Below are 57771 nucleotides of genomic sequence, written 5' to 3'. Positions count from 1 at the left end.
AATAGGATTTATATCATGTTTATTTGGAAAAAAACAAGCAATTGTATGTAAAACCAGTCATTCAGCACCCCCATACAGCTGGAATGGAATGGTCCTCGTTTAATAACCACATTTTTTCGATGCTTCGACTGTATGATTGGCAGTCCAATCAGGCCCCTTCGAACGAATCATCGAATCGTCGACTATCTGAGGACACCCCTAGCAGGTTGAAGCGGGTTTTTTGGCCAGTGGGAAAGGGGTATATGTCTCTGGGCTGGACTGAGAGACTGAGCTAACATCCACTCAGGATCCTCCAGGAAGAGCTGGAGGACGAGTCTGGGGACAGGAAGTCTAGAGACAGGAAGTGTGGAGACAGGAAGTCTGGGGACAGGAAGTCTGGGGACAGGACAAATGATGTTTCATGAATTATGCTAAGCTAAGTTAGCAACGGGGACACATGGACACAGAGAAAAGTTTATATGATATCAACACTGTACAACTGTGTAATGTTATACACTCTTCACTAGCAGCATATCCATACCTTGAATACATGAGGCAAATCCTTTCAATGGAGTTCACACCAGGAGGAACATGGGGAGCGTGAGGTGGTGGTCCCAAGGAAACCAGGAGATGAGAACTACACCACAAGGCCCACTGCACTGTTTGGAAGCATTGCCCATCCTTTCCAGAGAATGTAATATAAATGGCAGGCAGCCATTATTGTCATTATCATTGTTATCATGATGTTACCTCCTCAGCTCCTATGGCTCCTAACCCGTGGTCCGGAACCGCTGGAATAGACCGGGTCTCTGCAGCCAGAATGGCTCGTGTCGGTATCTTGCTGTCCAGTTATCCTTGTCATAAGAGGAGGCCGAAGACTTGCTCAAAAGGATTTTTATTGACTCTTACACAGCGCAATCGCGGAGTTAAATACAGGAACCGGCTCCCAGTTCTGCTTCACTTCTCTCCTTTCTTTCATGTAATGTTTCATAACTGCGTGTCGTTGACCGCTGTCTCTCTTGTAGTCTATCAACTCTCTTGATCTTGATCCACCTGCTTGGGTGGTGCATTGCTGAGTTGATACAAAAAATGTCCCTGTCTGTCCTGTTTCTTCTCTTTCTGTCCCCTCACCCCAACCAGATTAGCAGGAAGTCTCCTCCTCTGAGCCTGGTTCTGCAGGGTTCTCCTCCTCTGAGCCTGGTTCTGCAGGGTTCTCCTCCTCCGAGCCTGGTTCTGCAGGGTTCTCCTCCTCCGAGCCTGGTTCTGCAGGGTTCTCCTCCTCTGAGCCTGGTTCTGCAGGGTTCTCCTCCTCTGAGCCTGGTTCTGCAGGGTTCTCCTCCTCCGAGCCTGGTTCTGCAGGGTTCTCCTCCTCCGAGCCTGGTTCTGCAGGGTTCTCCTCCTCTGAGCCTGGTTCTGCAGGGTTCTCCTCCTCCGAGCCTGGTTCTGCAGGGTTCTCCTCCTCTGAGCCTGGTTCTGCAGGGTTCTCCTCCTCCGAGCCTGGTTCTGCAGGGTTCTCCTCCTCCGAGCCTGGTTCTGCAGGGTTCTCCTCCTCTGAGCCTGGTTCTGCAGGGTTCTCCTCCTCCGAGCCTGGTTCTACAGGGTTCTCCTCCTCTGAGCCTGGTTCTGCAGGGTTCTCCTCCTCTGGGCCTGGTTCTGCAGGGTTCTCCTCCTCTGAGCCTGGTTCTGCAGGGTTCTCCTCCTCTGGGCCTGGTTCTGCAGGGTTCTCCTCCTCTGGGCCTGGTTCTACAGGGTTCTCCTCCTCTGAGCCTGGTTCTGCAGGGTTCTCCTCCTCTGAGCCTGGTTCTGCAGGGTTCTCCTCCTCTGGGCCTGGTTCTACAGGGTTCTCCTCCTCTGAGCCTGGTTCTACGGGTTTCTTCCTTTTAAAATGGAGTTTCTCTGTTCCTCAGTCTCTTCTTGCTCGTGAGGATCTGTTGGGTTTTCTCTGTTACTGTCTAGAAATGACTGTGTAACTGCCACTTTACGAATCAAGCTGAATCTAAAAAATAAAGCTGACAACAGATTTGTAATAAAAAAGTAATTTATTCATCCCAAATAAATGTTCACAACCTTGATGGAAGCACAGAAGCCTCAAACAGGGAAGTGAGAGCGGATGTCTTAAACCCAGTTACAGCAGTTTGAAAATGTTGGCAGTCAGTGACAACAGTTTCCATTAAAACACACCTTGAAGTATTTAATGAGGGAGCTTTTCAGACTGAGGGATCACCGACGTCGGGACAATTCCAAATGAAGGAAGGCTTCAAAGCACAACATGTTCCTGTGCCGGGTCTTCCTCTGTGATACGAAGTGTGAAGTTCACCCTGAAGAGCTTGTGTTCTTACATCTAGTGTCTGTGTTAACTTTAAAAAGAAGTAATGGAACTCACAAGCTCACATGCTGGCTTGAAGGTGACAGGTTATTAACACAACAGACTGCAGTTCGACGTGCTCCAAAAATATCCACGCATACTGAAACAGCAGCTGTTTCCTTCCCCACATGAAGAGACTCGTCTTTTCCAGAGGAGGAGGTACATCTGCTGCTTTCCCACCAGTCAACACTCCACCGACGGGCCAGAGGAACGTTGAACCAGCCAGAGTGCAGAAGCTTCACTTTTCAGACGACGACCCCACCAGGATCAGAGTTTATCCTCCTCAAGGTCAGAAAATGGAAGAGTGACTCCCTGAAGGGTTTCAGTCTCAATCGCCCTCATGACGGAGCAACGTCACTGAAGCCGACAGCATCTCTGAAAAGCCAGAAGCTGTGGAAGCAGCTTCAGCAGCAGGGGAAACAGCTCACACTTCATACTGGCCAGACGGTTTTCAGGATCTACAAGCTGAGTGTGGAGGACGAACTTGTTTTTAAAATATGTACAGCACAGCAGCGGGTCTGTGGGTCGGCTGTCGCTGCCGCTCGCCCGCTCAGCTGAAGAAGTCTTTGGAGATGGCCTCCACGAAGTTGGGTGCGGACATGAGGATGCCGATGGTGCACAGGATGGTGAAGAGAGAGAAGGCCACCAGGCAGAGCCGGTCGATGACCGCCGCCGCGAACTTCCACTCGCTGCACGCCGTCTCCTCCTCGTCCTGGCCACGGAAACGCCGGGCGATGTACCTCACCTCCTCCAGGATGTGGTTCAGCTCCAGCTCCAGGCTTCCCGCCAGGCCTGCGACTCTTCCTCCAGCCCTGACCGCGTCTTCTTCCCCGCCGCCGTTTCCCCCCATGAGCCGCGAGCACAGCAGCTCGGGCTCGGCGGCGCCGTAGTGCAGGCCGTCGGCTCCTCGGAAGCCCAGGTACAGCAGGTTCCCGTTGGCGGCCTGGGGGTTCGGCCTCAGCGACGCCTGGCTGACGCTGAGCTCCAGGCTGGACAGGCTGCCACGCCCCTGCTTGGCGGCGTTGTGGCACGCCAGACGGACCTTGGCCTCTCCGGGTCGGCGCATCCGCAGGAACCAGGCACACCAGTTCAACAAGACGACCCGGGTCTGGAAACGGGGCAGAAAGGAACAGGCTCAGGCTCCAGGAAGAACGTCTGCTCCTGTCTGAATGTGGAGCAGCAACGAGAAGCAGCAGCTGCTGCTCTGCAGCGTTCCAGGCTGGATGAACCCCTGAACCTGTGGTGACAGGGTGAATCAGGTCTCTTCCCAGGAATCTAACCGTTGTACTTCTGCCTGTGAGGACCTCTGCTCAGCTTAACTGTTCTCTTGCCGTTCCAGCTGCTCACCTCACAGCCAATCACATGGCAGAGCAACGCAGGAGCAGCAGGGAGGAGAGATTCCTCCGGTTTGTGTGAGAAGATTCTCTCTGGTGTGCAAATGTGAGAGTGAATGAGTGAATGTGGTATTGCAGTGTAAAGCACTTTGGGCTCTGTCAGTGCAGGGTAAAAAGCGCTATTTAAGTGTAGTCCATTTACCATTTCTCTCTCTCTCCCTCTCTCTCCCTCTCTCTCTCTCTCTCTCTCTCTCTCTCTCTCACACACACACACACACACACACACACACACACACACACACACGTAAAAACACAACACAGTTTCCTCCCACTCTCATGTAAGATATTAGGAAAGTGTTTTTGTCTTCCTCTGGTCTCCAGCTGTCATCGTGGTCAAAGTGACGCCGTGCTGATGTAAATGATGTGGAAATGGAGAAAACTTTCTGACACAACACACACAGTTTAGGTTAAAACTGCAGGAAAGTAGCAGGTAATGACTAAAGTTTCAGGCTGAGTTGGATTTGTGTAAATAGTAGCAGAGATGAGAATGTTGTGAAATCCTGGAGGGTCTGAAGAGGAAACAAGAAAATCTAGCAAATGAAAAAGTTCCTGAGCATCCGGATCAGGACGGACCTGAAATACAGCTGCTGTTTGCTGCATGTGCTCACAAACACATCACGTCTCAGAGGGGTTTCCACAGTGCTGGGCCGTCAGGGCCTGCAAAGCCTTCTCTGCTGGCCTAAAAAGTATCTGAATTCCAGACTGATATAAATTATATTTTGTCCATAAATAATTAATAAATGATTCCAAATGGTATGTTCCAGTTCATTTAATAGTTTTCCCGTGGTTGCGCTGCTTCCAGACATGTTTTTTCATATTAAATCATTTAACCAATCAGATTTCAGGCATCATCTGTTGCTAGGGTCAAAGAAATCTGCCTGAGGCCTTCGCTATCCGTTCCTGATGGTGCAGTAAAGTAAAGTAAAGCGTCAAACAGACAGTTGCTTCAACCAATCAGATTTCGAGTTGGCGACTCAGCGCCTTCTAGCTAGCTACACTAACAACAGCAGATCCAGGCCCTCTGATTTACATTCACCAAGAGATACAGTAGGGGGCGGTATGCACCTAAGTTGTTGGTCGCCTACCTCAATTATTCCAAAGAAGAAGAAGAAGAAGACCTGAAGAGAAATAAAACTTATGCCAGAAATCCCACAGGGCAGCTGGACTTTCAGCCCTGGCTTTATGGAACTGAAACACACGGATAATCTATATGACAGAGCAGTTGAACTCTTTTTGAGGAAGGAAAGGAGGATGTATTTTGTTTTCAAATAATTGGGATTTTGGTGAGTAAAATGTTCCTCTTTTCCTAAATAATATTGCTGTTTTATTAAGTTGTTGATGCTCATTGTATGTGCACAGATGCAGTAGGAGACTTGTGCTCTTCAGCAAAGGCATTTATTCTGGCTGCACAAGTATCTATCTGCGGTGCAACAACTCTTTATGTGCATATCTGCAAAATAAGATTTTTTTTGTAGACAAAATAGTTATTGAGAGGTGGATTGGTTCAGGCGGATCTGTTCTGAAGGCCTTAATGTGAAATGCACGGTCCGCCACTGGGTTTCCAGCAGCAGCAGCTGCTCCGGTGATGGATGAACCTCCGCCGGTGCTCCACCTGTCAGCGGCACCGGCATGCAGAGGTGTGCCGCAGGTTCAGACCCGACACAGACCTGAACCCATGAGCCCGGCCCGGAGCCCGGCAGGCAGCGCGGGGCCGGCGGAGCGGCTCCAGCTGTTCGTGCTCGGGTTTCCAGGCGAAGGTCACGTCTCATCCGGCCCCCTGGCGGCTGAGTGGCGGACGCCGCCGTTCAGCAGCAGCTGCAGCGTTCGGCCGTTGCTGGAGCTCAGTCTCCATTCCCGCCGCAGACCTTATTCACCTTTTCTTTCTTTAGGTAACGGAAAGCATGTAGATGAATTTCAGATAAGAGGAATTGAGACCTTGAACGCATCGCTAACAACCAACCTACACCTCGACATTCAAAATGACTTATTTTTAAAGCTACACTGATTCAACAACAAACTGTGAGCTGGCAGCTCGCTTCAGCCCGTCCTCCGTCCTGCCTGCAGCTCGGCGCCACTTTTCTTCCTCTAGGCGGCTGAAGCCTCCAGGTTCTCCAAACGACCTTGACTCTGACAGGTCGGCAGAGTCATTAGTGAACTGTCAGGATAAATCTGAGCCCGGCAGTGACGCAGACCTTCACCGAGCCGCAAGGAATCCTGGGATCGGCTGCAGAGAGAGATTCAGCGAGAGACGATGAGGAGAAGCAGACTGTGGACACATAACTCCAGGTCTGCTGGTCTGCTGAACACCTTCTACACACACACACACACACACACACACACACACACACACACACACACACACACACACACACACACACACACACACACACACATAGACCCTCAAAACATCTTCACCTCAGTGCTGATCTCTACCTTTACCACCTTCCAGGGACCAAAACAATGTTTTCCATGTTTTGATTGTAAAGCAGAGGTCAGAGGTCATAACTCAAAGTGTGTTCAGCTAAGGAGAATTCATGTAAAAAGAGAAGACAGAATCATGATGATGTTTTGATGATAGACTTTTACCATAATGAAGTCAGTTGAAAATGATTCGATGTCTTCTTTCATTTAATTTGATGTTTATTTATTTCAAACATGAAAGTTAAATTAAAACTCATACAGGCTGCCTGGCAATAACTTTTCTCTCTTGCTGACCCACATGCACGCCCACACACACACACGAATGCGCACATGCACAACACAGAAACTAACCAATCAAATCAGTGACAGTAGTGACTTCGAGCCAATCAGAGACGGAGGAGGGCGGTCACAGTGTTATCATGTGGTCAACTGGGCTCATGTATCATGCTAAGAGGTGCATCAGGTTCATTGGAAATGGGTGTAAATAGTTTCTAAAGACTAAAAAATATTGTGAAAACCAGCCCAAGTTTTATCAGCCCACCCAACGCTATTTTTTCCAGCACAACAGGTTCAAAAGAAACACTATTGGGCTGAAAACCACCCAATCTGGCAACACTGGATGTTACCTGCATCATGTGTTTAAACGGTTTTCTTGTCTTCATGCTTTCTGAGGAAGGTTTTGTCTTCCACAGGATCAGCACAGCTCAGGGTTCTGGACTTTTTACTCCCAGAAATGTGTTTGGTTTCAGCTCTCTACGTCCACATCCTCTATTTTTAACGACGTGTGGACCAGTGGTCCTCATCTAGTCTGCAATCAGGACCCTCGATCACTGCCTCATTAAAACCTTTCAAATTCATTTAATAAGACTTTCATTCTGAGAAATAGAGTCAAATCTTGCGTTGTTTCAACACAAAAAGTAGGTCCAATTTAATTCAACCCAGACCCTCATTTAATAATTTCAGCTTCTCCTTAAATTGTTCAGAAGCCAGACTGCAGGTTTAGTTGAGTTCCTGCTCGTTCAGTCCTGAACAACGTCTTATAAATATTCAGTCACTTATTCAAGCATTAATCACAAGGCTCCACATATGAATATTTTAATCAAACCCATTTTTCATAGAAGCACTGAGTATTCATGCAAAATGAAGCACAGAGCACCGTGCGACAACAAGACAGGCGTGATGAAAGGGGAAGTCATTCAGTCATTCAGAAACACTCATTCATTAGTTCTGAACACCTCCTCAGTGGGGAAACACAGAACACACGCAGCCTTCAAAACTATCAAACTGTCCGCAGAGACCACCGGCCCACCGGTCCACCGGTCCACCGGCCCACCGGTCCCCCGGTCCACCGGCCCACCGGTCCACCAGCCCACCGGTCCACCGGTTCACCGGTCCCCCGGTCCACCGGTCCACCAGCCCACCGGTTCACCGGTCCACCGGTCCCCCGGTCCACCGGCCCACCGGTCCACCAGCCCACCGGTCCACCGGTCCACCGGTCCACTGGTCCACCGGCCCATCGGCCCACCGATCCACCGGTCCACCGGTCCAAAACAGACCTTGTTCCAGACCTGGAGCTCATGAAAGCTGACCGGGAACCGGAAGAGACCATCCTGTACCCCCCACAGAGATGTTCCCACCTGCTGTACCTGGAAAGGAAGAGGTGAGGAAAAGGCGGAGTGACTGACCCACTGAGGCATGTGTCCTCCGTCGGGGTCGTGGTGGTGGTACTGCAGGACCAGAACGGTCGCGATGACCGACAAGCCGACGATCACCATGGTGGTCGCAAAGTACTGAGCTGGAAGACAGAGCCAGGAGCCGGTTCAGACAGGAACCCCGAGCCCACCCATCCTCTTCGACACTCTGCTTCTCACTGCCTCAGAACGAAGGAGGACCTCTGGCTCCCTTCACCTCCCTGGTTTACATTCATTTACCATGATCTTGTTTTTTCAGTGAAGAAGTGTGTCGATCAATAAGTCACAGCAGGTAAGACTCAAATCTTCAGCAACACTCAGCTCAGGACTGCATCAAGAAGAGGTCAGAGTTCAATTAAAAACTGGATGCGTTCTGTTTAGACTCTTAAATGAGATATTGTCCACATACAAATAAAAAAAGTCATATTTGAGTGTTGTAAGCCTGAAGAGAAAACGAAGCCAGTGATTGAAACCTCAGCTTCAGAGAAGCTTCCTGACATCTTGTTCTTTTTTAATCTCCATGGCTGAGTTTGACCTTTCTTCTCCCGATGCAGGCATTGTCAACGACGCCTCAGAAATGAAGAAGAGGAAGTCAAATGAAGAGCGCCGGAGAGACAGAAGCTGATGTGGTCGTGTGTGTGTGTGTGTGTGTGTGTGTGTGTGTGTGTGTGTGTGTGTGTTTGAGACCACGTCACCGACTCACCTATGAGAGGAACGGAGTCGGACGTGGCCGGCATGATCTCTGCTACCAGCAGCATGAAGACTGTCAGGGAGAGCAGCACGGTGATGCCTGCCACACACACACACACACACACACACACACACACACACACACACACACACACACACACACACACAGTCAGTGAGAACCCTCCAGATCATCAGGCCAGTGAAGGAGGAGGATTCAAAGATCCACTTCCTGCTCGCTTCCATGGAAGAATCAGGAGTTCAGAAGACTCTTGTAGACAGTTTATGTAAATTTTCTATATAAATATCTTCATTCCTTTCAATCTCTGTCCATCTTTTTTGTCCATTTTATTTTGTTTTCCCTCCTTTCTTTGTTCCTCCTCATTTTCTTTCATTTCACGTCTTTAATCCAGACGCTGCTCTCTTGAAGTATTGTTCATTTAAATGTTTTTTCCTCTGTTTTCACATTCTATCTTTCTTCAGTTTATTCCAACTCGTCATGGTTTTACTTATTTTATTCTCTGAATAAGTTCTCTTTTTCTTATCCCTCCCATTCTTCTTTCATTTAATTTCTCCATTGTATTGCTATTTCATTTCATCCTCATTTGACATTTCTTTTTTCATATTTTTTTACTCCATCACTCTCATTTCATTGATCCCTCCACTTTTCTTTCATTTCACCTCTCCACTTATTCGTCTTTAGTTTACTCTAACTTGTCTATATTTTAATTTATTTAAAGCTGTCTTTCTTTTATCAACTTCATTTATGTCTCTCTCCTCTCATCATCCATGTTGGCATCTGATTTCCAGTGACTGATGAGTGGATGAATCCGCCAGGTGTGTCTGGCTCCTGGCTGCTGGCTGGTGACTGAATGAGGTGAAGAGTGACCTCTCTGTTGACACTCGGGTTTAACGGAGTGTGTGAGATGAGTTTTCAGTGGACGGTCGTAACCTGGGCAGCTCCGGCCGGCTCCGGCGGGGTTCCTGGCTGATGAGAATCGACTGGGAGACATCAGTCATGTCGGCAGCTCGCCTGACAGCAGAGAGTCCTGAAGCCTTGAGGACTGGGATCCTCCACCAGGCAGCCCCTCTCCTCCCTCTGGACTCTCACCTCTAACACCGGAGGGTGTGCTCCAACTATAGGGGGATCACACTCCTCAGCCTCCCTGGGAAAGTCTATTCCAGGGTACTGGAGAGCAGGATTCGACCGATAGTCGAAACTCGGATCCAGGAGGAACAATGTGGTTTTCATCCTGGATCAGTGGACCAGCTCTACACCCTCCATAGGGGCTCAAGGGTTCGTGGGAGTTTGCCCAACCAGTACATGTGTTTTGTGGTTTTGAAGAAGGCATTCGACTGCGTCCCTCGCGATATCTTGTGGGGGGTGCTCCGGGAATACGGAGTCCGGGGCCCCTTGTTCGGGACCGTCCGGTCTCTGTAGGACCGGAGTAGGAGTCTGGTCCACATTGCCGGCAGTAAGTCGGACCTGTTCCCGGTGCATGTTGGACTCCGGCAGGGCTGCCCTTTGTCACCGGTTTATTATCATTTTTATGGACATAATTTCTCGGTGCAGCCAGGGGCCGGAGGGGCTCCGGTTTGACGACCACAGGATTTCGTCTCTGCTTTTTGTACATGATGTTGTCCTGTTGGCTCCATCGAACCTGGACCATCATGCACTGGGGTGGTTTGCATGTGAGTGTGAAGCGACAGAGATGAAGATCAGCAATGGAGGTGCTGGTCAAGGCCATGGTCCTCGACCGGAACAAGGTGGCCTGCCCCCTCCTGGTCGGTGGAGAGACTCTGGTCCAGGTGGAGGACTTTCAGTATCTTGGGGTCTTGTTCACAGTGGGGGGCGGATGGAGGTGAGACTGACAGGCGGATCGGTGCAGCGGCTGCAGTGATGCGGTCGTTTCGCTCTGTTTGAGGTGAAGAAGGAGCTGAGCCGAAAGGCGAAGCTCTCGATTTACCGGTCAATCTATGTTCCCACCCTCACCTATGGTCCTGAGCTTTGGGTCATGACCGAAAGGACAAGATCCCGGGCTGGACTCCCTTAGAGACAGGGGGAGGAGCTCAGTCACCAGGGAGGAGCTCGGAGTAGAGCCGCTACTCCTCCACATCCAGAGGAACCAGCTGAGGAGTCTCAGGCACCTCTTTCGGATGGAACCTCCTGGACGCCTCCCTGGGGAGGAGTTCTGGACATGTCCCACCGAAAGGGGGATGCGGGGAAGACCCAGGACACACTGGAGAGACTATGTCTCTGGGCTGACCTGGGAACGCCTCGGGATCCTCCAGGAAGAGCTGGAGGAAGATTCTGGGGACAGGAAAGTCTGGACATCCCTGCTTAGACTGCTGCCCCCGCGACCCGGCCCCGGATCAGTGGTAGAAAATGGATGGATGGATGGAAGTGTGTGTAAAAGCAAGATACCCACAGGTTCAGTCATCATTCCAACACAGGAGCCAGTTCCTTGAGGAGAACACTCCTGCATTTGTTCATGTTATTCACTGCAGTGATAAGTTTAATCTGAGTGTATCCTGTCTGTATCCTGACTGAAACCTGCTCCAGAACAACTCGCTTCTCTGTCACGTTGAGTTGAACAGTGCCATAAAATAAAACCTGCCTTCACCAGAGTCCATATTACTGCATGTGATTCAGTATGTTATACCATGTGTGTCAGTTGCAGGCTGTAAGCCGTTGGTGTTTCTGTCCAACACCTTCTCTGCCACGGTTTCCTTCCTGTGAAACATCAGAAGCTCGTCCAGAACACAGTGGCGTTGGAGTGACAGTGAGAGTCTCGGCACCGACATGTGAACCTCAGTGAGGACCAGCAGCGCAGGACGGCTCCTTCCTCACCCAGAGAGATCTTCTCTCCGGAGTCGGCCGGCAGCAGGAAGACGAGCAGAGCGAGGGTGGAGATGAGGACGCAGGGGATGAGCAGGTTGAGGCCGTAGTAGAGCGTCCTCCTCCTCATCACCACGGTGAAGGTCACGTCCGGGTAGGGCTCCTTACAGCAGTCGTAGAAACGTTCGCTCCGCCGTCCAGGAACCTCTGCAAGGAAAACACCACGATTACAAACTCAAATACCAAAAACTTCCTTGAAGAGATCCACGAGATCTTTCCAACTTAGAACATGAAATGACTCACTTCATAATTCATAGGATCCATTTTTCAGGCTCAGATTTCCACCAATTCTTACTTAAGTGCAGCAGAAATGCAGGAAAGCGTAAAACAGCAACAAAAACCTGATTTTCATCGAGACTCTGAGAGTAAAGCTGCGTCTAGATAATTGCCACAGTGACTGTGAATCATTTCATGAGCTGTTTGCATTCAAAGTCCCCGATCAGAAGAAATATATGGGTGAAATTTAAATCCGCCTGAACTGATTGATCTTCGTATCGTTGCAGCTCCAATCAGCTCCTCCACCCCTGACCGACACAGCTCCGTCACTCCGCAGGCTGTGTGGTGGGCTGAGAGTGGGCCGTCAGATCAGGAGTGGATTTAAAACGATTTAAAGATCAGTGACAGAAAAGCAACCAATTAAAAACAGCGCAGAGATCAGAGGACTCTACTGACGGGGAAATGTTCTGGTTTTTAATGGGATTTCAGCTCCAGCTGCTTCTTGACGGAAGAAGGTCCTGAACTGAACCCACATGGCACTGAAACACAAACACTGCATGCTAACGCAAAGCACTCGGTCCATCTGAACCACAGAGCGCTTCTTTAACACTTTATTACAGGTAAATATGAACAGTGCTACAGCTGAAGGAGGAAGACCCAATGAGCAAGGCACTGCCAGAGATGCCAGCTAAACTCATATCTTAGTGTCTTTAAAGAGGTCGAAGTTCAAAAAATGAAAATCCACAAAAAGGGAGGAGTCAGGAGTTGAAGAAATCCCAGAGCTGCTGCAGCAGAGGACAGAGACAGGAGCACACACACCAACACACAACCGACACACACACACAGAGGACAGAGACACAGCAGCACACACACCAGCAGCACTATAGAAATGGCCTGGAGATGAGACGATCCAACCAACAGAACACACACACACAGCTCCTGAAGAACCGGAGCACCAGGTGACTGCAACGACTCAATCAGGCACAGCAATCAGACATGAGGGGCGGAGCCACACAGCCTGAAATGAGACACACAAGCTGCATTTCCATTATACCTCTTTCCAAAATAAAAGTGATATTTTCCAAATTTCGCCAGAGTACGGTTGTGATTTGCAGCCATTTCCACTGAATGGTGTTTAGCACATTAGCTGTAAGTCTCGTCCTGCCAGACTCCACTGAGAAGAAGACGGAGATATGAAATATTTCGCATTTTCATTGTAAAACTCTGCATTGCACTGTTGTTTGCAACCAATGATGGCGGTTCTGTTGTTCTCCTTATGTATGTGGAAAAATGTTTAATTCTCCAAACACACCGTGCCAGCTTTACTTGGGCGGACTGGTCTCGTTCAGGGTTGCCAGATCTGAGTCTGTTTCTTGTCCAAATGCAACTTAAAACTCAACTCTTATTTTTATACTAAAAAACAGGCCATAAACACACAACTGCCCACTGCACAGCAATCACACATTCAATTATGCAACGTGCGGACATTGAGGAGAAGAATGACTAACACTGTAGGATGCTACAAACTCTGGCTCTGCTCGTAAGCTACTGTGTGGCGTGCTAGCTCGCTAGCCTAACTGGCCAGTCTCGGGGCTAACTCTGAGGAACTTCTAGCCGTTTGTTCTGGAGCTATGGTGGCACTGAGTGCTCTGCTTGTGGTTTCCCTGCTTATTGCAGAGCTCCTGTGTCTCAGCGAGTTTGGAACTCTCTCCACAAACGATGCGAGCAGAGCTTCTACGAGAGAGGCTCTGCTCGCTCTACAGACGGAAGGAAAAACTCCGCCAGCGATTGTGTTATATTTTTGTGTGAAAATTAATATATAATTTAATATAAATTAATATAATATAAATTAATATATTGAACACAAGAAATCTAGGAAACTTTGAGGGCTTTTTTTAATTTATTTATTTTAATGGATTCTTTGATTAATCATTTTGAAAACAGCTCCAGAAACTCATTAATACATTGGGAGATGATGAAATGTGCTGACTGATATTAGAGTGTCTACATTCACCTCCTGAAATATGAGCAGAGCTCAAACCAGGACAGCTCGTTCTTCATGGTATTTCAGCTTCAGAGCAATCTCTAGTTTACAGCTTGAGAAAGCGCCCGCAGGGATCCCTCTGGGGTTCCTGTTAGTCGCACGCAGCATTTAGGAGGAAGTTCAGAAAGTTCTGTTGCCAGATATAAATAATGAAAAACCTTACAGTGCATATGAAATGTAATCAACATGTTTTGAAAAATAAACTATGAAATCAACCCAGGTTCATGTTGGATGTGACATTGGACAGATGCATGGGACTGGATTGTCTGATACCAGACACTGTGTGTTTTCATTCTTAAAGTGGAAGATAATCATGTTTCAGTTCACATTAAAGACTGTTCGAGCTGAGACCCTGTCATATTACCTTCACCCCTTCATTGCTTTTCTCACTGCCTACTCACTTCCTCCTGTACAGCGCTGCATGCCAGGCTGGGTTTCACTTCCCCGTGCAGCGCTGCACTGCTCACCACATTCGCTCTAATCTCTGCGTGGGGACGGCAGGACAATGCAGAAAGCTGCTGGGGAGGCTTTCAGATCGCGGCTCTGCAGTGTTAACTGGCAGTTTTCCCTCGGGGGTTTTACCCCCCAACGTGTTTCAGCTCTCTCAGCTGTGACGAACAGAAACACATTCACACACTGGTTTGTGTTTGGTTTCCAGCAGCAGGTGTGTGAGAGCGTTATCGGGTCTGCAGGATGGGGCTCAGGTTCTTCACCTCTGCAGCTCATTCATGAAAACCCCTGGACTACCTGGACTACCTGATGGAATGTTTCAGCTCCCCTCAACACGTCCGCCTGGCACGACACTGTGAACCACACCAGTATGAACATGAGGAAATATACAGTTTTCAAACTGGGTTTTCATTCCTGCATTCACTCATTTTCAGAGCCGTTTATCTGTTCAGGGTCTCGGGCTGCTGGAGCCGATCCAGCTGCTCACTGGGAACACGAACACATCACTCAGCCTTTCCCTTGAAGATTTAATACTGTGATTATTTACCTGAAAACTTCAGTAAGATGAGACTAAATATAAATATAATATATTGAAGGTAAAAGGTTTAAAAAAAACTGAACAAGGATTGAAAAAGAATACTTTTTTCAAAGTGGAAAATAAAGATTAGCACCACGTCAGCATTTGCAGTTACTCCACTCACACACCAGGATGTCTGAGCAGCAGGATCGATTTGATTTGTGTGTTTCTGTATGTGATGACATTTTTGGCTCTTTCATTTCATGTCTTCATTTCTTTGAGCAAATATAAACGTCTGCATGCACAGTTTGAATGAGCACATCCCATTATGTGTGTGTTTCTGGTGTGTATGAGACGTGTGTGAGTGCAGAGACATTCAGAGCTCCCTGTAAACCTGCATCTGTCCTTATTCCGTTTCTCTAGTGTCTGAGCACCCCATGAAAGCCCCTTGGTCTTTTATGTATTATATGGTTGTTAATAAAGTTCCTCTCTTCAACCATCATGAAGGGAGTAACGTCTCAGACAGCCCAGTTCCCTGTGAATCACATGAAGAACAGCTGGTTCTGCGTTCCTCAAGTCGAGCATGGCGTCCCATGAGAAAAGATGCTCGGATCATGGTTAAATCATTTCTGCCACGTTTTTCGACGGCATCCAACAACCGGACCACTGCCTCAGTTTAATACGGGTCAGCTCAAAGCCAAAACACTACAGCAGAAAATCGATATTAACGTCACTGACAGTGAACCAGTCCAGCTCTCAAATGAAAACCGGACCTCTAGTGAAGAGTGCTTTGATCACTGATTCTTGACCATCATTCTGGATTGTTTGCTCTGGAATCACTGAGCTTCAGACATGTTTTATTGGATGTGATGTGAGGAATGTGGCTGTGGGCCTGTTTTTAGCTGCTGAGCAGCGATGAATGGAGCAGCTGTCCACAGCAGGCTCTCTGAAGGACTTCCTGATCAGCCCGATGAGCCCCTTAATGGGCACGAGCATAAAAGACCAGGGATAACGGGGCACGGCTCCTCACGCCGTGCAGGGCGAGCAGTGAAACGCGCAGGCCGACTGCAGGACGGCTTCATTCAAAACTGAGTGATGCATTCAGGAAACGCCTGCGTCCGTTCGTATCGGGTCTGCCTGCTCCTGGACTTCATGGTTTCTATTTTAATACTGAAAGACTTCAGTGGAGTCCGTCCTCATTTTGGTTCCCCTACAGCTGCTTTGAATGTTTTACTAACGTTTCAGGATACATTGAACCTCTGCCCGACACATCTCATTCGCTTTGGTTGGATTCTACTTTATGTCCCGAAGCAGCAGTATTCATTGATTTGTCGTTTGTCTTGTGTTTCTATGGCTGTTTTTATACAGCCTTGTTTGGATCTTATCAGCTTTATTTGATCTTATGTGAGTTTATCTTGTTCTGTCTCTGGGAATTCTGCTCCACTTTGCAATTTTGCCCAAACACTGTAACGTTTTGCATTGTTGTCCATCCTCCTGTGAGTTCCACCAATCAGAGCAGTCCCCAGTGATGTCCGACGCCCAATTCACTTCGTCTTTGGTTTGAAGACGCCAGCATGTGCACTTCTAATATTTACCAACACAAATTACTGCTAAAGACAAAACAATTGTCTTGATAAACAATTCTCTGATGTTCTTCACTAAAGAGGGATAAACTGTAAAACAGACATTACGAAGGAGCTCAAGTGAAAACCATCGACTGACAAGCACTTTTCCAGCAGAACGGCCGAAGCGAGGTCAGACTGATCTCCAGGACTGAAGCTGTTCCCTGAGATCCGCTGAGCAGTGAAAAGATAACGTTAAGTTAGATTAATTCATTGAGATGAAAAGCTGATGTGTCTGAATATGATTGATTTACCAGTAAATGATCACGTTGTGCCTTAAAGGTGCTGTAGGCAGGATTCAGCATCTCCGCCATTTTGCTTAGGGTTACCTAAGCAAGATGGCGATTTGACCCATCTAAGATGGCCATTTGAAACCCAGCACAGCCAATCCTGTCCTGTTTTCTCTGACATCACGCCCTTACGCAAGTTAAGCCCCTCCCACAAGAACGTGTGACGAACGCCCCTCGACCAATCACGGTTAGAGCCTCATGGGCTCTTCTGATTGGTCAAAGATACCTGGAGCTGTCGAGATTCCTTTTCAGCTCAGAACAGAGACAGATGGAAACGCTGCGCCCTCGCGGTAGTGCAGTTATGCTACACTCCTAAAGGATTATCAATGGATACTCTAACATTTAATCCAAAGAAAACACAGAAACATTAGCATTGACTAGCAAAATCCTGCCTACAGCAGCTTTAAAGTGACCAACCTCTTCATGTTCAACAGCGTTTGGCTGCTGCTCATTCCCCACTGTGTCTAAACGGGTTGGAGCGTGTTGAAGAATGACTTCAGGAATAAATATCGTCAGTTAAAATGTTGGAACACGCTCTGAAAGCTGTCTGATTGTCTTTTTGGTCAAAGTATGTCATTACTCAAATTGTTAATTATTAACATAATCATCTACAACCACAACTTTGCTCACAATTTTTGGGAAAAACTCTCACGAAATCAGCAAGTTTTGGCCACAACAATCACAAAAAAGGCTGGAGAAGTCCTGGAGGGACTGACATTACGCTGAAGACGGCTGGAATTACAGCATTACATTACTGATCGGTATGTTCTCATTTTCTGCTCAACTTCAAGTTGTCTCCATGAACATTTGTTTCAGTCTACATGCTACAGAGGCCCTGAGGGGACACACAAACACACACACACACACACACACACACACACACACACACACACACACACAGAGAAAGTTTGTTCTTTTTGATTTTTTTCAATTTCCACCTCCTCATGGCCACCGCCTCTCGCCTGAGGAAGACTGTTCAGCACATGGCACGGAGTGATCCACACCGTCACATGACCAAGGCTTCCAGAAGTGCAGCATGTGCAGCGTGTGAGAGGCCTGTGGCCAAACGCAGTCCAGCATCTGACTGACAGCTGCTCTAACGGTCTGTGATCAACCGGCCGTCGGGAATGCAGGAGATCTGCACGGCCTCAGGCTGCAGCCTGCCAGCAGCCTGCTCTCATGCTGCCACACAACCACTGGGCTGTGGTGGAATTATGTTTGACAAGGCTGTTTTGAATCAATTATATATCTTTTAATGTTGTAAGGTTGTGACAGCCGTATCTGTCCCTTCAGGGCAATTACTGCCTCCAGGTTATGCACACTATCCACATAACTGACAATCATCCATCCGTGTTCCTCACTGTTGAAGGGATATGATGGAAAAGAAAATCATTCTGGGATGAATTAGACATGTACATCACAGTGTCTGTCCCCCGGCTCTTAAACTTTAGGAATAAATATTTGTTTTTCATCCTCTTGTTTTCACTTTGTTCATGGAGCCAAACGTCTCTTTGTCTTCTCATTACATCTGTTTTCATACCAGTGATGTGCAACATTTCATTTCTCCTCACAGAGACTCTGATGAGGGTGCTTTCACACCTACTAGTCCTAGAGTGGTTCGGTTCGGACATAAATTATTCATAAACGTCGCAGCTGTCAACTAGTTCGGTTCATTCACACCACTTGTTTGTGCAGATGAACTATCCACTATGACCCTCCTGCCCCTTGGTGGCGCTGTTCACACAATAGTGTGTTTTGGGTGACGGAAGTGAACCCTGATTGGCCAGCATGTGTGACGTGATGCGCCGCGCGGCTTGCTACGGAAGCCTCCGCCGACCAAAAAGCCTTCTCCACAACAGAGCGGACAGGACCGAGGCTGGTCAACGTTCACACCAGCAGCGGACCGCACCGAGACCGCACCGAGACCGCCTCCTCCAGGAGGAGTTGGGGACTCTCGTCCGCTTCAAGCGGACCAGATGCTGCAGGTGTGAAAGCAACAGCCCGCCGTGTCTTACCCACAAGGTCCCATTCTCCGTTGGCGATGTACCCGGTGACATCGGCCTCGATCATCTGCAGGTCCAGGGACCAGCCCCCGTACGTCCACGAGCCGAACTTCAGGTCGCAGCGTTGCACATCGAACGGAAACCAGCGGACGTCGATGTAGCAGGTGCTCTTAAAGATCCCTGCAATGAAGATACTGTCGGTGAAATACGAAGTGTCAGGCGGCCAAACAAAAGCGCTGTAAGAGCTCTAAACAGAGCTGCAGCCCAGTGGACTGCTGCCCGGCTCTCCTGAGTGCCTCCCTGGATCTACTGGCCGTTTGACCCAGGAGGCTCTTAGGAAAGTGAGGCCCTGCAGGAGAGAGAGGGGAGGGGGGTGCTCAGGTGTGCATGTGTGTCTCCACCGAGGCAGATGATGCCCCGCCCTCCCTGGAATTCTCCTGTTCAGTCTGCACTCACTTTACAGCAAAGTGGATGAGCCGAACCTGAAGAAGAAGAGGGACTGTCCTCCCTGTCGTGAGCCACGCTTCATGGAAACCTGGTGGGTTTTTGTAGCTTTCTGTTTTTTTCCCAGTTGTGAAGTTAATTCAGACATTTATTGACCCTGCTTCTGTTGAAGAGCACTCGGAGATGAGCTGAGGGATCTGAAGGCTCCTGCCTTTACGGCTTCCGGCCAGCATGGAGCCCGGTCCAGACGCCCAGGACCAGCAGCGACACCTGGATACTGCTGGAGTACAGGATCCAGGTCTGAGAGGGGCCAGACCGGTCCCTGGACACAGACTCATTGGGAGTTTTCAAAAGGTTTGTTTCAGAGCATAAATCAAAGAGCTGAGAGGAACTGAAAGCAGTAACTGAAGCGTAATGGGAGCAGATGAGCCGGAGCAGATGACAGACTGGTGGAGAACACGGAGGAACGGAACACAGTTTTCATTTGATGATTTCTTTTTGAAGCCACTCTCTGTTTTGTGATGACTGAGATATTGATCTGTCTTTTTCATTTTTGCTCTTAGATTCTCTTTTTACTTTGTGTTTTCACACCACACACCAAAAAATATCATTATTTTCTGATTCCGATTAAAAACTTTCAAAGTGGTGGCAGAAAACAGACGCAGAGTTTCATGTCAGCGTGTGTGAGCGGCTGAACACGAACAGACTGCAGTGAGAAGGAAACAACAGCCAGAGGAAATTCAGTTAGGAATAAGATAGAAATGATGCCACTGCTGCGCAAACAAACAGCATATGGCTAAAAATAAACACTGAAGTAAGTAAATAAAAAATGGGAGAATTCCTGAGGACATGGTGAGACCTCATGAGGCACGTTCAGGTAAAATCCAGGGGGAAAACATGAGATCAGGCTTTATTTAAAGCAGCTTCATCTTCCCTGCCTCTTCACTCAGCACTGGGCTACATGGAGCGACTGAGTGAAGGAAACAGACCAACTCAGTCCACTTCATTTAAATCAGATTCACCTCAAACACGTGTTTCTGGATGGGAGAGGGAACCACTCCACCCAGGGAACACTCCCACATGTCTGGGAGAACAATAATGGGATGGTCAGGATGGTAGAGAGAAAAATAAAAGAGTATTTCAGCAGGTATTTTACTTACTTATCCTCTGGCCAATCTGAGAAGTTTATTAATCCTTAGATCCGATCATCTTGAGCTTGTTGGAGGTCCTGTCCTCCATTTCTTTGAGTTTGCTTTCATGTCTTTCAGCCGTTGTCTCCAGGATGGACACTAGTCTTCACTGTCAGAGACACAAGCCTCCATGTTCAGCAGGCATTCCATTCGCTTGCCAGTATCGTTTCTCATTCCCTCAGTGGCCGCCGTGACCCCATCAATCTTATGAGGAAGTTCGGTCTTTCAGTCCTTCATGACCTTGAGGACTGGCCGGGAGTGTGTTCTCTCTTCACCTGCTTGACTTTCACCGGACCAGTCGGTCCTGTAGTTCCAGTTGTTGATATTTTCTGGGGGGATTTCAGGAGAGGGGGAGCATCTGTCTGTCTCGTGTCCATCCTCCTGCCACACCGGACGCCCAACCTCAGCTTCGTTACAAAGGTCCTGGTGAGGATCTCAAGCTGTTTGGTCAGTGCCTCAGGCAGGGGGATGACACCCACATGTCCTTTCTATGTTAAGAAAACATTTCAACCAACCAATGGAGAGGGGAGCACTGAAAAGAAGCTAAGACTTCACGGAATCGAGCTGAGAAGGTTTTTATGTGAGCGCCCAGTGGAGGGAGGCGTCTGTTACCTGGAGGCAGGTACTGGCAGTAGCCTGTGGAGTTGACCAGGATGTTGGTGTGAAAAGAGGCATCAAACCGTTCATCAGCACTGTGGAAGGAGACAGATCCACAGTCAGTGAGGGTCCCAGAGTCCAGCCACTTCTCCTTTACAATAATGTATGCACGGTATCGTGTGGTGTGTGGTAGTTTTCACTGAGGTGTGCATCATTCCTACCCCAGCGTTTTACTTGATGTTTTATATTGCTGCAGAGAACAATATGCTCAAAAGATTAACAATGGAGAACACAGAGAACAATACGTTCTAAACAATGGAGAACATGCAGAACAATACGCTCTGAACATTAACATGGGACTCATGATCCTCTGGAGGAAAGCATCCTTCTCATGGTTCATCTACTGAGCATGTACAGAACAGCAGCACGCCCGCCGACAGAGCGACACCTTGGGAACCATTTCCAGCGGGAAGACCACTGCCGTCATGTAAACTGATAAACACAACCACCATTTTGTGTTTTCAGTCATTTTCATCGCCACAGTTTGCTGTGGAGTTTACCCAGAGACCCGGGCTGACTCAGAGTCAGACTCTGCTCATTAAAGCAAGCCAGCTCAATATGTCCTCCGACCCCCCCCCCCCCCATTTAACAGCATCAAACTTTGCTCAGTTAATGAGCTGAAAAGCCCGTCAGCTTCCAGCAGAGAGACTCCCACAGACGGCAGCTCGGGTCTTCACACTAACAGGCAGAGGAGCATCAATAAGCGCAGGGAATTAGCTGAATTAGCTGGTTTACTAAGTCCGCACTTAGCGAGCCAAGAAAAACAAACTTTCAGAGAGTGAGAGAGTCTTGGGCTCCACTCTGGGTGTGTCAGCAGCAGACAAACAGGCTTCAGGTTCACTGAACCACTGTTTAACGTTCTGTATGTAGATTTCTAGAATACTTAGATTTCTTTTCTATCATCTCCTTTTTTGATTACCTATTTTTACTAAATCATAGAAGTACAGGCTACTAAATTTACTTGAGAACTGGAGTTATAAATGTATTTATAATCCTCTGGAAACTACAAGCAAGGTTTTCTGTGTAGAGAAGTGTCCTCATTAACTGAAAATCTTACATTTTTATTGGGAGAAAATCAATCTACCACTCTGAAACTAGCTATTCAAAAAGTGGAAAGCTGACACTTGCATTAAATTCTGATTATCTCCATTTTCCTTACGCAGTTTTACTTTGTTGCTTTGACATGTAGCTACCATCTGTCTAAAAATTGCTTGAGATTGTTCGCTCTGAGGAAATTACATTAGCGAAAGCGGTGGATTCTGTCTGCAGGATTTTTTTTTTTAACACAGCACACTGCAAAAACTGCTCAGAAATGATCCGGTGAAGAATAGTGGGTTTTGTCTTGGCCTATATTTTCTGTCCATCTAGTCTTTTCTTTATGATTCATGGAGGCTGTGTGTGGAAGCTGGAACATGTTTCTCCCTCACAACCATCAGTCCCTCCTCCTGATCCGGTTCCAGCCACGGGGCGGGCATACAGCCTGGGGAGGAAACAATTCCAAATTCCATAGAATTAAATCCAATCAATAATCTGCTGGATGATGAACAGGTCTGATCAACAGTAGGTCGATCTGGTGGAGTTTGTTCCTCACTGAGTCGGGGCTGTTTCAGGAAAATCTGAAGAGATACCCCTCACTGTCTTCCAGAGACGTCGTTATAAGAAGAAATTATGAAATCATTCATTCACCAGAAATGGATGAAATAAAATGACAATCATATCGATCCAGACTTCATGTAGGTGATCCGACGTTATGCTAACAGCTCCAGGGAAGGGATTAGCTTTGACACCTGAGGAATCAGCTGAAGTACCTGTTGTAGAGCAGGATGTCAGGCCTCCAGATCTGGCTGTCGGGGAACCGGACGTTGGAGACACCGGGGTAATCCGATGTGTTCCACTGGAGGTAGAAGTCTGTCCAGTACTGAGGACAAACACAAATACACATTTATCATCACGAATGCTCATTTGTGTTTTTGTTTTTCCACAACAACTCATGCATGTTTTGAACCTATGCGCCACAGACATACACAGAAATTCATAGTTAGTTGTTATTGATCGCCTTAACCCTAACCCCTAACTCTGAGCCAGACTGAACCCGAGCCCTACCCTCTAACTCTGAATCAGAGCTAACCCTAGCCCCGTGGTAGTGAGTCGTGGTCTTTTGCTGGCTCTCGGAGGAGGCGGACGCTTTTTCTATCACTCCCTACTCTCTGCTGCTGCTCTCTGTCTTGTCTGTTTTACTGGAGGATACTGGTTTTTCGAACAAACCAAATATCAACCATGGAGCTGATCAGCTGGTCTCTCTACGCAATTGATACGATGTTTTCAACAAAGAGTACAGGAGCGGGGGATCCTGCCTGTCCGGACGGGACTCGGCATGCTGGGTATGTGATGGACGCCCGGGGGAAGTGGAGGGGGTCACATGCCTGGCACCCCTGTCCGTCGAGGTCATTGTGGATGATTACATTTTCGGATTTATGATGATCGGCCTGCTGCTGATTGGCCGGTGCTGCGACCTGATCCTCTGGAGGATGAAGAAGACCGCCGCCACAAAAGACGTCCAAGGGAGGACGGTCTTTTCAAATCAACAGGCAAAAGCTGAGGTTGACTGTTTGCGCGAACTCTTTCAAAAGGCGGACAGTTTGGGTTATGGACGATTGAGACGCAAGCTGGATGTCCCCAGCACTGAGAGGGTTAAACCAGCTTCTGTCTGAAACCGAGCAAAGGAAAGTCAAACGGCTCCTTCCACCAAAACAAGATAACTTCTGATTGTGTCTGGTGCCCCTGGAACTCCAAACATCCCCCTGAAGATTCAAGGACAGATTGATTGCTTTTTCTATCTTCCCTCTCTCTCTCTCCCAGCTGCTACCCAAGTTCACCTCTGGACTGCTTCAGTCAAGGCCGTCCCGGCAAATACCATCCGAGCAAAGGGGAGGCGGGCCAAACCACACACACTACATGGACTGATGAGCTGAAATGCCACAAACATGCCACACACACTCCCTCCCCGACTCTCAACGTCTCCACCACACTTTTCTGCTGACGACTAGTGGTAATGACGTGTTGGCTGATGATGGAGCTACGACCGCTGATCCGCTAGTCTGATAGCAACTTGCCTGGGCGTCTTTAAAACCCAAGCAATTTCGTTGTAACTTGTAACTTAGGTAACTTGTTGCGATGACAATAAAGACTATTCTATTCTATTCTATTCTATTCTATTCTGTCATTTAGTGGGGGCGCCTGGGTTGGTCAGTAGAGCGGTCATCTCACAACTGGGAGGTTGTTGGTTTGATTTCCCATCTCCGTGCATGGATTGAGCTTCTTGCACGGTAGATGCCTCCACTGGTGTGTGAATGGGTGAATGTAGATATGAGTGTTGGGCCATGTCACGCAGCCTGAACCTGATCTTAGCTGAACAGCTGATTATTGGCAGTGCTTCTGATTCTTCTTCCTGCAGCTGCAGACTTCACAAACAGAGCTTCAGAATCAAGTTCACATGTTCTCATTTTGAGTCAGCTACACTCTCTTCAAGAGATCTTCTCATTTGAAATTCACTTCAAGGCAAATGAATAAAGACACCTGATGAAACGACTGGGACATGGGAGGAAATGTCTCCAGGACATGAGCGAGTCCAGCTGCCCTGCTTCAGTTACGACACTGCTCTGCCGTCCCCATCGTGATCCCATGTTAAAGAACGCTTCTCGTTTGGAATTAGTTATTTAGATGCATTGTTTGGTGACTGATTAGAAAAAAAGGAAAAAAGTTAAAGAAAGGACCTCTGGAGCAAATGAAGCTGGTAGTTTTTCAGACTCTTGAGTGCAAACAAATACATTAGAAGACAGAAATTCCATGAGCAGAAACAAAGAGAGAACATGTTGTCTGAAAGCGTCTGGTCTCCGGTGCATTCTAAATCAGATGTACAGTCGTTATGTAACAGCCAGCAGAGCGGTGAGAGGAAGACGAGCGTGTTGCCAGAGAATGATGAAGCCTGAACCGCGGTCTGATTGGCGGCCGGCTCAGTCCTCATTGCATTTCAGAGGCTGTCTGGGCTCTTTGGTCAGCGCTGATTGTTTCGGGCCGGGCCGGCTCAAGGTCGTGTACATTTCTTTTCTGTCTTGTTTACTGGATGTCACCCAGCTGTCACGGTTTCCCCAGAGAGCTGTCACTGCAGCTGCAGAGGAAAATCAAACACCGCAGCCTTCTGAAGTCCATGTCCACAAAGGACTGTGGTGACTCCCGGAATGGACACTTTGAAAACGGTTCCCTGGAATGCTTTTGATGCTTTTGATGAGAATGAGGATGTGTAATTCATTCAGTGACTACTGGTGACGATTCCATGCAGGGAAATACTGACACTTTTTTCTCAGTATTGTAAAGATGCAGAAGGTGCAGGATCCAGTTGGATCCAGCTTGGCTGAATGTGATCCAGACCAGTTTGAGTGGAGACTTAGGCTGAATCCCATTTCACCCCTTAGCCCACCCGCGCATTCCAGGCGGGCAGTGATGAAGAAACCAGTTTATTGAAAATAATCATCTGTCTGTTGTGTAGAGGTTAATCTGTTTGCATCGATGGTTTCGTTTATGGTCTTGCTTTAACCCCTTCTTGAGAAGAACAGACAAAGAGCCTTTTTACGCGTGTGACAACGTCTCCGTCGCAGCACGGTAAAAGAACCGTGCGCTCCGTCCGCCATCATTTATTTTACTCAACTCAAACAGCTGACCTAAATAGCTTCCTCCTTGTGGGTTCACCCGAAAGGTGCGCCCTCTAGCCGAACACACACACACACACACACACACACACACACACACACACACACACACACACACACACACTGCAATGGTCAAACAAACTTAATTGGACAATGTCTAAACATTTTAACTTAAAATACACAATGCATGAACTTAAATCTTACATCATGGCGCTTACATCTTGTGTTTGGATAACGCCCGGTGTGGAGACGAGCACTTCCGCCAATGCGGAAGTGAACTAAGGCCGCACGCCACTCGCCGTGTAGGCGGACAAAACAAGCGTTCCCGCCGCCGCCCCTCACCACCGGCCGCCACTGGGTATGACAGATTTCCCAGAAAGCCTTGCAAGATCGGCAAGATGGCGGCATCCGCAACGAAAGAAGTTCATAAATGTCAGGATTTTCTCAATATGTAAAGTTTTAAAATGTAAGAAAAACATTCTTCTTCGGAAAACAATTGTTGCATCTGCCTACGTCATCAGCAGCGGCGACTAATGATGATGCACGTGATTGTGGAAGGGGTGTCCCAATTCGGAGGGGGTTACTTTGGACCCTGCCCCATAGCACTCCGTTTCAAAGGGGGAGGGCTAGAAAGAGAAATGGGATTGGGCCTTAAGCTCTCAGTATGTGAGAGGTGACAGTTCTGCCTCGTCATTTTAAACAAGCAATACTTTTGTTTTTTCTTTCCAAGTTCCTGAGGAAGCAGCGTTAATCACTGCAGTGACTGTGGAAGGATCGTTTGCAATCACCCCGAGTTAAAACAATTCATCAGGCGGGGACATACTGTATCTTCCCCCAGCAAACGGCTCGGTGGGCACGTTTTATCATCGCAGAAATAGAATTAATGATTCCAAATATTACAGAAGATGCAGTTTAAGGATAAACTTTGGATGGGAATACCGTGAGCTTGTCCACAGATGCATTTTGACGTGATATTGTATCTTCTAATACGATTATCGACCCTGCAAGAGCTCGGACTTATTTCAGGATCTCTGCAACCTCTTCATCCACACAGAAAGAGGTTTAAGCTCGTTTCATATAGTTTCTATGCATGTTGGGGGAAAGTATACACAATCTCCACTTTCTCCACAGATTTCTGCTTTTGTCTGCTCTGAATTTCTCAAACATGGACTTGTAATTGTTAAAGAAAACCATATTAGGACGGTCTAGAACAGGCTTGTTGAACATACAGCTCCCAGCACAAACTGCCAGGCAGTTCTGACAGTCTGCCCCCGCAGAATGACCTTTGAAAAAGTACTAAGAAAATGGTAATTATGGGGCTGGAACAGGCCAAGTCTGAGATGCAGAACAGGGCAGATGAACTGTCGCTGCAGCAGTAGAACCTGATTGCTGGAGAAATAAGCAGCAGCATGAGGCCACGCTGTGAGGCTGAGTGAGAAAAGCTGCAGGAAGCGTGCAGCTAATGAAGCAGCGGGCCAACAGGCGTCTGGGAAAACAGCCACAGAGAGGGGATGAGATATTCACGAACAAATGTCACGCAGTTCTGATTAAGCTTCAGAAAACTTTCTTCACACTAGAACTAAAATAAAATGTCGAAGTCTTGTTATTGAGATGACCTCTGACCTCCTCCCCTGCTTTAGAACAGTTGGCAGCATTTCTTTTATTTTGAAGGCTTTGTACCTTGAAGGATGTGGCTCAGTGTTTGGCGTGTGTCACATTTTCTAACTGACACTGAAGGTCGACCCAAACCAGTTGATGAATCACACTGTTGTTAGTGATGCACAATTTAAAATGTATATAAAGGTGGAATAAGGGGAAGTGAAGCAGATACTTTTATTAGAAATATACCAAAACATCTTTTTAGCATGGTTTTCCTGATGGAGACTCTGATATTGTGAAGGGTAGATGGTTTGATCCATGTCTTTAGCCGTTTCAGTCTGAGGTAGTTTTTGGGCTGCCAGTTCTTTGCCTGCACAATATTTAAAATGGTGAAACTCCTACAGTGCTGTCTTCCTCTGGAAAATGTTGATTAGAGTTGCAGAAGCGGTGTTTAAAGCATCAAAAAGCTTTTCCAGTCCTGACCTTACCAGGGGTACATGATGCTGAGCATTTGAACTGGAAGAGCCATTCTTAATTCATGTCTACATTTAAAACAACACGCACTGGAAGTCAAGGTCGAGGTGAAGAGAAAACCAAACAACCACTGCTGAATCGGCGAAACACAAGCTCATGATAAAACTTGTGGCAACATGGCCCAAAACACTGAGTGTGTGGCAGATGTTTCTGTCACTGCAGGAGAACGTTTTTCTTTCTCGCCAGAGGAAAAACTTCCAAATTCTAAAGTTACAATTGAAAGTCCCCGAATACACCGCACAGAAATGTTTCCTCTGGCTTACAGACATCTGCTCCCCTGACGAGAAGCTTCACAATAACTCAGGAGAAGCAGGAGGAGGAGTAGGAGGAGGAGGAGGTGGAGGAGAGGAAGGCTCAGGATGAGTGTGTGTGTGTGTGTGTGTGTGTGTGTGTGTGTGTGTGTGTGTGTGCGGATGAGCCGACCTTTCCTTCAGAGGCAGCAGATTAGGTGGGATTAGTGTGTCTCCGCTTCCCCCACGTATTCCAGAGGAGCTGATATGAAAGCTAATTAAATTTGGACAGCTGCGTGAAGCGGGCTCAGGACGGTCTCTCAGCGAACTCCGACAATCTCCATCAGCTCTGACATTCACACTGCCAAGCGCTCTGGAGTGTGTGTGTGTGTGTGTGTGTGTGTGTGTGTGGTGGTGGTGGTGGGGGGGGGGGGGGGGGGGGGGGGGGGGGCACTACCACCGGGCTGGGTTCCTCTCCTCTTCTTCTGGTCCTCTGTGGAGCGTGGGACTGCAGCTCTGTGGACGGGGGACGCTGCTGCTACTGTGACTGCTGGAGGACAGTCTGCTTCATCCCTCCAGCTCCTGTGAATCTGGCTCAAGGGTCCGGGCAGAGGGAGCGTCGGTCAGAAGATATCACACCAGCTGTTTCCCACCGCTATTTTTTTGATACACACAGACCTGCACAAGCATAGTGCGCTGCGGAAGGATATACCGGCGCACAGCGGCTGAGTCTATACTTCCACTGCTGTGCTTCGGTATATCCTTCCACGGAGCACTGCGCTGCGCAGGTCTGTGTGGATCAAAACATTATTTTAACGGATTGAAAAAAAACCCACTTCTTTTAAAATGCTTTATAACCATTCGGATTTACTTCACGTGCTAATACGCCGTCCCCTGGACCACTGGGAGGAGGATTTTGTCCACTTTCTCAGTCTGGCTCTGTCTCCTCTTCACCTGCCGTAGTTGAGCTAAGCTAACTACGATGCTAACAGCTGTTAGCCAGGCACTGGACGAACAGACACAAAAAAGGTATTTATGAGCTTATCTCACTCTGTAAATGATCGGGATAGGGTGTGGGTCCAAAATCTTCGGAGTATTCCTTTAAAGAGTTTTAAGTAAATCTACCATTCCCGATAAATAGAGCGGCCTGAGCAGGACCACTGGTTTCAGGGTGGATTCTACTTCATAAATGCTTAGCCCACCTACGGGCTTCGCTAGTGGCACAACTCTATCTCTGTCCAATCCACTGAGACTATACAAAGCTCGACGCACCAATCCCCCGCGCGCAATGGCGCAGCGCCACGCCCCTCACCGAGGGTACATAACCTTGGACGGCGCTACAGCAAACCCTTCTTCTTTCTCAGCTCTCCATGAGACTTAGAAGCCCTCGTCTCCTCTCCGGATCAAGACTCAAGAATGGATTCGCCGGCCCGGGACCAGTCGCCATCGGGCGTCGGGCCATTCTCCTGCCGCTCCTGCGGCATTCCGCTCATCGTGCAGGACTATCACGAGCTCTGCTTCCTCTGCCTTGGCTGGCAGCATCACCGCCAGCAGACTTCCTGCCCGCCCTGCCTCGCGCTGCCACTCGAAGAGAGCCGGTGGCGAGCGGCCTTCATGGGCACAACCTCCCCGGTTCCTGCCCGTGAGGACGACACCGAGGAGACCACCACCCCCGCTGCAGCCACCAACGACTGGGCCGAGATCCGCGGCAGCAGCAGCAGTCGCAGACTCCCGAGACACGAAGCGCTCCGTCCGCTCGACCCGCATCTGCCAGCAAAAATGCAAATAAAGGCTGTCAGGCCCGTTACATCTTCGAAAGAGCATCAATCCTTCCTCCCCCGTGTTGGCATGATTGAAAAGTGCAAAACCCAGCTGGGCTCTTCTCCCTCCTTTCTCCCGCTCCGAGATAAGGTGGCTGAGAATGGTGAGTGGAATGCTTACGGAACCACCTCATCACCGGCATTTCCCTCGCGCTCTGGTCGCACTGTGGCTGCGGACGCGGGGCATAGCGGCGAGCTGGAGCCACTAGCTCTCACACTGTGCACGCCAAACAAGCGGTGCGCTACCGATGTCCTTCCGGCACCCCGCAAAAGCTCCAGGCTGCTCTCTCCACCGGCTTCGGCTCGAGTGAGCATGAAAAAAGCGTCAGAGCGGCGACGCCGTCCCAGTCCGGGTCCCCGCTGTGGGGCATCCCGGCCTCGGCCGCACCCATGGCGCTCCTATCAGTGTTTGTCCGCTGGCCTCTGCTCTCGGAGCGGCAGTGCCGTAGCGCCCCGGGCTGCCGGCGTACACACGCCCCAGCCCTGGCGCCACTCATACTGCTTCCAGCGGAGTTTCTCCGCCGAGCGGCGGACTCGCGCCGGCCCAGGTTTCCGCCACAGAGCGTCCCAATCCCGGCCTTATTCGTTTTGCTCCCAACAGCGCTCCCTCGGCTTCTCCGTGTGTTGACACGGCGGAGCCTCGGAGCAGCGAAGCCCTGCCGTCCCGGGTTCCCGCTATTGAGCGTCCTGGCTCCGGGTTCAGCACCAAGGCCAGCGGCCGAGATCGCGCTGCCTCTGCTCGGGTTGTCCCCAGCAAAACGCTGGTCCGTGGCCCCGTGGCGGCCGCCCGCGTTCATTCAAGGGAAGCCCCCTTCACGGCCCTTTCGCCGGGGCCCCCCATCTCCCGAGGCCGGGAGGACGGGTGGGCCGTCCCCTCAGGCCATGGTGCAGCCACTCATGCTCCGGTGGCGTGCTATGTTGGGACCGCTTTCTCCCTGGCTGTCCAGGATGCTGAGAAGTGGCTATGCTCTGCAGTTCGCCTGTCGTCCACCTCTCTTCAACGGCATCCTTCGTACGCGGCTCGCATGCCCTGCGGGGGCGGCCGCTCTCGAGGCGGAAGTAGCCTCACTCCTCCGCCGGGGACGGAGCTGACACTTTGGTTTTTATTCACCCTACTTCTTGGTTCCCAAGAAGAGCGGAGGTATGAGACCCATTCTGGACCTGAGGGTCCTGAACACTCACATAGCCACCAGGAGGTTCCGCATGCTGATGGTCAAACACTTCCTGGAGAGCATTCGACCCGGGGACTGGATGACTTCGGTCGACCTGACGGATGCCTACTTCCACATCCCCATTCTCAGAAGGCACAGAGCCTTCCTCCGCTTCGCCGTGGAGACCAGGTAATTTCAATACAACCGGCTCCCCTTCGGCTACTCTCTCGCCCCTCGCACCTTTACCAAGTGTGTCGAAGCAGCATTGGAGGCCCTCCGTCGTCGTGGTCTGAGGATCCTCACTTACATCGACGACTGGCTCATACTGGCGTCCTCTCATCAGGAGGCTGTGCTGCACACGACCCAGGTCCTGCACCACATCGAGCTCCTGGGGTTCATGGTGAACCGACACAAGAGCGAGCTCACCCCAGCTCAGAGCATGGCTTATCTGGGGTTGGAGCCGGATACACTCTCCATAACGGCCCACCTCTCTGAGGAGAGACGAACCTCCCTTCTCTCGACCCTGAGGTCTGCAGTGAGAGCACCCCTGGTCGGGGTTCGATTGATCAGGACCATCCTGAGTTTGATGGCCGCAACCCACCCAGTGGTCCGGCTGGGCCTTCTACACATGAGCAGGCTGCAACGGTGGTTTGCACGCCTCCGCTGCGTGGGGAAGCGGGACGGATGCAAACGGTTCCCGATCCCGCCCCAAGCGCGTGAGGATCTCCTTTATTGGCTGGATCCTGCTCTCCTAATGCAAGGAGTTCCCCTGGGCTGCGTGTCGCATCGCGTCGAAGTGTTCACGGATGCGTCTCAGGATGGGGAGGCACCCTAGACCACCACGCGGTGGGTGGTGCAGAAAGTCCTGCTCCATTTCCAAGCCAGGCTGAAGGGCAGCCATGTGCTCGTCAGGACCGATAACACTACGGTGGTCATGTACCTGAAAAGACAGGGGGGGACCCGGTCTCCCCCTCTTCATCGCAAAGCAGCGGAGATCCTCCTGTGGGCGGACCGGCACCTCGCGTCTCTCAGAGCGCGTCACGTTTCCGGAGTCCTCAACGTCGGTGCAGACAGAATGTCCCGGGGAGGGCCACTCTGCGATGAGTAGGTCTGTCCCCTTGAGTCGCAGCCCGACTCTGGCACAGGTTCGGACCCCCAGTGGCAGACCTTTTCGCCAGTGCAGAGAACGCACAGTGCCCACTCTGGTTCTCGCTCAGGTCGTCAGACCGGCCCCCTCTAGGGGTAGACACCTTCGCACACAGGAGCTGGTTGTCGGGCCTCCTGTACGCGTTCCCTCCAGTCCACCTCTTTTCCCCGCTGCTGCGCAGGGTGAGGTTGCACAATCTTCAGGTGATTGTGGGGGCTCCAGACACCCCGAGTGAACAGTGGTTCCCGGATCTGGTTCAGCTGGCTGTCGGAGACCCGTGGCCGATTCCCGACGGACTGACACACTGCAGCAGGCAGGGGGGGCCCTTCGGTCCCGCCCCTTCCTTGGCGGGAGGCTCCTGGCTTGGAGGCTGAGCGGGTGAGTCTAGTGGAACTAGACCTCCCCCCAGCGGTGGTGTCCACCATTCAGAGTGCCAGGGCCCCCTCTACTGTCAAGGCCTACAGGTTTCGGTGGCAGCTCTTCATGTTGTGGTGTTCGGAGAGGGGCTTGGACCCAGTCTCCTGTGCCATCGGTGGAGTTTTGGAGTTCTTCCAGGCCCTGCTGGACAGCGGTCGCGCGGCATCCACCCTGACGGTTGCTGTGCCCGGTCAGGGCTCTGCGTCTTTATGTCCAGCGCACAGCTGGCTTTCACACCACGAACCAGCTGTCTGTGAGGTTTTGAGCCAGGGGACGTGGCTCCCTGCTGACCTCTCAGCATCTCGCCCACTGGGTGGGGGCCGCTATTGCAGCTGCCTACGAGGCCGCTGGCGGTGATTCGTGCTCATTCCACACGATGTGTGGCTGCCTCTGCGGCCCTGTGCAGAGGGGTCACATGAGTGACGTCTGCCAGGCTGCCTCCTGGGCCTCTGCGTCCACCTTCGTGCGTTCAAATCTGTTGGATATGTACACTGACTCTGCGGCCATGTCAGTTTTCGGCGAGAACAAGATTTCGATCGTCTAACCGTTTCGGTCCTTCTGGCCCTGCCGCCGCGTCCCGTGTGGGGTCGCGGGCCAGGGTTTTCCCCGCCTGCCGCTCTGGCTCTGCCTTGGCTAGCGGATGTTGTGACCGTCAGTGCTCAGCGGGAACGGAGGTTCTGCCGCTTGAGCGTGTGGGTCCTGTGGCCCGGCTGCCGCGTCCCGTGTGGGGTCGCGGGCCAGGACTTTTCCACCTGCCGCCTGGCTCGGCCACGGCCCGCAGATGTTATGACTGTGGCGGTGCTTAGCGGGAACAGGGGTTCTGCCGCTTGCCGTGTCTGGTCTTCTTGCCCGACGACCAGGGATTCCCCGCCTGCCGCTTGGCTCTGCCGTGGCTGACGTGTGTGTGTGTTGCTGCGGCGATGCTTCTGTACGTCGTGGGCCGTGCTTCGTCGCTTCGATGCCCGCCTCGTCCTTCGGGAGTTCTACGGCCGTTCCGGACGTACGGTTTGTTTACTTCCGTCTTACGCACCAATCCCGTCAGGAGGCCAGCTGGGAGTACATTCATCGACCTACGGCCTTCGCCTTGGTGAGTACCACTAGCGAAGCCCGTAGGCGGGCTAAGCACTTACGAAGTAGAATTAGTAGTTACTGGATGTAACTCCAGTTCTACGAGTAAGTGCGTGCCCGCCTACCTGCTGGCCCAGCTGTCTGCTTCCCTTGTTTTGCTGACGTCAGAAGAAGGGTTTGCTTTAGCGCCATCAGAGGTTATGTACCCTCGGTGTGGGGCGTGGCGCTGCGCCATCGCGTGCGGGGGATTGGAGCGTCGAGCTTTGTATAGTCTCAGTGGATTGGACAGAGATTGGAGGTGTGCCACTAGCGAAGCCCGTAGGCGGGCACGCACCTACTCGTAGAACTGGAGTTACATCCAGTAACTACTAATTCCCACAGCTCAGACTGCTGGGTGTTTTTGTGTTTATCGTCTCTCTGCCACTGGCTGAGAAGCAGACTTCACATCAAGAGTTTGCAGGTTTAATTCCCACTGTGAAGCGGTCACCACCGTGGGTGTCTGAGAATGACCTCTGACCCCCAGGTGATGGTGTGGTTTGAAAGACTGCGGGAAAACATCTGGCCCTGCAGCAGGTAGAACTGTGTTGATGGAAGCTGAACTCACCAGCTGCAGCCAGATGTTGGTGGTCAGTACTTGATTCTTCTCATCCTGAAAAACACAGAACAGAACAGAACAGAACAGAACAGAACAGAACAGATCAGAACAGAACAGAACAGGTACTGTCTGGGACCATTTTCCTCAACATGATGACAGACTGTAAATTTGAGGAATAATGTCTGAGTGCCACTTTAACCCTTTGGGTTCCCACCAGTCTTCTGACCTGCAGCATGAGCTAAAAGCATCAGCCGGTCACATGAGAGCCACAGAGACAAGGAGCCAGCTGTAAACCCAAAATCTCATGAGGAATCTGTGTCGTGCAGACCTGAACAACATATTTCCAGATATGAACAATAACTGTCTCCATTTTCCTTCCATTTCTTCCTTCCAGAGTGCAGCTTATTGAATTCTGTGTTTGTTAAAGTAAATGTTCCCCGATCTACCTGCCAGTCCAGAGAGCTTTAAACCTGAAGGAACCAGTCTCTCTTGTTGGGAAACTGGAATCTGTATCAAATCAAATCCTGATTATTTGACTTATTTACTCTGATCTCTCTGTTTTTGTTTTTCTTTATCTGGTCTCATTTGTATTTTATGTGACCTCTGACCTCTCTGTTCTAATATAATGTTTTAAGCTGCTGTCTCCTCCAGGCTTCCCCTGAGGAAGACATTATTGTGTCTCAATAGGGCTGACCTGCTAATAAAGTCTAATATAAAATAAAATCCACAGCTTTCCACTACCGTGTATGGACGGACTGAAACCAGTGCTTCATGTTTTAACTGGCTCCAGTGATTTGTTGAGCAGCTCAGGACCAAAGAACTGAGTCGACACCCTGGTTTTTGGTTTCAAGTAACAAACAAGTACAGAAGAACAGAAGTGACCCACAATCTCCACTTCAAATGAGGATCTGGGAATACGTAATGAGGGAACAGCTGCCGTATGTAAATCCACTGGAGCTGCAGAGGTGGATCCTGCTGTGATTCTGCAGAAACCAACGCCTCGGCCGACGCTTCCACACGGCTCCCGGATGCTACGCACACTTCGGAAAGAAAGACAGACGGAGATATAAAACCGTGTCAGCTGCTTGGAGGGACTGTTGAAGCCGAATCAGGGGATCAGTTTTACGAGTCGATGAGCCTAAAGCTGCGTTCGGGATCCAGCGGCCTCGTTTGCAGATGTCCTTTAAGTCACTGCCTTCACGCTTAAAAGTCTCTTCATTCTGCGCCGTTTCTTTTCTCCAGTAAAATGAACGCTAAGCGTGGCGGCCGGCCAGAAACGTGGAGGATGAATACGAATAATGTCAGTTTGATGAATGTCCAGCCTGCTAATTCATTCCAGAGCGGAGCGGCTCACAGGGAGGGCTGAACGGTGAGGATGTGAGCGGGTCTGGTGTGTGGGAGGGAGGGAGGGAGGGCTCACACACAGGGAAAATGTGAAAAAAATGAATAGCCGACCTTCAGTTAGCTTCCCGCCAACGTGAATCGTCAGTACATGCAGAGCAGCCGTGTGGAAAAACGTTTCTGCATATTTGAACGACGAAACATTAAATTCTCACTGAAACAGCGGCTGCAGATCAAAAGAGAAAGAACTCCACCCTTCTCAAACACCGGACCTGCTTCATCTCAGCGACAGCTGTCTCTTTCTCTTTACCAACCCCAGAGAGGCTCGGACAGGAACCCAGATCCAGCTCATCTCACAACAAATCCTAGTTTTTGCAAATTCAGTTCACAAAATAAGAGGTTTTAAATCAGGGCAGGTCCTTTGATGGTTCTGAAGGAAGACACAGCAACACACAAACAATAGTATATCAGCAGTAACGCTGTGATTCTGCTCCAGAAAAAGAACTCAGACATTAGAAGAACCAGCCAAAAGCTGCAGCTTTCTATCAATGTAACTAAACTGTTGACCTGTTATGCAAAAACAATTCTGCATTAATTGCTTCTGAACCGCTCTGTTGGTTTTGTCCAAAAAGGCCCTGCAGCTAGTCCCACACACTCCTTTAATGGAGTTTCATATTATCCACAGATTCACTCTGGAGGCTCCCACTGTCTGACACTAGTCCCAGGTCTGCTTTGAATAAAGCTCATCTGAACAGGTTCCCTGAATTAGTTCCATCTGATGACACAGCGAGGCCAAATGCCGCTAAGCTAACACCTGAAGACCCCCAGCGGTCAGGGTTTGCTTCAGTCATGTAACACTGCTCTAATCTGCAGTGAGCATGCACACTGTACCTTCAACATAGAACATCCACACACAGAGATGCTGCTCCAGTTGTTTACTGGAGCAACAAATGTGCGTCTCCGACAGCTGGAACTGAAACCAAGCAATTTCATTCCTGTACATTTACACTGGAAGCAGACGAACCTAGAACCGAACAACATGACAGGAAAAGTTCAGAGAGAACAGAATCCTCCCTCTGTTTATGAAGAAGCACTGCAGGTGTGTTAGGCAGGCAGGAGTGAAAGCGACAGCTGGAGCTCAGCTGTGACAGCGGCACGGCAGGCCCTGGTCAGTCCATCCCAGCTAACCATGGCCCAACAAGGGTGGAAGCTGGCTTCAATATCTGTGAAATATCTATTTTATTAAACATTTCACCATCATTTCAGATCAATTAATCAAAATTCTATGATAAGCTGTATGAGCAGGTGGTTTAAAAAGAATAACTACAGTATGAAGCGGAGATGGACCACCAGAGTGAATCCAGCAGAAAACAAGTATTCAGAAAGTCAGGATCAAAGATTCTTGAACATCAGAGGCTTCTGAAGAATTCTTACATCTAAAATATTGATTTGTGGAGCTGTGAGGAATGATAACCATTCCGGCACATCGTCTGGTTTTCAGGGATCATTTCTGTGCTTCAGTTGACGATGCGTGTTTATATTAAAGGCCCGTCCATGCTTCACATGTCCGCGTGGGTGCGCGTTGCGCGTTGGTCCGCGTGACATAAAAATCGTCATGAATTCCTGTCCGCTAGGGTCCGCACGGACCGATCCGCGGACGTCCGTGCAGCAGCCAGAATTTGAGACCGCGTTGCGCATTGCGCCAGGTTGCGGAAGTGTGCGCCTGCGCCAGAGCGCCATAGCAAACAAAACATGACATTAAAAGTGAAAGTAGACGGAGCTCCAGCCTGATGGCTCCACTTAAAGACACCGAAAGAGTGAAAAACTCATGGAAAGAGAGAGAGACTGTCTGGAGGGAGGAGGAGGTCTGCAGACAGAAGTGAAAAAGTAACTAATCGCTCCGGCGCCGCCCCGCGATTCAGAAACAGAAAAAAAAGGCTAAATAAACTTTAATACTTAAAGATAATGTACTGACAGTGTATGTGCTTAATTTTCTCTAAATAATCCGTAATAAAGGAGCAGATAAACAGTCTGTGGTGCCGGAAAAGCTTGTCAAGGCTGCGTGGATCACCGCGCCTGCATGAGAAGCACAGCTGAGCTCAAAATGTAGCATGGGAGAAAGCGCGTCCGCATCGGTGGTGCGCGGACCTTCCAAAGCGGACGCGGAAACGCGTACATGTGAAGCATGGACGGGCCTTTAGTCACCTGCTGGAAATCCACAACCAACCTGAATCCCTACAGACTGAAGTGTTGAGTTTGTTTTGCTTCTCAGCGGAAGGAGGACGAGCAGAGGACAGGAGGAGCTCCTCAGCTCGGGAGGAGTCACTGGTCTGGAGGTAATGCTGAGGGGCGACGGGCCGAACGGCAGCAGCTGGAGAGCAAACACGCATAAGCTGCTGGAAGCCGTGGAAGCAACCCCCACAGAGCAGACAGCTTCTGACAGGGAGAGCGGCTCACCGGCTGTCCATCCAGCTCCATCTGAAGCAGCTTGATGTCCAGAGCTCAGCTTGATAGAGAAAACCTGGAGGAGAGCCTGTTCGGCCATCTCTCACCATGAACGCCTCAAAGGTCGTTACTTTCCTCATCATGTTTTCTCTCTTAGGGTTTTACAGTAGAACGTTCCTGCTGCTGAAACGCTGTAACCCTGAGGAGCTCAGCTTCACCGCTCATTATGAACTGAACAATACAGCAACGCAAGAACCAAACAATCACAAACACTGAGGATTAGAGACGAGTGAAGTTGTCTCTCCAATGGGGATGGGCGTGGCGCCTGAGCTCGTTGCTCATTGGCTCAGAAAACACCTACACTGTGCATTAATGCATGAATGGATCAGGCTGCCAGCTCCGTCAGGATGTGATGAAAACTGGAATCAAATAATCCATTAAAGGTTGTATAGAAGATCTTTATTACTAACAAAAATGAATTAAAGCTAAAAAATGGCGTTATTAAGCTGTAGCAGCCTTGTTTTTATCGTGATAAAAAAAAATCATAAACATTAATCAACTCTGGACGTTGTAAAACCAACATTACTTTAGCCAATCAATAACGAGGCAGCCTCGTTATCTATTGGTTTTCTAACGTGTCAATCAAGCTCTCTACATTTGTAGCGTAGCTGTCATGCTCCTATGCCCTTTTCGTCCCCCCTCCCCCACGCGCTCCACCCCGCTCCCCCCATGCCAGGCTCTGCTGCTGCTATCAACACCTTTTCACCTGCAGACTTGAGACACTTTTTCTTAATCACAGCTGCAACGTGCTGCCATTTGGTGAAAATGTATGTTTTAATCTTAAAACAAGACTTGTATGAAAAAGTCCGGAGAGTGAGAGGAGGGGGGTGGGGGGGGGGGTTGTTTAGCCTGCAGGCTGCAGCCACACAGATCAGCTGTGAGCTCCGAGTCTGCTCCAGTCCTGCAGCTCCACACAAACCTCCCCGTCCTCCTGATCCACCGAGAGCAGGGACGGCTCAGGGACAGGGTTTGGCGCAAGTGCAGGATTTTACTCATATTTGCTGTGTTTGTGTTGTTCAAAAGGACACGTTGTGTTAACGCTATGATGCTAAGTTGTTAAAGCTATAGTGCGTAACTTTTAAATGTCTATGAACGTCTGTTTTAGCCAAGCCACTACTAGTGGAGATGACAAAATGCAGATTAAGCCGATCGGCTCCTCTAACATGTCGCGGGATTTTTCAATACATATATTTCTTGCTTTGCGTGTCGACCGGCGACATTCCCGCGCTGGCGAGCAGGAAATTACGCATTTTACGTCACAACAAGAAGGGAGGGGGAGGACGCGCAGAGCGTCTCATAGCAACAGGCTCAGCTCAGGCAGAATGAGGAAGCGGCATGGCGGATAATCCAAAGAAACGACCGAGAAAGAGTCCTGGAGTGGATCCTACCACCAGAAAAAAAGCCTGGACGGTTGGGAGAAGGAAAGTGACCGACGGAGAAGGCAAACTTGTCAGGTACAAATTAGCAGGCACCTTGTCTCCTGTTTGTAATAAGCTATTTGCGTTTCTGTGGCTAAAAAAACAAAAAAAACAAAACAAAAAAAACCAATAATTACCTCTTCGGAAGAGTCCGTCTTTTTTTCACCAGCTGTCCTTATTCACACACAATAAAAACCGTTTCCAACGGTGATTGGCGCTGTGGAAACGCGAATCACTGTGGCAGATTGGGGGGAGAGGGGGAGGGGGGGGGGGGGGGCAGGGGGAACACTGGGGTGTTCGTCATGTGGAAGCGCCGGCTTTATTGTTGTAAGAACGCAGAATTCCGCTAGAGGGCGACTGAAGTTACGCACTATAGCTTTAAGTTGCTACATGCTACTTTCTGCGTATGTAGGAGGCGGTCCTCCGGGGAGAGCAGGGGAGGAGGGGTGGGGGTCACGCATGGCAGCATTTCAAAAAGGACTAACAGTCACTGGATTTCTCTCTCCGTGGAAAATCCTCTATACAACCTTTAAAATCATGACCAGACATTCACTTTCACCACTGAACATGACTTTTTGACATTCACCCAGTCACACCCAGCAGGAGAGGCAGCTGCTATGGAGGGCGCTCAGTTTGGGGTTTGATGTCTTGCTCAAGGACACTTCAACATGTGGACAGAGCTAACTGAGTCCGAAGCACGCAAAATAGGGACGACGTTGTGGGTAGTAAAGGAAATCAAAATTCCCTTCTGTCTCCAGCTCTCAAGTCTCTCAGATTAAAATGTTTTGCGTGATCCATCCATCAACCGTCTGTAGGCAAACCCGACTAACACGGATCAGGACTGAAAGTACAGGGACCTTTAAGCTGGACAGGTCTCAGTTTGAACACACGGTTGGACAAAGTTTCAGTTTTAGAGTTCTGACATTAAGCCAGAGATATCTGCTGGTGCAGCGGCGGCTGGCGCAGAGCCTGGCAGCCTCATGGCTCGTGGCGCTCTGATCAGGTCGGTCCGGAGCCGGGTCCAGTATTCTGAAGCCCAGCTTCTGGACCTCAACACTGAACTGATGGAAAACAAGCAGGCAGTGCTGTGAGCAGCGGGTGCAGCTCCTGCTCCACCTTCCACCTTCCACCTTCCCGCCGCTCGTGTTGGTGAAAGGTGAAGACTCACTCTGTGGCCGAATGCAGCACGACTGACAGATAATGATCAAGAGACGTAACAAGCAAGAGAGAATATAAGTTTATGTAGTGCTGAAGAACTGTGAGGGAATGTTTAATTAGCCTCTGGCCTCGTTTAATGTTCCTGCTTCATTCACTGTTCTGAATGTTGTGTAGCAGCGTTGTCTTACACACACACACACACACACACACACACACACACACACACACACACACACACACACACAAAACCAAAAAACACAACTATAAATACAATATCCAATTCTTCAGTGGGTCGTGACCTTTGCCAGCAGTAAAAATGTCCAGGAGGAAAATGAACGGCTTCACATCCATTCACAGTCCCTGTGTGGCATGATATGAGGACCTAATTACCATCCAACCCTGCAGTGCCAGCCCAAAGCTTTGGGTGTCAGCAAAACGGGAAGAGAAGGGCGACTGAGCCCTAAATGAGCAAACATCCACTGCAAAATAAAATCAAGAGCCAAAGTTCCATCGTGTTGAATTCCCTCCAAGAACAGAAGAGTAGGGAATTTATGAAGCCATCAGTGTCTCTGCAGAAGTCTGATAATGAGCTGTGCACGTGGGCACGTGGGCAGCAGGAAGGTCATGTATCTGCAGCGCGTGAGGGGGACCAGGACCGTTAGACCCAGGACGACTCCTCGTTTTCATGTTTCCATCAGTTCATCGCCCTCAGTGATCAGAAATTATTCTAAGATCCATCTTTACTATGAGATCAATCCGTTTTTTTCTTCATGAGCTCCGTTGTGTTTGAGAGGAATCAGGTGGATGGTCTGAAGGAAAGTTTTACACTGTAAACATGGCAGTGTTTAATTTAACATGTGCAGTCAGAACACAGTAATATCCTGTGTGCTGATTCATCTTTAGATGTGTGTACATGTAGACTGATTTGGTTTCCTCTGCCATGTTTCCAGCACCTTGTTAAATATTTAAAAACAAGACTTCATCAGTTCTGAAGGCAACACTGAGCATCCAAAATAAATCAGGACAGTATGGAACCAGCCAGACTTCACAGACAGAAGAGGACCTGATTGAAGACTCGACGCAGCACGGTCACTGCAGATATTTACTCTTCTTCATTCGACTTAAAGCAGCTGAAAGAGACGGTCTCACACTCAAACTGATCAAATCTATCCAACACCAACCCTACTGGATGGAAATGGAAGCACGGCAGAACCTCGACGTGTTGTGACGAGCAGGTCAGGTGTAAAGACCTGATTCTTTACTTACAGACATAAAATCCACTCAAACCCAGTCTGCACTGCTTTGGCTGGTGAAAAAAATAAAACAACTGATTTTTGTATTTAAATTAATTAACAGTTTTCAACAGCCTATAATAATAGTGTGACAGTTGAGAATTGGGATTCAGGATGTATTTTTATGATGATTCCACTGAGTGTTGTTCGTTGTACCCGGGAGAAAACCTCACAGCTCATCATTCTAAAAAAAATTCAAAGTACTGATCTGTGAAAGAAGAATAACAACCTCCCAGAAATCACTCCGTCATTAAAAACACATTACTGGGGTCAGGCTGTGTGTGTGTGTGTGTGTGTGTGTGTGTGTGTGTGTGTGTGTGTGTGTGTGTGTGTTCTCACCACGTCCATGATCTGCAGCAGGCTGAAGGAGAAGTGGACGGTCAGGCTGTGGGAGTCGTTGTTGACCGGCCGCTCTAGAGGGTTGTAGCTCTTCATCAGCTCCTTGTAGAGGCGCCGCTGGTACTCACCCTGCAGAGAGCCTGTTGGGGGGGGTGGGGTGTGTGTGTGTGTGTGTGTGTGTGTGTGTGTGTGGGGGGGGGGGGGGGGGGGGGGGGGGTTAGTTAGAAGCTTTACGTTGTCTCAGTGATATAATTCTGAACCACAACAGAACATGACTTCTCTGCACCTCTATGAAACAAGTGCAGAGCAGAGTTCACAACGGTGGAAACAGACTCCACGTTACACCAGGGGTCAGTTTGTGAAGGGATAAGAAGGGACTGATATTTCAAACAGCGTTTTAACAGACCGATATTACAAAAGCATCTCGTTAGTTTGGTCCAGCCTTGTCGCTTGTTCTTCAGATCGTGGTGAGCAGGCCTGCAGTCTTCATAATGAAGAGCGTTTGTGAGCGTGGGCCACTGTGCCACTTTGACTCAACTGTAAAGCTACTGATTCAGGCTCTGAAATAATTCAAATAGGTGTGAAAATGATGCTGTCGCTATCCATGGTGCTGAACTGCTGTGAGTTAGTGCTGCTCTGTGATTAGCGACCGTGTAGCCTGACGATCGTTATGTTTGTTACTCTTCATCTTCATTTTGAAGGACTTCAAAACGCCAGTCTCTCTCCATGGTGCTGAAACTTGTCAGTCAAGCAGAGTTTGTTGTAAAATGATTGTAATCATGAGCTTCCTCTTCTGCCTTCTCCAGCTGCCTTTCCTTTATGGGCTGTGACGTATTTTTCGACAATGAATCAAACAACTTTCTTTTCTTTTTTTCCTTTCTTTATTTCAGCTGGTGATCTCTCCGCTGAGCCAGCAGCATTAACTGTACTGCTCTCTCATCCCATGTTGTCAAGTTGTGATGATACGACAAAACTGTAGACTCACACAGAATTCACGGAGACTGGTTGCATTTAAAAGAACTGTTGAAATTACAGCATTTTCCAATTCCAGTTTCCTGGAGGGACTAATGAACGCTTTACATTGCGGGCTTAAAGCTGAGCTGTTCCACCACGCTCTGGAGCAGCTCATGTTCCCTATCACTGGGTGAAAGATCCAACACCTGGTGAAATCTGCCTCACAGTGAGAGGAAGAGCCAACATCCAAGGATCGAAAAGGGACGCCGCTCTGAACGCTTGGCCGCCAGGAGCCAGTTCTCCCTGTGGGAACTTCTGTCTCTGACGATCCTTCTGATGTTTTGGGTTTTAAGCGGAGGTGCCAGACGGGGGCAGAACAAGTGACAAAGTGTCAGAAGCACAACGACTGGCCCAGAGTTTACCTCACATCTCTGTCTGAAACTGCTAACTGCATAGATTCTCCTGGTCAGGGTTATAAAAGCCACTGTGTGAAACAGTCCTTTGAATCCCGACACGCCGCCAACACAGAGAGAAACAGCTGAGAACAAAGAGCTGAACGAACAGACCGAGCTGCAGACTCTCACACATCAGCAGCCTGTTTTCACAGTGTGCAGCAGACATTAATTCAATGACGAAGATTCTATTGTTGACGAATTCTGCACAATTGGAAAGGTTTTATTTGGAAAGACTCAGCCAGGCTGCATTAATTACCCACAACTACTGTCAAACAAAGCACACCCATGATCAGACATTAAAGCACATCTATCACTTCTCAGTTTATCCTTGTAACTTTTACTTTTTCATGCTGAAGCTATATTTTCCATGACATAAGAACAGGCATGTTGTTTCCACAGCTATCAACAGCACAATTTTTCCTTTATTGTTTTAGAAAAACTTCCAAAAGCAGCATTTAGGCAATGACTGCAGAACAGACAGAAATGCTACAGAAGCTGAAGACGTCATTGGCCTCTGGTCCCTGGTGGCATATTTCCGTTCTCACAACAAGGTTTAGAACATTTTCCACCACAGGCTGCTTTTAAGCAAAATAAGTTAAAATGTTAAATGCATATTTTTAAATGTTTTTCTGAGGGATAAATGAGTGAAATATTCCTGCAGACCCAGGCGCTGCTGTTCTGAGACCTCTCTTTGCTCAGTCTGCTCCGTGAAACCACACAGGAAGGCGTCAACAGCTTCCCTCAGTGGCGTGGCGATGCTACTGATGATAATGACAAAAATAAGGCTGTTCTTTCAGACACTTCTGGTTCCGTCTTCACTCAGCGCTGTTCTTACTGCACCACAGCATACCTGTCATCCCGTTTTATATGTTGAAACTTGAGCATTTCATTTGTTTTTAAAGAAAAACATTTGTCTCTAAAGATCTTGGGCGACTGGGTGAGGCTCTCAGGGCTGCTTCAGCTCCGTTTCTCTCTCAGAAACTCTGGCAGGGTGCTGAGACTCGGGTTCCAGGGGTTCATGGCTTTATTCGATCACCACATGCTTTGCAGAGTGACTTCGAGCATTTCAATCACCTCCTGAAGTCATGATCTCTGGTAGCTTCTTTCTGGTAGCCTCCTTTTTCAAAATAAAAGTCAATGCAGATTAATGGAAGGTTAAATACTGGGGCAATTTTTCCAGCAGTAGCTGTCTTTAATGATTTGAAACATTGACCCTTGAAATTCCTTATCAACTACAAGAACATATTTAAACTTTCAATAATTTTATTGATTTATTTTTATGCTGAGAAATTTTGATTGAAATGTATTTTGCTCTGAATCCAAGAAATCAATGATGTAATCACTGATTTGAATCACCACACACACACACACACACACACACACACACACACACACACACACACACACACACACACACACACACACACACACACTTTCCTGTTAGAAGCAACACATTCAGGCCTTCAGAGAATTGAGAGGCAGACACAAATGACATTCGCCAGGTTTTCCTGTCAGTTTACAGCGGAACGTCTCTAAAATGGCACTTCTGAACATTTAACCTCCGGCCGCGTAATCGTTCATCTTCACATATGCAGATCATCAGTACAGAGAGTAGATCCCAGAGCAAAGCTTGATCAATCAATATAAAGCCAAACCAAAGCTTCATTCACTCCGTCTTCTTCATGAGTGGAGATTTAATTTCTCACAGATACAAGCTTCTAAGGTGGTTTGATATGAACCCACAGACTCCTGCTTGTAAAGCAATGGTCAGTTTTTCTTTTCCAACAAGTGTAAAATGAGAAAATATTAATGATGAAAATGTCCCTTTGTATTTTTATATACAAAGTAAAAACTGAAGAAAATGAGCAAATCCTAGTTTGGTTGATTTGAAAAGGAGTAGAAAGTAGAAGCATTTGTGTGAAATTGGAAGTTTGTGTTGAGAAAAGTCTTTTCGGTTTGTCCATTTATGTCCCAAACGTCTGAGTTTTAAGCTTTGATACGACAGAGAGAAACGGTCAAGTCAGAGGTTGAGCTTTCAGCTGAAAGGCATTAAAGTATTAAGAAGTTCTGATTTATGTGTTTGCTCATAGGACGGTCTCTAATACTGTCACACAGTGAATCATCTGAAGGCTGAAACCTCCAGCGAGGCGACACGTCCACAGGAACACATGGCCTTACAGTCATAACGCCTGACAGGACGGCAACCAGCAGGGTCAAGCCTCTGCCTCTCCAGAGTCTCTCCGAGACACGGCAGGAATAACAAATAAGCATCTTGATTATGTTACAGAGTTACATCAACCATCAACACACACACACACACACACAGAGAGAGAGGCGAGAGAGAGAGGAGAGATGAGGAGAGAAGAGAAGAGAGCGAGAGAAGAGAGAGAGAGAGAGAAAGAGAGAGAGCATACCTTGGATGAGGCAGGACAGCACCAGGACATGCAGAGTAAAAATCCCAGCATCCATCCTGAGCAGCTGTGAGTCAGAGAGACGAGAGACTGAGCAGAGTTCCCTCTGAACCGCCAGAGAAAAGCACAGGAGAGAGAGAGAGAGAGAGAGAGAGAGAGAGAGAGAGAGAGAGAGAGGCGGAGAGGAGGGGGATGTATAGAGAGGGAGGATTTTCTCTGAGGTGAGATAGTGCAGCTCCTCCCCTCAAAACCATCTAAGGCAGAAGATTCAGCGGCACGCATGAAGCACGGTGTGTGTGTGTGTGTGTGTGTGTGTGTGTGTGTTATCATGATTATTTGTGAGGACAGAGTAACAGTCGCAGTGTGTGGACTCAGTTTCTTGATGAAATAAAGGTCAGTCCGCCGTCCTGTGGACCAGCGTCCGTCTGTCTGTCATTTCTTAAGAAGGTATCAAGCTCAACAGGAAGCAAAAGAAAAATAAAACATTCTCAAGAAACAATTAAAGCTGTTTTTGTTTGTTTGTTTGAGGTCAGTGGACCTTTTATCTGATCTCTTATCTGAAATCATCTAAACATAAAGTAACTCTGGTCGGGGTTACTCTGACCTTCAGCTCCACATTCAGCCAGTCTCCAGAACCTCCTGTTTCTCCTGGAAAGTCTCTAAAACCAGGAACCTGAGACTCAGAGACACGAATCCTTCATCAGTTCCTCCAGAATAGATTATTAGAATTCTCTAGTATCAGTGAGAACCGAGACCTGCTGAGGAGACTCCTGTTGATCCAAAATGCTGCAGCAGAGTTCTGACAGGATCCAGAGGAGAGAACTCATCACCACAATATCAGCTTCTGTTAAATCCAGAGTCTTATTTAAAATGCTTCTAAAGAACCAGACTCCATCCGGTCCTTAATACTCCTTTTTTACCAAACTGGTTCTCGTGCTGGTTTCGGGCCAGTCTCCAACGTTGAAGCAGTTGTTTGTGATCCCACCACCTGTGGTCTTCAGCAGAAGTCCAGCAGAGACTTGGCGGAGCAACGCAGACCCAGTTCTCCTTAAGATCCAGGGGAGGCGGCTGCAGCCGGATCCAGCCGGAGCGTGAAGCAGCTCCTGAACGACTCCCTATGGGGAGAGACACCGGTGAAGCAAACGAGGGTGATGAGACACAGAGGGGAGACGAAGAAGAGAGGCGGCCCAACATGGACAAGACAAGGACACGCAGTATAACAGAGGAAGTGACAAACAGGAAGGACATAGACCTGACAACAAGACAGAGAGAACCCTGACAGCATGGCTCGTTAATCCACAGTAGTCAAGATTCCATTTCTATTTAGAGTATTTAGCAAACACATTACAATAATGAACAATAAAAAGAACAATTATTGTCTTTCAAAGAACAAAAACACCATTTGAATTGTTTTTAAAGCAACTGAAGACACTGCTATTGCAGCATTAATAGCTCAATCATCAGTGTTTGGTTGTTGACATGTGAATCTGCTTCAGTGATCTCCTCCATTCACATCAGCCATGCTGTCCAGCTCCGCCAAGCTCCAGCTCACTGTTGCCCTTTCTTTGTGAGAGGTAAACCAGCCACAGCCGTCCGCTGCCCACTGTTACTTCCTCATGTGTCACTTTACTCCAACGCCCTGGGTCCTCTTGCCATGAAGTCCAAGCCAGCTGTTAGGAATCTGGGTGTGATCTTTGACAGTTCCTTCAAGTTCGAGCAGCAGATCAGCGCAGCCATTAAAAGAAGTTTTTTCAATCTGAGGACCTTGGCCAAAATTAAAGTTTACCTTCCCCAGGCAGGGTTAGAGCAGCCATGCAGGCCTTTGTCACCTCTCACCTGCATTACTGCAACAGTCTAGATACCAGTATCGAACAAACCCAACTCCACCGCCTGCAGCGGGTCCAGAACTCGGCCGCTCGACTCCTCACCTCCACCAAAAAACTCGCTCACATCACCGCGGTTCTCGCTTCCCTTCACTGGCTCCCCATCCGCTACCGCATTGATTTTAAAATCCTTTTAACAGTTTTTAAATCGCGTCGCCAGCTTGCTCCACTGTACCTGGCCGATCTTCTCCGCCCCCTCAACTCTTCCAGAGCGTTACGGTCGGCTGACCAACGCCTTCTCGCCGTTCCCAGGTCCAGGTTAAAAAGCAGGGGGGACGGGGGTCATGTGACGATGGCTGGCTGAAGGACGTGTTTTTGTCGAGCTCCCGCTCCCACATTATTTCAAATTTATTTTCTTTAGCTTTATGCGCCCTCTGCAACACTTTGTGAAAGCCTGGTGCCGTAAGTTCTGATAGCTATCAGTTTTTTGGATGGAACAATGTCGAAACAAACCAAAATTCAGACGCGGAAAACGATGCTAGCTGCCTCTCCTAGCATACCCCCAAGTGTAGCAGCTAAATCTCCAGCGGAAAGCAACGAGTCTCCACCAGCAATGGACACTTCAGCTCTGATACGGGAGGTCACTCAAAATTTCTGTGACTTGATGGAGGACAAATTTTCTAAACTTTCTGAGACCTTGGACAGATTTTCAGCAACTCTGGAGAGCCACTCCAAATGTATTACGGAGGCAGAGCAGCGAGTGTCAGGCGTGGAGGACACGCTGTCCGCTCTACAAGAAAAAGTCACTAAAGCCGAGAAGAAAATCAAAGAGATGGAGGCTGGCTTGGACGACATGGAAAACCGGAGCAGACGCGACAATATCCGCGTTCTCAACCTGAAGGAGGGCACGGAGGGAAATCGACCCCTGCAGTTTTTTGAAACATGGCTGCCCACCGTGCTTGGTTTGGAAGCGGCCCCCGGAATTAAATCCCGCATTAAAATCGACCGTGGCCATCGCGGCTTGGGACCGCAAAGTGCGCGTCCTCGCCCGGTGATTATCAAACTCCACAACTCAAGAGACAAACTGAGGATAATGACAGCGCTACCAAGGAAACCCACTCTGGAACACGAAGGACAACGAATCCACAATCAACAGGATTTTTTCTGCGGCGGTCCGAGAGAGACGTCGAGCTTTCAACGGCGTGTGCCAGGCTCTGATCAACAAGGGGATCCGCTTCAACATGCGTTACCCAGCCACTCTGGTTGTGCATCATAACGAGACGGATCACAAGTTTGTTACACCAAGTGCTGCAGAGGACTTTTTTGGCACACTGGACTAGAGACTGGTGAGGAGGATTTAATTACGATCGTGAAGTAGAGACACCCCCCCCCCTTTTTTTTTCTTTTCTTTTCTTCTTTTTTCTGCATTATTTGTTGCCTGCAGGAGTATGCAGACAACAACTGACTGAATATTTGGTAAGGCTTTATTCATATCTCAAAAACTGTCCTAAACTGAAGACATTTTAAGCCACACACGTCGGGGGTCTTGGCGCGCTGTGTCGGGGGTGGGGCTGTTCAGGTAGATGGGACTGCTCGTTTGGCCTCACTCGCGGCACGGTGTGGTTACTGCCCCTCAATTTTAATCGCAAACAACATATACTCCATCAACACTCACGAGGCGAGGGGGAGGGAGGGCAATGGGGTCTTCTGCGCCCCCGTTTCCGGATTCCTTCTGGTGGAGGGCGGGGGATGGGGGCTGTTGTTTTCCCCGTGGGCCTGGGGTTTGGACCGGCTGTGGTTTGGGGGGCTGCTGGCTCTGGGGGGTGCATATCTGTCTGCAGCGGTGGGGTTTAGGGGTGGGGGGTGGCAGTTGTGGGTGGCGGGGGGTTCTGGATGTGGGGTTCGGTGTTCCCTTGCCTTCCGGGGGGTCTCCCATAGGACATGATGGTTGGGTGACGTGGGAATCTGAGTGTGTTTGGGGTAGGGTTGACTTTGTGTGTGTGTGTGTGTGTGCGTGCGTGTGTGTGTGTGTGTGTGTGTGTGTGTGCGTGCGTGTGTGTGTGCGTGCGTGCGTGTGTGTGTGTGTGTGTACGTGTTTGCTAGCGTGTGTGAGTGTGTCAGAATGTGGGTGTGTTTGGGTTAGGGATGAGTGGTTGTGTGTGAGAGTGTGTGTGTGTGTGTATGTGTGTGTGTGTGTGTGTGTGTGTGTGTGTGTGTGTGCGCGCATGCGTGTGTGTGTGTCAGCGTGAGTGAGTGGGTGTAAGTGTTGGGTTGGGGTGGGGGGGAGTGAGGTGGGAGAGGACAGGGTGGGAGGGGTGGGTCGGGGGGGGGGTGATGCCCTGGATCTCGGGGTGCATGGCCGGAGTGCTGGGGGGGTACTGGCCTGGGGTGGGTAGCCGCCCGTGTGGGCCGGTTCTCCCGGGGGGGTCATGGCCCTCCACCTGTGTGGGGGGTCGGTTCTTGGGCTCTTGGGCCTTGGGCTCTCGGCTGTGCCCGGGGTGGACCGGCTCCTGCCGGTCGTGGCTCCGCGGGGCCCGGGCCCCGGGGCTGCCGGGGTCCCCGGCCAGGGCTTTCCTCTGCCCCATGTCTGAACCGGAGCGGGGGCGTCTGCCTGGGGGAGCGGCTTGGATCCAGGCTCTGGGATGACCGCCGGCTGTCTGGGCTCTGAGGGCCTCTCTGGCCTGCTTCTGGCCTTCTCAAGGGTCAGAGGTCATATATGCATGATCACTATCACCATCACTATCACCATCATATTTGCACGATCACGCTGATCTTTAATCACTCTTCACATACTGGGTTACCTTGTCTTCTTGTGGTGGTTACTAGTCTGTTCACTACTATGGTTCATCGGGGGGGGGGGGGGGGGGGGGGAGGCGAAAAAAAGACAAAAAAAAGGAAAAAAAATTATATAAATGTATGGTTCTATCAGTTTTTGTGTTGGTTGTCGGCTCTGTTTTGGTGTTGTCCAGATTGGGGTTTGGAATGGTTCTTGGTTGTGTGTGGTGCATTGACAATACTGTTTGCATTTGTTGTGAATTTGTACATAGGTTGTGCCCCCCCCCCCCCCCCCCCCCCCCCCCCCCCCCCCCCCCCCCCCCCCCCCCCCCCCGTTCTCCCTCTCTTATCTCTCTCTCTTTTCTGTCTCTCGCTCTCTGAGCGTTTCCGTTGTAACGACCGGGTAGGTCTTTCCCGTTTCACCCAGCAGGGGGGATTAAATGTTTTTTTCCTGAGCTGACAGCTGAGTGTGAACTTGGTTCACTGGGGATATTTAATCGGGGGAGAACTTATGGGCGTTTTCACCTGTCACTGGTATCTGGGCGGGGTTGTTTATTTAGGAGGGCAGCGCACCTGCTGGAGGAGGGAGGTGACGTCACACGCCAACTAGGAACTGACAGTCCGGAGGAGCGAGGCCGTGGAGCGCTGGCCAGGACGGATCTGCACCAGTGGGATTATAATTCCGGGAGTATTGTGGACCCTCTGGATTTACAGGCTGTTTGCCACGGAGCCGCCGGGCTGGAAAGGAGGAGCGTCGGGGGCGAGAGGACTGAGGATTTGGGCAGCGGCGTGAGTAGGTTCGGCCGGCCGGCATCTCAGTCCGTCCCCGTTCAGGGACGTGCTCCTCAAACTTGGGGGGGGGGAAAGACAGATCTTTGGGGAGATTTTGTGGGGGTTTTTTTGGGCTTCCCGCGAGGTGCAGCGTTTGTGGTTAAAGTTTATTAGTAGGAGCGCCCGAGCGGCGGGTTGCTTGTGTTCAGTTGTTGGGGTTTTCTTTTCCTCTCTCCCGGAATAAATGTGTTTTTTGTTGTCAATCCTGAGTCTGTCGTCTCCCAGTTAATCACCCCTGCTGGTTGTCATTTTCCGCCCGTGACCTCTTCATGCGTGTGGCAAGATCGTCCTGGAAACAACGGGCGAATTGTTACAGAGTGGTGGCCCGTACGGGGAGCGCGCGGATAATTACGACAATCAGTACACCTACTTGGCTGATACGGGGTTCAACCGCGGCTCGGGGGGCATATGTAGTCGCTAAACTTATGTGCTAGTTTCGGGTGCGTGTCCCTGTATCAGCGCGTTGGGGTGTTTTTTTTTTTTTCTCTTCCCCCCTTTTTTTCCCCTTTTACGCACGCATCGCGCGCGCCATTACGCACGGCTCTTACTCGTGCGCGCGTCTCACGCGCACATCTGCGGGCAACCATAAACACATTTCATTCACAAACGTAATACTCGGGCTGGTGCCTAATCTGCACTTTCCAGGGGCGTACCTAGAAGCATGGAGGGCGCCACACCACAGGAGCTGCAGCAGGAGGGGGAAGGAATGGAAGGAGCAGGAGACACTGAGGACACCGCAGCTCCATTCCGCCATGTGACAGTGCGATCCAAGGAGTGCCGGGTTTCTGAGTTGACTAGTCAGCTGGAGTCCATGTACCTGCAGGAGCCAGACCAGAACTCGGTGCATGAGGAGGACGAGGAGTCGTCGGTGGAATCCAGTGCAGTCATGGAACAGCTTCAGGGTCTGCAAGAAGCTGTGGACAGTCTGGGGACCCGACTCAAAGAAGCAGTGGACAGCACTCTCTGCAGAGAAGAGGGTCTGAGGGCAGCCATGGCTAAGCTGGGGGAAGAACTGAAGGAGTATGTGGACGCGAGTCTGCAGCGGATGGATCGTGTGGTCGCGGCGTGTTTGCAACGCAGAGATGAGCAATGGCGTGAAGAACTGAAACAGCATGAAGCTAAAAGCCGTCTGTCCTGGAGGCCCACAAGGTCCTCCACGCCTGCCGCTCCCATATCCACCGGACCCCGGCCCACCACTGATGTTACTCTCGCCCTTCCTCCTGTGGTTCCTTCCACCCCACCCATCCGTATGGAGTTTCCCAAGTTTGGAGAGTCAAGGAGCTCTGCAGACATAGTGGACTTCATCGAGCAGTGTGAAAACTTTCTGACCCTACGGCCATTGTGTGATGCTGAGCTGATGGGTACGCTGAACGCGGTCCTGAAAGGTCCTGCGCGGAGTTGGTGGTTGGCGACGCGCAGTAAAATTAACACATGGGTACAGTTTAAGAAGGCCTTCTTGGAGGCCTTCCTGCCCTCTGACTACCAGGCGGAGATTGAAGAGCAGCTCCGTGCCCACGGGCAGGCACCCCAACAATGTCTGCGGGACTTTGCGTATGACCATAGGGCGCTCTGTTTGAAGTGGAGACCAGATATGGGCGAGGGGGAAATCGTGCATCGCATCCTCAGCGCGTGTAACCCAAGGCTGGCGAGTGGATTACGGGGGACTGTGTCCACAGTGGAGCAGCTGGTCAAGGTGGGCTCGCTCATTGAAAGAGACTGGAGTAACACCAGGGATTACTGGAGCCGTGTACAGCAGACACACCCGCCAAAGAGGCCTGGCAGGAAGGTGGACCAAGGGCCAGGACGGAGCACCGGAGCGGACCTCGCGACTGCTGTTGGAGAACCGTCGCTCCTGGTGGTGCCCATCAGTATCCGCGGGTGGAAAGGGGACTCGGTGCTGGATTCAGGATGCACATACTCCCTGATGAGGCGCTCCTTATGGGAGGCTGTGAGGAAGGAGGATGAGGTTCTGGTGCCAAGCGAGATCCCAAGGTTTGTGATGGCCAGCGGACAGGAAACCAAACCTATGGGGAAGACCACTCTACTCCTCGGACTGCACGACTTCCAGGGAGCGCTAGCAGTCCATATCCTTGCTGATGAGCAGCTGTGCATGCCGTTACTTCTTGGACTGGACTTTATGATCATGGCACACCTTACTTTGAAGCCCCATCTCAGGAAGTACCTCATGCCGGGGGGAAAGGAGCACGCATTTCTCCGCAAAACACGAGAGAACCTCCTGTGGCGCCAGGAGACCCCTAAAGTGAACTTTTATGTGGCAGACACCGGTTCCAGGGCACCCCAGCCAGTCATGCCCCTCCTGGACGCTCAGCCTGAAGTGGTGCGGCCACTGCTGCAGAAGTGGCCGACCGTTTGGACTGAGACCACTGGGTCCACCGATGTGATTAAGCACCGAATAATTACGTCGGATGAGGTTCCAGTGCGTCGACGGGCCTACAGAGTCTCCCCGCAGAAACAAGCCATCATTGAAGAGCAAATTCAGGCCATGTTGGAGAACCAGGTCATCGAACGTTCCACCTCACCCTGGGCATCACCGGTGGTCCTCACTCCCAGGAAGGATGGGACGCCGCGCTTCTGTGTGGACTACAGAGGCTTAAATGCCAAGACACAGCCTGACGCCTATCCCATGCCCCTGGTACATGCGATCCTGGAATCCATGCAGGGGGCTCAGTATTTCAGCTCACTGGACCTTCGAAGCGGATACTGGCAGGTGGCTATGGACGAGGAGAGCAGGCTCAAGACGGCGATGACCACGCATCTGGGACTGTTCCAGTTTAAGGTCATGCCTTTTGGCCTGCGAAACGCTGGAGCCACGTTTCAGCGGCTGATGGAGCTCGTCCTGGAAGACCTGAGGGGGAAGGTCTGTTTTGTTTACATCGATGACATCATTGTTTTCTCGAAAACCCAGGAGCAGCACCTGCTGGACCTCGAGGCCGTGTTTGCCAAGCTCCACCAGGCCAACCTGACTCTGAATGTAAAAAAATGTCATCTCCTCCAGAACCAGCTCAACTTCCTGGGACATTTGGTGTCAGGCCAGGGGGTTGAAGTCGATCCAGCCAAGGTTTCAGCCATAACAGCCTTCCCTGCACCCACAGACCTGAAGAGCCTCCAGCGGTTTCTGGGAATGGTGGGCTGGTATCATAAGTTCATCCCCAGACTGGCTGATATCGCTTCTCCCCTGAACCGTCTGAAGAAGAAAGACGTTCTGTGGGAGTGGACCCCTGACTGCCAGGCTGCATTTGACCACCTCAAGGCGCAGCTACAGTCTCCACCAATCCTAGCTCAGCCACAGCTGCAACTGGGGTTCCAGGTTCACTGTGACGCCAGCGACGTGGGCCTGGGGGCGGTGCTCATGCAGGACATCGACGGTGAGGAACGACCCATAGCTTTCGCCTCCAGAGGACTCCAGGGAGCGGAGTTGCGTTACTCCACAGCTGAAAAGGAGTGCTTGGCCGTGGTTTGGGCGGTGGAGAAGTGGAGACACTTCCTAGAGGGGAACACATTCGATGTGTATACGGACCACAGTGCTCTGTCCTGGGCCTTCAACTGCCCCAAAACATCGTCGCGTCTCACACGTTGGACCCTGCGACTACAGGCATTCACCTTCAGGGTGCACTACAAGAAGGGGTGCTGTAACGTAGTACCCGATGCCTTGTCGCGGGCACCTCAGGGTCCTGATGGGACAGTGGGCCTCACAGTGCCCAGAACATACTGGGCAGACCTTCCGAGCTCCTTCCAGGACATTGCTGATGCACAGGCAACCGACCCAGACTGCCAGGAACTCGGGCCCTCCGAACCCCAGCCCAAACCAGGCCGTATCCATTTCCAGCTCCAGCAAGGGGTGTGGTGCCGGGGGGTCCCATCGAAACATGGGGGGTTCAATTATCAACTGGTTGTGCCAGCTGTGTTGGTTCCGCAGTTCTTGGCTTACTATCATGACAGTCCCATCGGGGGACACCTGGGTCGGATGAAAACCCTTCTGAAGGTCCTCCAGGTGGCTTGGTGGCCAACAGTCCGCAAAGACGTCTGGGCGCACGTCCGTACATGCACCACCTGCCAGCAGTACAAGGCGTCCAATGAAAAACCTGCAGGACTCGTCCAATCACCCGATGTCCAGACCCCCGGGGACATGATCGGAGTGGACTTCATGGGCCCGTTTCCTCCCAGCAGGGACCGGAACTCCATCCTGATGGTGGTGGTGGACTACTACACCAGATGGGTGGAGTTATTCGCCATAAGGGATGCTAAGACTCCAAAGGTCTGCAAAATTCTCAAGGACGAGATTTTCACCCGCTGGGGAGTCCCCAAGTACCTGGTGTCGGACCGGGGACCCCAGTTCACGAGTCACCTTATGGCACAGGTGTGCGAGTCCTGGGGTGTGACCCAGAGACTCACAACAGCCTACCTCCCCCAGACCAACATGACGGAGAGGGTCAACCGCACCTTGAAGACCATGATGGCCTGCTTTGTTGGAGACCATCACCAGGACTGGGACAGGTGGCTGCCAGAGTTCCGGTAGGCTCTCAACACAGCTGTGCACGAGACCACAGGCGCAACTCCGGCTTTACTGGCTCTGGGAAGGGAGCTGAAGGGGCCTCTGGAGAGACTTGTGGAGAGGGCACCAGCACCACACACTGCCACATACCGAACCCTGCACACACACACACAGTTGCAGGAGGAGGTTTTGAGACACGTGGGCGCGGCTAAGGCCAGACAAGCCAGGTACTACAATGCACGACGCAGGGATGTACACTTTGCGGTCGGTAGCCTGGTCTGGGTTAGGTCACACCCACTGTCAAAAGCATCTGAAAGGTTCACGGCCAAGCTCGCGCCAAGGTGGATAGGGCCTGCGTTGGTTGTGAAGAAGTTGGGCCCGGTGAATTACCAAGTGCGATGGTCGTCAGCTAAAGGGAAAGTGGATACCGTAAACGTGGTCGACATGAAGCCATACTTCGGTCCAGACAAGCCGCTGGCTGGGGGGGGGGGAATGTAACGACCGGGTAGGTCTTTCCCGTTTCACCCAGCAGGGGGGATTAAATGTTTTTTTCCTGAGCTGACAGCTGAGTGTGAACTTGGTTCACTGGGGATATTTAATCGGGGGAGAACTTATGGGCGTTTTCACCTGTCACTGGTATCTGGGCGGGGTTGTTTATTTAGGAGGGCAGCGCACCTGCTGGAGGAGGGAGGTGACGTCACACGCCAACTAGGAACTGACAGTCCGGAGGCACGAGGCCGTGGAGCGCTGGCCAGGACGGATCTGCACCAGTGGGATTATAATTCCGGGAGTATTGTGGACCCTCTGGATTTACAGGCTGTTTGCCACGGAGCCGCCGGGCTGGAAAGGAGGAGCGTCGGGGGCGAGAGGACTGAGGATTTGGGCAGTGGCGTGAGTAGGTTCGGCCGGCCGGCATCTCAGTCCGTCCCCGTTCAGGGACGTGCTCCTCAAACTTGGGGGGGGGGAAGACAGATCTTTGGGGAGATTTTGTGGTTTTTTTTTTTGGGCTTCCCGCGAGGTGCGGCGTTTGTGGTTAAAGTTTATTAGTAGGAGCGCCCGAGCGGCGGGTTGCTTGTGTTCAGTTGTTGGGGTTTTCTTTTCCTCTCTCCCGGAATAAATGTGTTTTTTGTTGTCAATCCTGAGTCTGTCGTCTCCCAGTTAATCACCCCTGCTGGTTGTCATTTTCCGCCCGTGACCTCTTCATGCGTGTGGCAAGATCGTCCTGGAAACAACGGGCGAATTGTTACACCGTCCCGGTCCTGTCCTCAGCCATGCCGGATGCCAGCTTTAAATAAAGGCAGCAGCAGGAGGAGATTCGTTCTCGTCCTGCTGCTAACATTAAAATCTGTTCAGATAGTAAAAGGCTACAATCATACAATGTTGCACGCCCCAGCTGCTGAACAGGACAAGGGGAAAAAAAAAAAAAAAAGAAGACATTTTAAGCCTCCGACAGAATTCTCCCTTGGGGGGGGCGAAAAACAAAACAACGGAGATAGGAATTATCATGGTACAAATGTTACAATATGCAGCCTCTCCTGTTCATTTTTCTGAGAGCGCTTACAGACTGATGTTGTTATTATAAGTATATTAATATTGTTTGTTTCGTGGGAGCGGGGGTGGGACTGTTATTTTCTCCAGGGGCAATAACATCTTTTAGCAGCTCGTGCCCCTATTTCTGCCTTAGTGCAATAAATAAAGTACATGTGGCACTGTTACAGGAAACTCACCTCACGGATCTTGAACATCTGAAGCTCAGACGAGACTGGGTTGGCCAGGTTTTCTTTGCCTCATATAATTCAAAAAGTAGAGGAGTGGCTATA

General features: G+C 49.9%; 1 protein-coding gene across 1 annotated transcript; it reads right to left on the bottom strand.

Annotated features, from left to right (window-relative positions):
- Window positions 1–2894: 2894 nt before the first annotated feature.
- Window positions 2895–46067, bottom strand: LOC115391893 (neuronal acetylcholine receptor subunit alpha-7). The gene is made up of 10 exons (XM_030096308.1): window positions 46013–46067; window positions 42190–42329; window positions 34146–34190; window positions 22678–22787; window positions 20825–20904; window positions 18591–18758; window positions 11389–11583; window positions 8554–8640; window positions 7845–7954; window positions 2895–3452 (listed from the first exon to the last, which is right to left on the bottom strand). The coding sequence occupies exons 1-10, from the start codon at window positions 46065–46067 to the stop codon at window positions 2895–2897; spliced, it is 1548 nt and encodes a 515-aa protein (XP_029952168.1).
- Window positions 46068–57771: the final 11704 nt, after the last annotated feature.

This window comes from Salarias fasciatus, chromosome 7 (genome assembly GCF_902148845.1).
Source record: "Salarias fasciatus chromosome 7, fSalaFa1.1, whole genome shotgun sequence".
Classification (NCBI taxonomy): domain Eukaryota; kingdom Metazoa; phylum Chordata; class Actinopteri; order Blenniiformes; family Blenniidae; genus Salarias; species Salarias fasciatus.
This window is presented reverse-complemented; position numbering and strand designations above follow the sequence as displayed.

Coding starts and splice junctions, on each gene's coding strand:
- LOC115391893 (XM_030096308.1), bottom strand. CDS start 46,067: ATGGATGCTGGGATTTTTACTCTGCATGTCCTGGTGCTGTCCTGCCTC. Junction 42,330..46,012: donor GCTGTCCTGCCTCATCCAAG/GTATGCTCTCTC, acceptor CCCCCCCAACAG/GCTCTCTGCAGGGTGAGTAC. Junction 18,759..20,824: donor CTGCCAGTACCTGCCTCCAG/GTAACAGACGCC, acceptor TCTTCATTGCAG/GGATCTTTAAGAGCACCTGC.